At 35.9% G+C, this 72,089-nt stretch overlaps 2 protein-coding genes and 1 long non-coding RNA gene across 10 annotated transcripts; all 3 read right to left on the bottom strand.

Moving 5' to 3' along the window:
• Positions 1–3,833: 3,833 nt before the first annotated feature.
• LOC139976274 (uncharacterized) lies at positions 3,834–25,275 on the bottom strand. 6 transcript variants are annotated; one of them, XR_011796065.1, is made up of 8 exons: positions 24,744–25,275; positions 22,111–22,422; positions 21,673–21,984; positions 18,408–19,154; positions 16,555–16,651; positions 13,734–13,842; positions 9,207–9,462; positions 3,834–6,647 (listed from the first exon to the last, which is right to left on the bottom strand). XR_011796065.1 is itself a non-coding variant. In XM_071984918.1 (7 exons), exons 1-7 carry the CDS (start codon positions 25,228–25,230, stop codon positions 9,457–9,459), a joined length of 2,070 nt encoding a protein of 689 aa, XP_071841019.1. In that variant the 5' UTR covers positions 25,231–25,275; the 3' UTR covers positions 6,656–9,456. The 6 variants fall into 6 exon arrangements, 3 of the variants coding, with proteins under 3 accessions (XP_071841019.1, XP_071841018.1, XP_071841020.1); XR_011796064.1 differs by having other exon boundaries at positions 3,846–6,647; positions 7,993–9,462; XM_071984918.1 differs by lacking the exon at positions 3,834–6,647 and having other exon boundaries at positions 6,656–9,462.
• A 13,572-nt stretch (positions 25,276–38,847) lies between these two features.
• LOC139976398 (uncharacterized) lies at positions 38,848–66,743 on the bottom strand. Of its 3 annotated transcripts, XM_071985104.1 has the most exons (17): positions 66,360–66,743; positions 65,787–65,839; positions 63,154–64,039; positions 61,866–61,955; positions 61,297–61,383; positions 58,686–58,772; positions 57,242–57,328; positions 55,298–55,384; positions 53,417–53,492; positions 45,876–46,199; positions 45,168–45,391; positions 44,957–45,079; positions 43,165–43,314; positions 42,684–42,806; positions 41,126–41,357; positions 40,495–40,573; positions 38,848–39,901 (listed from the first exon to the last, which is right to left on the bottom strand). In XM_071985104.1, the coding sequence occupies exons 2-16, from the start codon at positions 65,816–65,818 to the stop codon at positions 40,548–40,550; spliced, it is 2,634 nt and encodes an 877-aa protein (XP_071841205.1). In that variant the 5' UTR covers positions 65,819–65,839; positions 66,360–66,743; the 3' UTR covers positions 38,848–39,901; positions 40,495–40,547. The 3 variants fall into 3 exon arrangements, with proteins under 3 accessions (XP_071841205.1, XP_071841207.1, XP_071841206.1); XM_071985106.1 differs by lacking the exons at positions 38,848–39,901; positions 40,495–40,573; positions 41,126–41,357; positions 42,684–42,806; positions 65,787–65,839 and having other exon boundaries at positions 43,175–43,277; positions 66,360–66,740; XM_071985105.1 differs by lacking the exons at positions 38,848–39,901; positions 40,495–40,573; positions 41,126–41,357; positions 42,684–42,806; positions 65,787–65,839 and having other exon boundaries at positions 43,242–43,280; positions 66,360–66,740.
• On the bottom strand, positions 47,551–52,377 carry LOC139976094 (uncharacterized). The gene is made up of 4 exons (XR_011795990.1): positions 52,016–52,377; positions 51,083–51,259; positions 50,262–50,419; positions 47,551–48,937 (listed from the first exon to the last, which is right to left on the bottom strand). It is a non-coding gene; the product is annotated as an uncharacterized lncRNA (long non-coding RNA).
• Positions 66,744–72,089: the final 5,346 nt, after the last annotated feature.

Here is a 72,089-nt window from a genome sequence, read left to right as displayed (position 1 = left end):
ACAATACAAAGATGTTGCTATGGGGAGGGGTGAGGGAGTGGGGGTATTAGGAGGGAGGTTAGCAACCTGGAAGTAGATATGACTGAGGGCAGGGGGATGAACTTTTGTTTATAAGATTTAATAAGAAATATGAAGTCAAAGCAATTTGTTTCTCAACTTTTTTTGTATTGTTTGTACAAGTTTTAATTAGTGCGCATACTGATTAGCCTTTTATTAGACCATTCGTCCGGTTACTTACAACAACATGTGTGAAAGACGATGTGGATGCACATCAGCCTGTACCTTATCACTGCAGAAGAGCACTTAACCAGCATGAAGACCATAACTTTGATATAAACCCTAAATTTGGTAGCCTGTAAAATATTATAATTTATTCGCGAATGAAAATTTTAACAAAACGTCAAAAAATCAGTCATATCCCTCGATTTCAAACATTAAATTACATTTTACTTATAAAATAACATGTCTTGAACTCATAAAGCTATCAAAATTCCAGAAGATTTCATCTAATCATTTCAAATGGTCAAGTGTATCTAGAATGAACAACATTTGCATATGTAATTAGCTCAATTATGAAAGAAATGTTTTTGTTTAGAAACCTCGTTTCAATACTTTTCCAACAATGCATAGGTTCCTAGGTCCAAAAGTGACCGGATTTTGAGTAATTAAAATGTTTAAATAATTCCCCAGGGACCTTTGAATATATAATGTACAACAAGGGTGCCCCGTTACAAACTACAGATCGACCAGCCACATTTTTGCCGTATTTCATACGGAAAATCCTTGAAAATACGGACTTACGTTTTTCTTTTAAAACAAAGCGGATTTTCCTTCACCGTTGCATTTATATTATTCACAAGCGTACGCGACTGCATTAATACTAGTCATTACCTCACTTGTTTGACCCTAAATTGAGCGTGATAACCACTAATCTAAATTTAAATCAGTGGCAATAACATTGTATGTGCAACCAGGGGCGTCAATCCATTTGAAACGTGGGGGTGGGGGACGTAATCGATTCGAGTATTCCTGCCGTAAGTACTATCTAAGCGGAGCGCCACCATCGGTTGGCGCGCAGCGTACCAAGAAAATTTCAGATTTGAATACCTGCCAGATCGCTGGAAATGGCACTTGCCAGGCCGGATAACAGCCATCTAGTTGCGTGATTTCGGGAGAAAAATACAAATTCATCACTCAGGAAATCTGCAATAAAGTTCATGCGACCTTCATTTTTGATGGATTATTTCTTTTATTAGTGATTCCAATTGACATGAACATTAGAACCCAGTGCAAGTTGACAAATGATGTGGCGAAGTGGAACCCCAGCCCCACTTTGCCTATGTTTCAGGATAGAATACCCCTCATTTGTTTGAACCCATGACAACTAACAATCTGTGAATAAATTTACTTCGAAATGGGCACATTAAATTGGACCAAGTCGGTAAAGGAATGACCCAGGGCCTCAGATATAGGCCTATATCAGGGGTGGGCAACCTTTTTGAATGAATGGGCCAGATTTTAGGAGTGAAAGATTGACAGGGCCGCACCTAACCAACGACCTGCTGTTGATCTCAAACCGTTGCATCCGAGGACGTTCAAGCAATAGGTGTGTACTAATCTGTATTCACAAAAAAAAAATGTCAATATAGTCCAATTGATAATTAATGGTGATAATAGACCTACCTGACAGCATCATTAGTGCAGATCAATTCAAAGCAGCTAGGTCGTTTTTTGTGATGATGTAAAAAAGATTGCTTTTTTTCTTTTTCTTGAGACATCCCACGGGCCGCAAAAAATCACTGGCGGGCCGCATGTGGCCCGCTGGCCGTAGGTTGCCCACCCCTCTTCTAGAGGAATGATTTCCCAACATTTCCCCGGACATATAGGCGAAGGAAGCTATCCGCCGCGACTGCATGTGAGTTTCTCGACTTGCCGTCCTGGGAATGATACCACAAAATGGTGCATTTCCTCATACGACATTATTAATAATTTAAATAACTAACTAATTAGGCAAAGCCCAGATCCGAGTTCGTATATTGAGCTTAGCGCAAATTTGGCCAAGAGTCGTCATACGCCAGCATTTTAACCACCAATGACTTTTAATGCCGCCCGTGACACACTTCCAATGGGACTGTGTCAGTTTACATATTTTGCTAGGTCTACAAGAATACATTTCTATGAAATTTGAAACAAGGATGGCAAGACAAACCACTTTAATTATGTTTTCAGGACCTCGCACATGCGCATGTATCGTCAGACTTAGAATAGGTCCCATGTGAGTGGTGGCTAAAGTGATGAAGGTATCAAAATAAATCAGTGGTTTTTCGTTGGAGTCCACATGCAAGTTCCCTCGGTTGCTAGGTAATCGGGTGAATTCTGGTCGGAGCGTACTACGTAACCACCGTGTACCCAGGGACGTAGCTAAGGTCCGGAGATTGGGGGCGGGGGGGGGGGGTGTAGTGGCTGGAAATCCAACTAGATGGGTTTTGAAGCCAGAAAATTCCGACTGCTGCTTTGTACCCCCCCCCCCCACCCTCGCGCATCTCGTCAACGATACGGTCAGTGTCAGTCAGACACCCAATCTTTCATTTGGTAACAGCCAGCTCGGATGTAAATTTGTTTCCAAACGTTTCTATATAGTTTGACATGCGCATGAGTAAACCCGGATAGGAATCTTCCTGTGTTGAACGCGCCAATATAGGGAAGCTAACACTTACAGTATCGCATGACTACGTGAATACAATGCGTTTTTAATAGCAAACAATTCATCATAGCATTAACATCGAGTCAAGAATCAAGGAAAAGCAATTAAGCCAGGAAGCATTCAAAGAATAAGAATATGCAGAAAAGTGGTATTTTATCGAGGAATCAAGGAAAGTTAAGCAGCATCTATTGTGTAAGTTTTGCGGAGTTGATATTCGCATTTCACATAGTGGGGCCTAAGACATTCTACAGCACATTCAATCAAGGAAGTTGTAGTATTATCATTATATTTTGCACTAAGACCAACAATTGGGATAACGAAGTTGCCTGATATTTGTTAGGGTTAACTGAATAACACGCCAAGCCTAGTATATATACATAAATATATATATATATATATATATATATATATATATATATATATATATATATATATATATACATATATATATGTATATGTATGTATATATATATATATATACATATATATATATATATTTACATAGCAAATGGTAAAAGAGAGTCACACAAAGTTCAACAGTAGAGTAGTTTAGTGGGAGAACACATTCATTTAGCATCACTGTAGCAACGCAACTTTCTTTACATCTAAATGCAGACAAAAACAATGTAGAAAGCTGCATTTTTAAACCCCACAAAGGAGATGGATGATGCTTTTTTTAACTGCATATTTAAAAGTAACCTAATACCACATTGATAGGAGTATTAATGGGATGACAAGAACTAAATGTTTCAAAGCTTTCAGGAATAGCCTCATAACCAGGTGCGTATCCAGGGGGGGGGTGGCGTTGGGGGCGCGCGCCCCCCGGGTAAGGAAAAGAGAAAAAAAGAGAAGAAAAAGGGAAATGGAGGGGGAAAAAGAAAAGGAGGAGAGGAAGGAAGGGAATAGAAAATGAAAAAGAGAGAAAAATGAGAAAAGGAGGGAGTAGAAGATAGCCAAGACCTCGGGAAGAGAAAGAGGAACAGTCATAGTTAAAGCGCTGATCCCTATTATATACACAGGGTAGCCAGTGACAGATCAAGGATTACGGAGCGGGTGTGCGCTTCACCCTACCCCTTACACCGATGACTCCGTTTTTGACGTTTCCATATTTCCTCTCTCACTAATGTATCCATATAAATACTATATATGGTCTATCATAACGCGCGTGTGTGTATGGACGCCTTAAACAATTGTACGATTGTGCTATATGGAACCAACTGTGGCTGGTCTCGAACTCGACCGAGTCGTCGGGGAACATGACGCATTTCGGCAAGGGGGCGACCGCCCCCCCCCCGAGCAAATTTTCTTTATGACATCGCTAGTAATTTCAAAATAGACAATGCTTAGATGCAACTTACAAGGCCTGAGAAGTGTCATTTCCAGCGATCTGGGAGGCATTTTCGGCCAAAATTTTTATTGTACGCTTCGCGCCAACTCATGGTTGCGCTTCGCTTAGATAGTTTGCCTACCGGCTTCGCCCCTCCCTTGGCAATTACTCGCTACACGCCTGTTCGAGTTTGTAAAGCAAAGAGCAGATATAACATCGTATCAGTGAGCATTGAAATGCATGTTCCACGATGAACAGCCTCAAAAACTGTCTATGTGTGTAGTCAAAGGCGTAGGAGCCCAATTGGATTTGGGGGCTGTAACGAAAAAAAAGGCCAAAATTTTTCGCGCCCGAAGCGCGCGTTCAATACACCGACGCCAATATCATACAAGCAAGCATCGGTCATTACATTGCATGGCATCGTGTACCTTACGTTCCGTGAAAGTTACACTGTATACCGCCGGATGCTAATGTAAACAACCAAATGTCTTATGTAGATGGAGAAAAAGCATACAGATCCATTTATGTCAAAACTCTCTTTTACAGTAGTAATGTCGGTCAAGCTTACAACTTTATTTTAATTACCAAGGAGATCATTTTTAAGCTATGCATTGCTATTTATTTTTCTTTAAGTAGGTGCCCGAAGAAAATGGGAAAAATTTGGTTGCGGGGGGCACTCCTACGGGACCTACGCCTATGTGTGTAGTGTTCGGTTTCGATATACCTGATATCGGAAATATCTGCTATTTTTCATTTCCTTCAACCAAGTTTTATAATAGCCATTATAAGAGGTTTGAATATTTCTACACCAATAAATTAACTGTGTCTGAATTTAAAAAAAAATTCCTGACAAACATTCTTCATCATACTTTCCTCTACTCGTGCAATTTTGACCTGTCATTAAGGGGTTCAAGGAGGTTTTTTCTATATTGGTTGTCCATAGATTGAATTTTGTGCAACATTATGGGTATGTTTTCAAGTGACTTTATTCACGAGAAATGTGAATTCTCAAATTCTCAACAAATAATGGGCTTAAAACCTTGAAAAGTTGGGCTTTCGGATATTGTGGGCCGTGACGTAGAATCACCTACAAAAGCAATGATCCATAGGACATGCAATGAGGTCGAACATGATGTGACTGGTGACAATCTTCAAAAAGGTTATGGTTGGGGGAAAAAAACTTTTGGGAAATACTTGGTTCTCAGGCAAAAGTGTACATCTGGCTGCTCATTTTCAATCCCGAGAAGTGCCATTTCCGGTGATCTGGGGGGTATCAAAACCAGAAATTTTCTTGTACGCTCCGCGCCAACCGATGGTGGCGCTCCGCTTAGATAGTAATTCGCGCCCCCGGGTTAGAAAATCATGGATACGCGCCTGATAACATCTGCAAGATGAGACTAACACAAGAGGCGTGACCTGAAAGTAGATGCAAACCTTACCATCATATTTAGTTGATCATCTGACAGAGACTTTTGAAGAGAAAAACTGTCCCAGACAGCTAAAAAAGCATTCCTCTGTGTGTGGATTGTTACTTTATAAACCTGTGATGTCATGATGCCACTAGGATCTGAAACATTTTACTTTCTCTTTGTGATTTTTTTTTTAAATCTGTGTGAAACAACTTCCATCATTAAGTCATGTTAAAAACTTCAATGTTTTAAATTCAGCATTTACAAAAATCCACCTTCATTTACAGAAAGTAAAGATGGTCAATATATATAGATAAACATCAACAAAATTGTAGCACATGTGGCTCAGTGATGTCTTACTTTGATTTGATCGTGTATTTAGCCTTGGGTGTGAAGGAAAATGCATCTTTGATATCTCCAAAACTGATTGGGATTTTGCTTAGCTATTTGGAGAAGTTGTTCACCACAGTTACATATATATCAAAAGCACCAATACTGATGGTTCAGGTTCTGTCTCCTTTACGAATGGCTCACGTAATAACAAAAGATAAATTACACACAAAGTTTGTGTCTTCAATTAACATAGCCCAACATTCACTTCATGATACTGGATTGAGTTTCTCTGCACATGTTCCAAGTTCATGAAGACAAAGTATGATACATACAGTGTCACAAAGTATTGTTGGGATGTTTTGTTTTTCAGGTTTGGCTTATCAAACTATTCTTCACAATAATACTCAATGAAAATAAGTTCATTTTCATACATCATTTTACAAAAATACAAAGATATTGGTAATAGCCAACCAGTGATATCAACACTCTAATTTAATTTTACATTCCTTTAACGAATAGTTTATTATCTAACCAGGTGATCCCTTCCCCGTCCCCCTGTCTGTCAACTGTAATTAATACTTTTCCCCTGCTTCACCCATTACCACATTCAGTCACCAGTCTGACCTTCAAGGATATGATGCTGTCAAGATTGGAACCAAATCAAACATTTTGTCAAGTGCCATTTATTTTAGTTAATTTCAGAATAACATTTTGCCTTGTGATGGTTCCTCCGGGCGTCCAGCTGACATACCCTACAGCAGTTCAAAGCTGGACAATTTGGACACTTCTTCAACGGTAGTCCTTGAGCTTCATCACATTCTATGCACCTCCTAGTGTGCTCAAATCCATGTCTTTGTCTACACATCATTACTACCTGTTGAGAGCAAAGGACATGGCTTTAACCTAACCATGTGACAGGGTGTTGATAATGGTATTCAAGGTCATAATTACAAGGGTGTGAAACTATGAGATGCCCTTAATAGTGCACAATAGGGACAATGGCTTTAAAGAGTGATTAACTGAGATATGAAAATATACAACACACAGATGCAGCAGAATAATCCAAATCCCAGCTTGATAGCTTGCTGTGCTGTTATACACGATATATTTTGTCTTCTTCACTAGAATGGCCTACATCTTGCAGGCGATATATGATGTAATAATATGGACCCACAACTAACTTTATTTTACCAAATTTCTAATTTTGATGATAATACAACCTTTGCAAATAATTCAATTGTGTGACAGTATGCTACGTTGATAAGCAGTTATTAAGTGGCCATCAGTAATAAATACGAGTGATTAATAGTTCTGAATGGGTTCTAATTGCACCATTGACGTAGAAAAGTGAAAGACCAAAGATATTACAATTTAGTGTGCAAATGAACAATGTACAAATTCTACAATTAAAGGATCACGTAGCCAAAATATGCTTATTTTTTCTTCTTTATTTAATACATTTTTTGAGGCTTTCAAGGAAAAATAAACCCTCTAGAGCCTTTCTTGCTTAGAGAATACCGTTTTGCAGTACACTCTTTTTGACAGAGGCAACATGAACCTTGAAACCATTTCTTTCATGGCATTCGCCAACATTTTCTCACTTGTTTCATGACGTAAGCGAGCCACGTATCTCATTTCAACAGAAAAGTGTTGCCAATAGTGCTAAAAAATAATTAAAATTGCACATGCAAAAAGAACAAATATATTGTGATAGCAAAAAAATACATTTTTCATTTTTAATACATTCTAAAAGGTTTAAAATAGTAGAACAAATATTTTTCCAATGTACATGTTTTTTTTTTTAAATATTGAGGGTTTTTCACACAGCTGTCATTGCACGATATTAAACCATCTGAGCGTAAATTTCACGATAACTGAGTCAATATCTAGTCAAAGGTTAATTCCGAAACACTTTCCGGACTCGAGCAGTTTGGAGAGATAAAAAGAGAACATAGATGCATTTGGTCTTGACTGCTATCAATTCGAGCCTGGTTACACAGTGCAGGAACTGAGACAACGAGACCTAGAGCTTGCTAAACAGACCGCATAGGTGGCCGACACTAGCAGTTACTGTATGATGCTAGTAATTCCAACGCTAGTAACAGTTCTGCGACGGAGGGGCAAGCCTGGTGCTTTTGTGCCTTTTGTGCATTTTGTACATTCTCTTTTCTCTGAAAACCTTTTCCCGTTAGGAATAACATAATATCGTTTTCCATTACCTGCTCCTTCCTCCCCTAGAGCTCCTGTTTACACAACCAAATGCTTGGCACTCCTGCATTTGCATCAACTTCCGAACAATCTCCGAGTACAAGTGTACAATTCATATGCAGAGAGGGGCATTGTTTAAATTTCGATGAGGCTCGCTGACATCACTTTTGAAGCGCCCTCGTTATTGAAATGAACATAAAAGCTGCCAACACAGTAGGTGTGTAACAATAATTACAAAATTCCTGGAAATTTGGGAAAGTTAGTTTTGACTAGTTATTTCACAGAGGGTCTTTGAATATTAGCCTTTACTATGAGGTCACTGAAAAAACCTTGGTTTATTTCTCCTTTAAAATTTGTTATCACCTTGAATGCTTCAGTTATGAAAGTGAAAAATACTCAAGACTGATATCGATAGCACAATAATCGTTATCTGGCTTCTTCAACATCTTACAGTATTAGAGGGATGAACATGAAATTGACCATGATTGTGCGATTGAAAACTTGAAAATGTAAAACATCTATAGCAATAGAAATAGGGGAAACTTCATTTTCCACCGACTTCAAGGTTGTGTCACAGTGATAAAGCAATTTAATATTAACATATGATTGGATAAGCTTTCGATCTATCTAATATTTTAATGTTGTTATTACCTGTTGGAGACTAATATCAAATGACTTATTATCTGTTTAATAGCTCATATCAAATGACTTATTATCTGTTTTGTAGCTACAACCTGTTGGAAACTACTATCAAATGACTTATTATCTGTTTTATAGCCCCTATCAAATGACTTATTATCTGTTTTGTAGTTATGACCTGTTGGGTACTCCTATCAATGACTTATGTTTGGTAGTTACGACTTGTTGGATACTCATATCTAATGACTTATTATCTGGTTTGTAGTTACGACTTGTTGGATACTCATATCTAATGACTTATTTTCTGTTTTGTAGTTACGACCTGTTGGATACTCCTATCTTATGACTTATGTTTTGTAGTTACGACTTGTTGGATACTCATATCTAATGACTTATTATCTGTTTTGTAGTTACGACCTGTTGGATACTCCTATCTTATGACTTATGTTATGTAGTTAAGACTTGTTGGATACTCATATCTAATGACTTATTTTCTGTTTTGTAGTTACGACCTGTTGGATACTCCTATCTTATGACTTATGTTTAGTAGTTACGACTTGTAGGATACTCATATCTAATGACTTACTATTTGTTTTGTAGTTTCGATGTGTTGGATACCCCTGTCTTATGAGGGGGGAGTGGGTATGACTGATTCACATTTATAATATCTTATCTTGTTATCTTATCTCTGTATCTGCACTAATACCACCACTCTCTGCCCAGGACGAGGACTTTAGGTATTTAGATTATTCGAATAGACGTTGGTTCTAAGAGGCGAGACTGATTTCATCAGAAGGCCAAGACCAGGTTGACTGAGATCTGTGCCTGATATAAGACTATTCCTGTGAAGAAAAAAAGAAATGGGAGTAAAACATTACAGTTACAGGTTGTACGGAAATTCAGTGATTCAGGAACAGTTACGTAGAAGCTCTAACAGTATAATCTACAAATTGTACATGAAGAGTGAAGCGCTGAACATTCACTAAACACAATAATAGTAATATTTAATTATTTAGGGTTTGAGGGCCGTATGGTCACCTTGCGTTCAGCTGCCTGGGCCCTTTGCTGGGCCCTGCCACGAGCGTTGATGGCTGCTGAGTTATCTGCCTGCTGATCTGATTTGTTGTAGTCATGTTCTTCCATAAGGTTAGTAAGCTATTGCTTAGATGAAGTGTATTTTGCAAGCAGAATTGGTTGACAATTGTTTACTTGTTAAATTATATACTGAAAGTAAAATGAAGCATGTCGTAAACTTCAATGAAAATAAAATGAGCACACTCTTTTATTACAAGTTGTCATCAATAAATGTGTAAAGACACTTGATACCTTTTTGAGAGAGTTTCGCTGTCAAATGAATATCTGCCAATAGCTTTTAGACATTAACCTGTGATCAACTAACACAAATTGAGCTGTGAGTGAGACAGGGAAATCATATTTGGGTGTTTATATTTTCCAATATTTAGTCTGTGCCATTAACTATACAGTATACTGTAAAAGCAACTATAGATAATTAGTAAATTTATTTTGCAATTGTGTGACATGGCATTAGTATATGGCACTTTCAGTCTTTCCAAGAGCTCTAAGGAAAGTATTGTAAGTTTAATCTTTCAGGCTGTTTAGTTAGCATCCTGAAAGAATAATAATCTCACTTTCACACGGAAGCATGGTTGAACACTTTGTGCATCAGACAATGCTACTGATCTATTTCAGACAAAAGAACAATAGTGGACTATTAAGTACAGACTGCCAAAGATTTTCAGACAACAGTCGCCAGAAATCCCACAGAATTATAAGTACTATTATATTAGGATTATATTGATCCTCATCAGCTCACAAACTTAGCAAACAAAGCAAAGCTAAGCTAGATGTCACTCTTACATACAAATAGAGACAACACAGAAAATTATCCCAACATGATCTTAATCACAGTTAATGACATTAAATAGGCCACAGAGCTCAACATTACACATGATTGGTGCTAATGTGTATTGCTTCTCATAATAAGCATTGCATTGTTCAACAGTTAAAGAGCATTAAAATATTGGAAAACAGAATAGAGAAGATCAACATGTTTACCTTTTGGTCATTACTGCAAGCTATACTCCATCCCCTCCCTGTCACCCCACCACCTTTTCAACAGAAGTTCAGCAGTTAAAAATTGGATAAGTCAAGCAAGTTATGTGGTGTGAGTATTTGGGCTTTTTTAGGCTGAAACATTCTAACTTATTCTTTAATCCGAATGGGATGTTGGCTGCTCTTAGAAAAAGCTACAGTAACTTGATAACTCACAGTACCATAGTAAACTTGAACAGGAAAATCTAGCATGCTCCTACAGTATTAGTGTAAGTTGGACACATTTAATGTTTTTTCTGGATAAATACTGACATCATACTGACTGGCTATCAACATTGTTTTGTTACTACTTTTCGAAATAAACTTATTCATCTTTGTGTCACCTCAAATGGTACAGTAGTTCCAACTAACACGTACGGTCCTTTTAATTATTAAGTGCTACTAGGGACTAAACATTGCTGAACACTAGGGCGTTCGAAATACTCTCCCCCTCAATATATATATATATATATATATTTATATATATATATATATATATGTATATATATATATATGTGTGTGTGTGTATATATATATATATTTATATATATATATATATATATATATATATATATATATATATATATATATATATATATATATATATATAAACATGTTACCCTCCTTCTCCAGGACTTTGTTTCTACTGTTGACATTCACCTCTGATTCAATTCTTCTTGCACCCTTTCATCTAATTTGATGCTGTTAAGGGACAAACGGCTCACCTCGCGGGGTGAAGGTTGGCCACTCCTTTAAATATGTTTCATATAGAAGTATTGGTATCAGTGATTCAAGATTGTATTCACATTATACTAAACTGTAGACATATGTGGCTGTGCAGTGTGCAGTTTCAAGTGTGCAGTGTGCAGTGTTATTAAACAGTTTATAGCTACAATAATTGAAACAGTGCACCTATTAAATTTGAGCTCAAATGCTGGAACAAACGCAGGCGCAATGATCTCAAATAAGCTTGTTAGAGAAGTCCAAGGAAAATTGATTTTAAAATCACAGCCACTACATCACTGATATTCAAAATACAATTTCTATTTTAGAATTTTAGAAACCTTTTTAGAATTTATCAGAAACTTCTTTCTTTGCCTTATTTATCTGTTAAAAAGGAAATTGATCAGATGTTTTCATCATCACCTCTGTTTTTTTTCTTTTAAAGAACCCTGGTGAGTTCTTCATTTCTTTTCTGTTCAACTTCTAGCGTACTTTAAAGATTGATAGAAGAATGTTTCAATATTAGCAATCATACTATTAGAAATCTCTGAATATCTGATAAATATAAAGCTGAAATGTTATGTCCAGCATTTTTCACACTGTTGGATTCTGAAAGTTGGACGTTATTTCTGATTAAGCAATGTCCAGGAGGAAAATCAAGACACTTTTACCTATTGTAGACACTCTATAGTTGGATGCTGAGTGGCATCATCAGGTACCAAAGTGGCATACCAGGTGGGGGTGGGGGTGGGGCAGCAAAAAAGAGCAAATTTTGGGGGAGGAACAGAATGTGGGGTACGTATAAAACTGGCGACTGAGGTGCCAGTGCGGAATGGAAAGCAATATCGGATGGAGTCCAGAGGCCTGTTATTATGTCACAAAATCACACAATTAATATAATTTCTCACTAAGTATTGTACTAATTAGTGTGTAAATGAAAGTAAAAGCTATTATTATATAACAAAAGTTGTTATTATGTCATTTTATAAAAAGAGGTCACCGTGGTAGTACTGCAGTACATTGTGCATGGTCAGAGCCTGCTTTCGGGTTTTTATTAATTGTGCATCACTCATAACATCCGTTAGCTTTTGTTCAAGGGACTTTCATTTTCATTTTCAAAGTCTTTTTTTCTCTTGTTATGTGAAAGAGAAAGCAACATGGACATTAGGTACATGACAAACTTACAAGAGAAATTGTAAAATCACACAAACAGGACATTTGTAGATGAGTTAAGGTGGAGAAGTCTAACTCTTACACTTTCTGAGCTGGTTATGAAAATGGCTTTCCATGCCTAGTTGTGGCCATAGATATCAACAAAGATATCAAAAAGATAATTGTAGTAACTGTTACTGTATGGAGAAAGTTTGCCTTTAAAATGAAAATTTCAATTGTCATTTCTGCTGGGCCATTTCTTACCAGTAAATGAAGAAAACTTTCAGGTTAACACCAGCCCATAGGTGATACAAAGTGTTGCCAGCATAAGAGACATCTGCCAGTCACCCTGAGAGATTATTTGAATTAAAATTTGCATTTCGTTGGATGTGGACAATGTGACCTTAACATGTCAGCCATATGGGTCGAATATTGAAACTGCTTGCTTAAAAGTTATGTAAGTTGAAGTTATATAATGGAAGTATGTATGGAGCATAACATTGACCTTGCTTTCTAACCATAAGTGCTAAATCCTTGTTGAAAATGAGGCACATGATCACTTTTCTACTACTTTCACTCTTTCATTTTATGGCACACAGTATATGTGTAAGTTCCACCTAAAGCCAGGGGTGGCAAACTAGGGAATGCACAGCATTGCTTTGTTCCATTTCTGCAATACTGTATTTGCAGTACCCTCACTTCATTGACCATTCATGCATGTGCAATAAATATGCATTGAAACATTGCCCTAAAAGCATACCCTTCTTAATACATCACTAATACTGAAGAAGGTGGTGAATACTAATGCTATCTTCTACATTTACATACACTTTACCATCACCTGTGAAGTCTCCTGATGTTAGCTTGTATTGCATTTCCGCGTTGCCTTGTAAAGTATGGACATGCAACCAGGCAGATGAAATGCTATGTCAACCAACAACCACGCACGCACATATGTCTCAGATTTTCACATAACAAGGACGATCTGCCAAAGTAAGGATAGCAAAGGAATGATGGAACCTCTTATATGTTACATAGGAAGTCAAAGAGAAACACAGAATAACATACTGTTCAATACAGCATCTCTGACTATTGTATGATAATAAAGTTATTAAGTATCAATTACCTTTAACGACACAATTTCCTTTTTTTTATCCAAGAGTGTCTTCAGTTTGATAATAGTAGCCTCATATGATGATTTTCTCCTTTTTTTTTGCTGAGTTAAGTTCCTTAACCTGTTTATCCAAGAGTAGAAAACCAGATTTTTGTCACACACAAGGTCACACATTTGGCTTTCAAAATGTGCACCTTGTTAGTATCTTAACTTGCAATTACAGTAACATCCATTATACAATGACTATAGGACAAATGATAAACATGACCTTACTGCTATTTTCACTGTACTAACATACAGTACTAAGTCAGTGAAAACTGATTAAATTACGTATGTGTATGTATAAAATGGACTATTTTTGTATATTTCTAAACTTATTCCAATGTTTTAGAGTTGGAATTGTGATACACTAGCTAAAATGTAGTGTACCTAACGTTTTTTAATTCCATACTTTAATCTGGTGATCATCAAATATGACGATGGCCACAAGTTATGCATATTGCATATTAAATCAATCATAATAGCAAAAACACCAAGATCCAAAATCTTAACTTGTGCAAAAATTTGTTGCAAATGAAATGCCCCTTTATTGATATCCTACCGAAAATATATTTTAAGTAAAAAATATGAAAGTTATGATGCTATAAATGAAACATAACTCTCAAATCTCAATAGGAGCAAGACTAAGCAACATCCAAAATGAAATTAGACATGATTTCAATTGCCCAAAATTGCAATAGTTTTGTTGGACATGACATAAAAGCTATAAACCGGATGGTGCTTTTTGGACACTCTAGTTAAAGGAACCTTTGGCGGAGACTACTGCAGTACAGTAATTAACATTTTCTGTGTTAACAGTGAAAAACATGTTATTATTGTGGGTTGTAAATCATACAGTACTGGCTCAATGGTTCAATTAGCTAACGAAATATTGACACAACATAGATATGCTCAGCGGTTCAACATACTGTAGGACCAAAGCCAAATTAGTAATCACCAAAGCTTAAATATAAACGAGGTCACTCAGGAGTGCATTTTATTCATGGTTATTAAAACTACTAACCAAGAATATATAATGAACTGGTAAAAATGGTGATCATGTTGTATTGTCATGGAACGACAAGCAATCAAGGATAAAATAAATGCCCTCATAGTGTGGCAGGATGGAACTGGATAAATTGACACATCTGTTAAACCAAAGTTCTGATATCTGATTTTTCATGTTCTCATACTTATCAGTTCTTTAAAAGAATAATTCAGTATTCAAGCAAATTACTGGTGGTGTTATTAGTATGAACATTTTCCAAATCCTGTCCTGCCACATTTGGGAGAATTTTATTTTGTAAACTATTAATTACTGTATATTGACGACATCGACACTTCTGAGTACAAAGTAGGAAGTTATGGAAACCTTTGGTGGAAACCATGAGGGTCTAAAAATGTTTGTGGCAAGATGGAAACAATTGTGGCAGGACGGAAACGTGAACATTTTTGTTTGGCACTATGAGTACCGTTAAACAAAACCATTTGGGGTAAGATTTTAGGATGTTGAAAGGTACAGTACGAATGCACTGCAATTATTACACTACCTTACCTCCAAAACTATGGGGACTTCAGTACTCTGTGATTAATACATAGGCCTAAGCTCTAGCTCACCAAAGTATAATAGGCTTTCTCTTTCTTTTGTATTCATTACCAATAAATGAGCAAATAACTCTAGGGTTGACTGTTCCCCATAGATGGAAGGAACAGCAATATGAATACCACAACAGTTGCAACCACAATACCTGATCAACAACAAATTAGAACATTTTAGAACAAGTTGATTTTTAGATCAAAACCACATTTTTGTTTATCTTTTTGTATCTGGAGAAGTAATTAATTTAAAAATTTGTGAAAATAGTATTTATACTTTAAATTTAACTCACTATTTACAGAGGAATATATTATACAGTTTTAAAACATCAACGTGAGTTAAGGCATCAACGGGTGTTTAGACATCAACGTGAGTTTGAACAGCAACATGGTTAAAGAGCAGTAACAACGTTAGTTTATACAACAACAAACTTAAACGTTGAAATTCCACAAAAACATAAGTACATCTACACGATACTTATATGAAGAAAACATATCAGAGAAGCCAATATCATATCATACAACCTCAAAAAAGAACAGATTGACCTGGTAGCTGATCCATTTTCACAATAAAGATAAAACAATCAGTCCTCTTAGGAAAATGTCGCTAGCAGGAAGATTACGAAGAAAAAAACATAACATTAAAATAAGTATATTTACAAGAGTTCAGTTCTACAAATATTCAATCACATTTAAGCCGTGTGCTAACGAAGTCAATTCAGAATTATTTGTCATGTTGCGTTCCAGTTAAAGAGTAGAATTGAAAAAAAATAAATTCTGCTAAAAACAAAGAATCATCTCCGTTTGTGTACTCTTCTTGGAATAATTAACGATTGAATCGATGCTCTATATAGGAGAAAACACCCAATTCTACACAAAAGTACGGACAATTTAATATCTCCGGTGCAGGATGTCTCGTTAGCACTCAATTCTAATCTAAGTACTATATAATATTTAAATGGAAAGGAAAAGTGCGAAACTCGCAGTAGCATCAACTTACTTCAAATGGGATGTGTTTGCTACTCATTCGTAACTAACGATCTGCCTATATATTATAGTCATGATATACTGAAAAGAAATGCATTCACAATATACATAATACTCATTATACATAGACGTTGACTACTTTGAATGGAATTATGTGGTAGTTTAAATTGAACAATGTTTCTGCCGATGTATAACGTATTACTTTGCTTACTTGTATACACATACGATGATTATCACAGGCAGGACGATTATTCCAGCAATTATGAACATCACCAACATCAGTATGTTGTTCGTGTCTGCAGAAATGACTGGAAGATTTACAAATATGTTAATATCAGCAACCAACTAACGTGAATCGATTAAATTCACCAGACATGCATGGGTGCATGTTCTTTTGATTCCAACATAATAACGTTATTACAAAGAAATGTTGGTTTATAATATTTTTATTAACTTTCTAAATGTGATACATTTGGAAATTTAACTTTAATTCAAGATTTCGCCACACTTTTTTTCTTGCCGTTAATAGATATGTATCATACTTTAATGGTATGTACACCCCGCTGACCTATTTACATAAGAAAGGGCTCACATAATTATTTTGATAATTATAGGGGTATTATTCTGACAAATCGTATTGCTCAAAACCAAATGTTCCAATTTATTACTCCTGGCTTAATCATCATGGACGCCGATGGCTCAATATGAACCGTTGAATTACCAATTGATGCATTGATGCATTGTTACTCTCATAATCCGTTGAAATATTTAAACTTTGAGATAAAACTTCAGACACTGCTAAAGAAACGTCACATTCATGGGATAAATATAAAACACTTTTAACGATTTGTCGAACTGCTAAGTTAAATTTAATGGCGCAACTTTAAACTCTCGGGATAAAACGTCGAAACTCGACATGAAACGTCTGGAGTTTCATAAATTTCCCCAAACGTCATGATATTTCTGACAAAGCGCAATATTTCCCCTTCAACCATCGCACACAGTCACATATTTAAACTGTGAACCCCACCCCCTCATATTACCTGTTACTCTGTGGTACCCCCCCCCCCCCCACCAGACCGGACACGTTGCATTGCTATTCCGTTTTCCTTAACTAAGTCGTTCAATGTGTGATTTCCGTGGTAATCCACTCTTTCCAGTAATTATAGCGATTGTTATACTTTGGGGCGCCCAGTTTATCTTATCTATTCAGCAACGCTAAATACGTAAACTTTCAGTAAGTTTACTGCTCCGACGGAGTGTTTGAAAACAAAAAATAATGTAATTTGAAATGCATCTGAATATCCTAAGCCCACGAAATGTTATGTTCTTTTCTGTACTCATAACACTCCCACTTGGTCAAAACGAACGCGATCGGTGTGAGGCAAACGTTTGGCTTCGAAAACCGAGTGACAGATCGCCAGCTAATAACAAACTGATATGCTACAAAAATCATGTGACCAAGTTATTAGTCTTTCGTTGTGTGTTTGTTTAAATTAGTGTTGAAATGCCTTAATATGTGTTAGAATTGTTTAACTAATCAACCATCTGTTGTAAACTAGAAAGCAACATTCTGCGCAAAAAATTACATTTCTTTATGGCTATGCTGACTAGACCTACGGTACTCTGAAGTGGGGAATATCGTGCTGCACTACCATAAACACACAACGAACATCTCGCACGCACGTACATTAGTGCAAAGCATACATGTTATGTACACTTAATCGCATAGGCAAACGTTATAACATACGACCGCAAGGCGAGTTTGAAGAATGAATGTTGTGCAATGGTTCTAAGTAACCACTCATGCACTGAACTCTGTATGCATGGTATAAAATAACAAGGATTTCATAGTATCTTAAACTTATTCAAGTAATATGATAGTTGATTAGAGACGTCTTACTTTGCCCAGAACACAGTTAGTAGTAGCATTGACCCCCAAATGACACTCTAATCACTATCACCGATAGCAAAACGATACATGAACAGCCGCTTAAACATATTTATAATATTTCAAGGATCACGGATGCATCAACATGCAAGACATGACATTAATTGACTTACCAGGATCATCTCTTGGTATATTAAAGGAACAACTGTTTGAGTATGGTATCGTAGACATGAACTCTAACTCTCCTTGAGTAGCAATGCAGCTAAAGGTAGCATTCCGGTCACATGTAGAAATATAAACTGTAAGCTTCATGATGTCGTCATTCTGTGAATAAGATTTGTAGTACGAGCAGCCCTTTGGTTCTATCATATCTAAAACTACCGAAGGGTATGCATCTGGGACTGAGCAAGTAATAGAAAGCTTGCTAATACTGGAGTCTGTTGACAAGTCTTGCATTTCACAGAGGAGAGGTGTAGAGGGTTGGTAAATAGTAAACAGATGGTAGTTGTATTGTACAAGGGCGTCTTCAGTCGTCTCTCCAGTCAAAGTCACGTGATATGACCCAGCATCCTCTGCTCTCATGTCATCGATCGTAAACGAAAGCGCAGCAGCAGCCCTTCCTAAATTGTCATTCGGAGTTTCATCTTCCCAAAGATATTCTAGTTTGACTTGGAAGCTGTAACGATCCACCGTATTGACGTCCCGAAACCAAAATTTTCCATTGTATTTATAGATTCCTCGAGAAGGTGAGTCGCTCCTTGTATCATCGCTGTAGTTCATACTCAGACTGAGAGAACTTTTGTAATTTCCGAGGATCGGGACATCAGGAAAGGTAAAGTCACATCCTGCAATAACATAGCAATCTGTTGACTTCTTTGTATTTGGTCCGTCTATGCAATGAAAGCTACAACCGACGTTGTCTGATGAAGAAAATGAGATAAACGGATTGTATTTTGAGGTGCATGGCAACCGAGGGTTTGAATGTTAATAACATATGTGAGTTTGTTTGTCATAAAAAAATATATATATTCCGTTTATTAGAGTAATGGATACGCTGCATTAGGTTTGACGTATGAGTTCATTATGGATTTTTACCTTGCTTTCCGTTTCCTCTTTATGTGAAAACCTTAGTAGGTGACGTATACTCAGCAAGATAGAACTGAGCGCTGGGACAATCGGACAGTGGACTAGGGCTTAAAGGTTGATGGTACTCAATAGCCACAAAAGCAATTTATTTATATGCAGAACGCTTGTGTTGCACCACTGTGGACCTTTATCCATGTCAAATATTGTTTTTCAAAAGAGGGCTGGTCGACATTCTTAATGGAGACACACAGTAACATACCGTTCTGGTCACAGTCAGTTCCAAACTTAGCTACTTACGGATGGGTTGCCATACCGATAACTAATAAAATACACTGATGCAAAGAGAAAAACAGCAAGGGGACTGGTTTGAATTCCCAAGTACTAGTACTCACACTTAATAAACTGTTGTATATAAACAGGGGTTTCTCACATGAATACAAAAGCTTGCATTTCCGAGCTTATCTTGTCACGCAAGTTTTGAAATGATACTTCACATGTTTAATGACTTACACGTCTTCAAACAGAAATGTTTCACATGTATAGACAAACGGTTTCATTTTTTGTCATAAGCTGTTGGGAATTAAGTGAATAGAAATATTAGAAGTTCTTAGAACAAAGAGCATGATCCGTGGGTGTTCAATTTCATTCGAATCTCACCACAGGGTATTGTTAACTGCGATTAGTAGCGAACTTTTGTTCTCTTTGTCTAATAATAAAATACTTTGTTGATAATCCGCGTCTAATTCTTGAAAAGCGTGAGAAATTACTGTGACACTATTAACTTATTATAAATTTATATTGAGCTATAAGAACTGTCGGGATAAAAAGCTTTTACTAGTATATTATTATAAATTAGTCCTATACAGTACAGATTGTCTGCTTTATCCTTGTACTCTCGTAGCGTGATTAAGGCACAAAATACATTAAAGAGCGGGAGAGACTTTCAATTTCCATGCAATTTATTTCAAAGCACAAAAAGCACAAAAGGTGCAGTCTAGGGGCAAATTTTTACATTAATAGATATTTCAGGTTCTTTTGTAGATACTTTAAAGCACACAATTACATGTCAGAAGTAGAATCTGAATTTAGTTTCTGTGGAAGTTTTTCCATACCGGGGAACTGCAGTGTTTACAAACAGTTTTCTTCTTGCTGTTTTCTCTTAAGCACAGAAACACTTTCTAGATTCAAAAACAATTTCTAGATTCAAATAACATTGGAATGTATTGAAATGCCCTTGTGGGTTCCAGAGGAGAAAGCCCCGCAAGGTTTAGCATTTTGGTAGCATAATATTACCCAAAACAAGGGAATTTGGACCGAAGGGTGTACATTGTAGCTTGTTTTACCGCAACTTTAGGAGAGAAATGCCCTTCATGCCCACTTTGACACCGCCATTGAGCGCCGGTGAGGTACAATATGTTTAAATATGTTTTGAGTATTTTGGCAGACACCGTTTCTTTTAACAAATGATTTTTACCCGACAATCATAAGAATGTTCGGTATACATGACAATTTGTATTTGATCTCCAGTGGTATACTTTAATATATTGGATAAATTCTAAAGAATTGACTTATTGGTATAATAGTAAAGGTATGGCGATTCCCGTCTTACGCAGATGTAAGCTGAGTGATTTTTTTTCTGTTCCGAGTACATGCAAGATCAGTGATGCCGCTCAATTTACTCAAGTTACTTCAGAAAATTGTTTTAAAAATCACGTGTGACTTGTTGGTTGTTTACAGTTCTTCAAAGTAAGATTCTCTTGAGTTCTTAAGTTAATTATACGACTATTTCCTCATAAAGTTGTATCTTTATCTTCTGATTTATCCCAGTTTTGCTAGTTTTGCTATGATCGTCAAGTCAATTATTCGCAGTTGGTTAGTTGCGAAGTTAAAGTTATGATGTAATTACGACTTCGTGCAATGATAAGGAGGAATTACAAGCCTGAATTAGTGCCTGTTGCCTAGTTGCATTTTAACCAGGTATGACGTAGGTACCGAACAAAATGATTCTAAAGAAACTTTTAGATGTGCTGTAGTAAGCGTGCTCTAGATGACAGTATCATGTTTTCGGTTTTATTAATTTCGTATTTTAAACTTCCTGCACAGAAGCAGACTTTATCTTTGCATGACAGCACAAAAGTAGACCCCGATATTTAGTTCTTCATTCATTTGGTACTTACTTTCAATATTTTGGGAGTAAAACATCTAGATTTTACATACTGATCCATCTCAAATCAAACCGCACTGAAGCATGAAGTATTAGCTCCTGTCACAGAAACGTTCAACCCTCTGCTAGGTCAAAATCACTCTGACCACAAACTTCATTAAAACTACTCCTATTAAAAAATAACTTACCTTGATATGTTCTCGAGATATTAAACTCACATCTGTCAGAATACTTCAATGTAGAAACTGAGTCCAGCGGTTCACTAGAAGCGATGCATCCAACAGTTGAGTTCTGTTCACAAGATGTGACGTAGACAGATAGCACTTTAGTTCCGTTATTGTCTGTATAATGTTTATGATAATTACAGCCCTTCTGTTCGATGACATCCAGATTCATTGGTGGAATCCCGTCTGTTATTGAACAATTGATGGTGAAGTGGTAGGATGCAGATGGGGATGGTGGGGAGCCATGGCACACAAGAGGTGTAGGAGGCTGGTAAACTGTGAAGAGATGATAGTTCGGATGAAAGTTCATATCCTGTCACAGAAACGTTCAACCCTCTGCTAGGTCAAAATCACTCTGACCACAAACTTCATTAAAACTACTCCTATTAAATATTAACTTACCTTGATATGTTCTCGAGATATTAAACTCACATCTGTCAGAATACTTCAATGTAGAAACTGAGTCCAGCGGTTCACTAGAAGCGATGCATCCAACAGTTGAGTTCTGTTCACAAGATGTGACGTAGACAGATAGCACTTTAGTTCCGTTATTGTCTGTATAATGTTTATGATAATTACAGCCCTTCTGTTCGATGACATCCAGATTCATTGGTGGAATCCCGTCTGTTATTGAACAATTGATGGTGAAGTGGTAGGATGCAGATGGGGATGGTGGGGAGCCATGGCACACAAGAGGTGAAGGAGGCTGGTAAACTGTGAAGAGAAGATAGTTCGGATGAAAGTTCATATTATGCAGAGAGTCATCAATGTAAAGTAGACAACTAAGCCTCATAATCGAACAACTAAAATAACTCCTACAATTTAACCAAAAGTTTCAGTATTTGTCCACCCAAAAAAAGGTATACTCATTTAGATGTAAAACGTTCAAGTTTATGTGGGGATGCTCATCTTGAATTGAACATGTCAGTCCAAAAACATAGTTAGTATTCTGAAGTAAAGAAATATATATAATTTCTCATTAAGCAAAGGAGGGGTGAAGGTGGTTGAAATATCGTTAACAGACGTTTAGTATGACGAACGACATTTATATGAAAACGGAAATACAGTAAGACACCTATTATCCGAACTGGTCATGATCGAAAGTAGTTCGGATACTCAAAGTTTGGATGATAGAATTGTAATCAAATAACTAATTTTCGACTATAACAGACCCATGTATTGTGATATTAGGCCTTCTTAATGGTTGTATATAGTATTTTCATGTTTATGAATTGATTATTTGACGTATTCGGAAATAAAAAATCCCCCCCCAAAAAAAAGAAGCAGTTTCTTTCTGAGATTCGAGGAGGAGGATTTTCATCACTGTGACCACATGTTCAGTAGTTTTTATATTACCGCTGTATATGCCTCTTACTAAAGTACAGGAAATAAGAGTGTCAGTGGTTATCCTAGCCTAATACTGATTCCCATGACAAGCTGAGATTTCACTGACAACTCTATAGTTTCTTATCAAGCAAAAGTATGGGAGAAAGTAGTTTCAGCTTGGGCCTAAGTAAAGCCATTTCACGTTTGAATAATTTACTTGAGGTAAGCTGCATTACTGTACGTCGAAAGATCGAGAACACACAAGTGCGCGCCCTTGTAGGTGTATACATCTTCTTGGGGAGTAGATATGCGTCAATTGGTCATATCTGGTATCACGTAATAAAAGGCCATAGCCTGCATGCTAGGCACACAAGCTTTAGCCTGATGAACGTTTATTTTTGTGAATGTGTGATCGGAAAATAACAACTCCTTGATACAAATTACAATCAGACGTTGATGTAGTAGGTGATTATCTTTTCGATATATAAGACAATGGAAGAATGAATTAAAATATACATGCTTTGTCAAAAGAATTTGAAAGCTGGTCGTTACGTATTATAACCAATTTACGTTTCACATATTATGAGTAGGCCAACTGTACAGTACTCGGAATAAATAACACTAGGCCTTCAGAAATGTCATTAATGAACGGATGTCCGGTTCGGAATATCGGGGTTCGGATAAGCTGAGTTTTACTGTATATATTTCATATGTCAGTATAGCTGGTCCGTCTTGGCAATTAAAATTATAATCTATATTGTCGGGAAATGACATTAACAATGACATTTTGAACAATAACACAGAAAAATGTAAAATCTCTAGTTTGAAAGATTTCTTGACAAATATAACATTTATTATTTGAATATTTAAATCGTTCCATTCGCTAGCGGGTTGTTAATACATATCAGAATCTTCATATAACAAGGATAATTCTATTTGATTTACATACAAGTTATGCAATTTGTTTCAAAAAATAATAATATGTTACTAGCATCAAACAGTTTTAGTTACGCTTCTTTGAAAATGACAGTACTTTCCTGTATTATAATTACAATTCCATAAATTTCTTCTATACATTGTGAGAAAAGGAGTCAGAGAAAGGGAGATAGGGTAGAAGATAAAATTAAAAAAAACTGAGCGGTGAACAAAAATCGGCATACATCCAGGATGAGCAAAAAGAAGCAAGTAAAGGGCGGTGGAAGAAATGATTTGATTAAACTAATCTTCCTAAACCAATCTAATAGCGCTGTTCGTCACCAGTCACCACCACCAACATCGTGTACTTCATCTACCACTTCTATTATATATAGTGTGACTCGTGCATCTATTACTGGATAGCGACTCCTATACCTCTACGCCCTGAAAAGTTTCTTCCAGAACCTGCGAGATCTAGCTGGAAGTTAGTATCAAATCACAATGGAAATATTACTGTGGTGACTGAGAAGGTCCATGTATAATAGCCATCTTTATTTTGTATGGGGTATACATGTGTATTCTGGAAATTTTGCTGTTGCTTATTAAATTATGTAATTTATGTAATGTCTACGTTAGCAATTATTCAAGATTTTCTACGTTGTTTTGCGTTAGAATGCTTCTTGTAAATATATTTGATTACCATTATCTCACAGTCTGAGACAAAGTATTGCTGAATAAAAAGACTTTCAATTGAGTCGGAGTTTCCTTCAAAGTGAATATGGAGCATTACTTACCAAGTAAACGGTATATGTGCTGTACGAGAACCAAACCGACATGCCCATCATGACAATCTACACACGTCAGTTTGACATGATGATTTCCAAAATCTCTTGGTTGGATGTCGCGCAACCAAATCCAAAAGTTGTAAAAGTCCCCCGAAGAGTTCCAGTAGCTTAACTCAATTTGGAAGAAGTAACGATCATACATATGATATTCATACCGGTTGAATATCGCAGAGTAGATAAAGGGAGTTCCGGAACTAGCATCCGTGGTAGCCAGCTCGGTAAAGTTCCAATCTAATCTAAGCGTTACTGCTATGGGTAGGTCTACATATGAAAATGAGACTTTTGGAAACGGTAAGTCACAACCTACAATCGAGTAACAGTCTGTTGAGTTTATCGTTGACCCTTTTTGACAGTGATGGTCACAATTGATATCTTCGGAAAATGACAGGGCGAATATAGAAATAAAAATACAATAAAAAGTACACAAAAAGCCCATATCGATTGATTATTGTGTCACTCACGTTTATCCAGAGTAGTTATGTTGTACTGTATGCTACAACCAAACTAAATACAAAACTGAAAGCAAGCAGGCTGTGAAGTAAGAGGCGCTGTTTAATCGATTAACAGTCGAAGTAAAAGGTGCACATGAGCTCAAGTGTTTTGTTCAGTATAAAAATGGTTAAGATGGCAAGATGCAATGAAGTTTCCATTGTAACGGGAATAATAACAAACTAGAGCATTTTTGGCTTTAACGGGCATACAAAAACCTTAATACGTAACTCGATATCTCAAAAGCATCAGACTCCGTACGATTGCAGAGCATTAATTATTGTTTATGCCAAAGGTCACATTGTCAAATCTCAAACTTGGCCAAATTTGTGCATATTTTTTGGCCAAACCGTAAGACCGATGAAGGTACCGCATTCATCATCACTACAGTTGAGCTATGGTGAACGAAGTTGTTTCAAAGCCATCGAAAGAAAGGAATCAAACCTAACTCACAACCAGTAATACCAACTCCCCGCACTTAAGACTCGTCTCAATAACACTGTAAAGCAGCGGTTTTGAAAAGGACAAGATAATCTAGTTCTTAGCTCTCATGACGTCACTTTTATTTGAATAATAAATTCCTTAGAGTCTCTATACATATGTTTTTCATTTAATAAGATTAAAGTGAGGTTAATGAAGCAAATCACGTTGTTTACTGACTGAGAGCTGCTAAGTTACGTATGCTGTTAGGCTTAGGCTTATATGATCAACGTTGGACCGAGGCTATATTTTAGGTCACCTTACATTCATCTTATATGTGACATGCAAAGTCTAAGCCTCTAGATTTGTATAGCTAAATAATTTTCTCTTTTTTTACAAGTGAGTTAGAGTATACAAATAATCACCAGGGTCTTCTGTTTTCCTCCGTTGCGTTGAACTCGTCACATTAATTGTCAATGCTTCAGTAAATGAGCGCGTTGCTTGCTCTTACTCAGTCTTGGGTCGTTGCTAGTTAAGCAATAAAGGGGTCTCAAACAACGACTTGATGTACGGGTTGCAAGCTCAATCGAGCTGGTGGTTCATCGCGTATTATTTCTCAGCCTTCATTTGAATCGAGTGAACACTTTAGGACATGGAAGGAGGAAATTAGTCCTTTGCTGGGGGGGGGGGGAGTCTAATATAACAAGGATTACCGGCCGGTCTGATTGTAGTAGGCTACATGTAAGAAGTCCTCCATATCATCCCATGTCAAAATTCGAAGGCCATGGTAGTCAGTTTTCATTTTGTTTCCAGTCTGTTTTGTCTCCACAACTTGAAATTGTTTCACCGATCGTTACAGGGGTATGTGATCAGTAACTCTGTGGATTGACCTCTTGTTATATTTAATTTCATATATTGATTAAACAATTTTAGGAAACTAAAGTATTGAGTAAACTGCCAAATAGAGGGAAGTATGTTGAACTTTAGATAACAGTTTCCTTGAAATGTCTCTTCTATAACGCATTTGGAATAGAGTGAATAATCCATGAGACCTACTGCAGGCAAATTGCGTGATAGTTCATTTGACGTTAACAATTAGAATATTATGCGTTTGGAATCAACACTTTTCGTTAGATGTCACATAAAGTCCTGTACTTAGTATTTATAACGAATTAAAATTTCCGCGTATATACGATATAACAAGTTATGTTTGTATTGGAGTTTCACTGCTTACATATTTGCTCTGACGTCCCTGTTGGCCTATTGTTCTTACAAAAAAGTTTCATCAAAATAGAATAAAACTGTTGGCAAACTGCTTATCCACTAGAGAGCCTGTGTAAGATAATGTGTAAAAGTAAGTTGGCCTGACGTTTCGATCCTAGCAGGATCTTCTTCAAAGGCTAAATGACAAGTAACAGTAACAGAAGGGACAAAAACACTCACAGATGCCAGACAAGTTAATGAGCACGGTGAGAACAATGAGATAGATGAAAGGGGATTATAAGTAGACAAGGCATGGAGAGAAGAAAGAAAAAAACAGGGAGGGGTAGGGAAGAGGTAGGAGATAAACAGTGGAGGGACAAATAAAGGATTAAGGGAAGGGGGTTAGGAATAAACTGGAGAAGGACAAAGACAGAAAGGTGTGGAGAAAAAAAAGGGTGGAAAAGAGCTTTGAGAATAGGAGTGAATGGGGGGGGGGGGGGGGCAAGGGGTGAAGGAGGGGGTGGGGGAAACAGAAGAAAAGTCAGTCAATTCCTTTCTGAGTGTTGAGCCCATGAGGTTGAATGGTGCGAAGGCGTTGCATCCACAGCTTCTCTCTGCTGATTCGTACTAGGTCAGTACGGCTACCTAAGGATTCAATCTCATGTAGGGACATGTCGTTAATGTTTTGGTTGGGAAGGTTAAAGTGTTCTCCAACTGGGGTCTCAGTCTTCATGGTGTTGACTGTGGATCTGTGACCATAGAACCGCTTCTTGCGGGTGGTTTTGGTTTCGCCAACATACTGGATGCCGCAAACTCTACAAGAGATCAGATAGATTACATTAGTGGTTGGGCAAGTGATGTGACCCTTAGTTTTGTGTTTCATTTGCATGCTGTGGCTGGTGATGGAATTGGATTCAACAATGTGGTGGCTGCAGACGATGTATCTCGAAGTACGATCACATTAGAAAATACCATGCTGAATGGGTGTGGGGTTAGAAGTTAGAGGTGGAACAGCAGCATGAAGAAAGTTTCATACAAAAACGTTGCACACTAAACATTATACATATACACCAATGTTCATTTTGAAGAGGCTCGACGTTGGAGTGAGGGAGCTCATTAACTTTTCGTTGCCACTAGGTTTTGTCAGTTCAGAAGTGAGCCAGATCTATAGGTATGTAAATCAACCAAAAACTAAACGACGGAGAGGATATCGGGGGGGGGGGGGAAGGGTGTTGAAAGAAAACATTAGGTGTTCACGACTATATAACACTTAGAAACAGCTATATGGGTTTATGAGTTGGTTCAACAGCACGGCCGCTTACGTTATGCACCGTGGACTAAGAACTGGTAAAAACTTTTACGCATACAGTTATGAGCACACAAAGTTTTGACCTAATTTGAACATTTTTAAATTTAATAATATTTTGTTTTCGATTAATTTCGCATGGTTGGAATGAAATCAAACGGACAATTTAAGCAACTTCTAGCGATGATTTGGATTTTGTTCTGTTAGTTCCATCTCTCCATACACGTTGCTTGAGCCTTAATGAATCACATATGAACATTTTGAATATTCATATTGGTTTTTAAAATAAGTCCATGGCTACCCGCATGGATGAATTTATTTCACTCACCAGTATAATACAGCAATAATTGGTAGAAGGTCCAAAGGGGAATGAAAATTGCGATAGATTACAATGATAACTTGAGCCGTTAGGTCCTGCCTATGTGTGTTTTATTGTTCGATTGTTTAATGTTTTATCGTTCCGTTCTTTCCCTGTTTTTCATATTTGTAACATAGCCATATTTTTGTACTGTCTTTTACATTTTATTTGCAAGATCTTAATTTCCTTCATTGGAGTAATGAAGTTATACTTACTTACTTACTTACTTAGATGTTTAATGTACACAAACTCTTACAAAACAATGTAGAATAGCGCCTACGCTACGACGTAATTTTACAGCGGTTTGTGTTAAACGATGCGAAGTTTCTTTACAGGTATTTTGAAGCCCTTAATTAAAGACGTTATTTCTGTCTACTCCTCTACCGCTAAGGTTTCGACTCTAATCGGGATGGTTTTCCTATTTTTATACTTATTTCATTTATCTATAATGAAACAATTGCCTTCAGAGGCTATATAGGCAGGGACGTAGCTAAAATCTGCTGAGTTTTTTTTTGGGGGGGGGGGGGGGCAGTAGTGGCTGAAATTCCAACTGGATGTGTTTTGAAGCCAGAAAATTCGACTGCTGCCTTGTAACACCTCCCCCTCCCCATCCGCTAGTCGTCAACGATAAGGTCAGTGTCCGTCAGACACCCCATATTTCGCGACTGTACTTTTGTTCCGAACTTTTTTTGATACACTTGTACCAACTGGCCCTCACTTCACTTATTAATCACTCTGGTTAAGCAAGTAGGCAACTGAGTATTATAAGTTATTTGCTCTGAAGGCTACTTAGACTACTAGCTACAAAAGCTATGTTATTGTAACAAAGGGGAAAACTGCAACCCCCCCCCCCCAACCAATTATGTTTATGAAAACTCGGGCAATATGCTGAGAATTTTTCGAGCACCATCTGAAAGAAATATAATTTGCAATGTGTTTTTCAATGGTTTAACTTATATGATTATTATTATCATTTTTATTGTAACGACGAAAAGAAATATTGCTTCTAAATATAATTATAGACCTATTTTACAGTCCAAGTATGCCTCAAATGCATCATTTGATGTAGATAATTTGCCTTTGGGGTGGGGGAGCACCCCCAAACATACCGTACATATCTTTTTTGTAACGTTGGTTTCTGATTTCAATAGATGATTGCTAGAGATGCTGATTGTTTGTTGTATGGGAAGCATTAAAGGAGACATCAACGCAACCCTAATATAATAGCTTAGTTGACACATACTTTTATGAAGTCCCACGCCCAAACATTTATGGCGCATAACGGATGAAAGTTGAGACTTCGAAATAAAACAACAAAATCTCGACATAAAGTCTCAATTTCAACTTTACAATTGATTTTCTAATAAACCTTCTGGATCCTCATAGTCGTGTTCCTCTAAATTTAAAGGTCTTGTGGGGATGGGCCTCAAACATATTCAAAAACTTCATACTCGCGATTTTTGTCCACACTTTCATATTCAGTTGTACAGCATATGCATGTCATATTTTCACATATAACGTCAGAGAAAAATAACTGCACAAAGGCTTGCAAAACATCATCATTTCTGGCTATATGTGGCGATGACGGTTCATGTTCTTTGCAGCATATTATGTCACTTACATATAATGGTAGCTAGCTCTATCCATATAAATGCCTTGTAGACTTAGGTTAAAATTTTTCGTAAAAATACGAGCTTTAAATCTTCAAATACTTCTCACCTTGTAAAGCAACCTCTCTGTTTTGCTGAAACATGAAGTAAACATGGTATCCTTAATTGCCTCACACCTTGACCATGTTGTGCGCTTCAAGCGAGAGGAGTTCCAAATTTTCGTTATCACTGCACTTGTCTTAAACTGTCTCAATTACACCTTATATTCTCACTGCATGTATTGTCTATCACACACATCCTATTTGGAAACATGTTATTACAAAACAAAATGTTCCACGTTCCTGTTATGGAACATTTACTGAGACAGGAGCAAAAATGGAGGTTAATCAACTCTTTGGAGAATGGCATCCCTTTTCTGTATCGTGGAACCATATATATATATATATATATATATATATATATATATATATATATATATATATATATATATATATATATATATATATATATATATATGTATATATATATATATATATATATATACATATATATATATATATATAAATATATATATATATATTTATTTATATATATATATATATATATATATATTTATATATATATATATATACATATATATATATATATATATATATATTTATATATATATAATATTATATGATATATATTTAACCCATTTATTTACACGCGTGGTGTCAACAAGACCACGGTGAGAACTAGAAAGTAAAGATATAAAAACATCAGTATACAAACATTGGTGAAACAAACACATGAATTGAACAAATTAATAATAAAATAATAATGCATTATATGTCTCCTTCTAAAACAATGCAAAAAAAGCAAGAAGTATAAAAAATAACATTTGGCAACATGAAACAAAACATAGAGAAAGATTGAAGACAATTACATTCTTGATAATTATAACTTAACTTACAATAGTTACCGGGCAAAACCAACAGCATGACAAACTGCGGTGTGCAGGGGTTTACAGGGATTAACAGCGGCTTTATGGGGTTAACGGCGGCTTTCTGGGGTTAACGGCGGCTGTCTGGGAATAACGACGGCTTTATGGAGAATGTACAGAACACCAACAAAGAAATACCCTCTGGCGATATATTCTACTCTAGATACTCTTACAAATAAGCAAACAACAAATACACAAAAAAGGCAATCCAAATAACAGGCACAAGCATATAACAAAATCACATTTAAGGCAAATATCTATAATGCGATATTAAAAGAGATAAACAATTACAATATTAAGCCCCTTAATACTTATATAAAACAATTAGAAAACTTAAATACTAAGGAACAGTGCTCTACAGGAACACATGCGACGCCTCTCTGAGCCAGGAGAGGATTGAAGCATGTGCACTTCACAAAATACGCAAGTATACATCGATTAGGTAATTGTACATCGACTACATAAGTATGCAAATCGAGGAGGTGGATATGAAAGGCAACCAGTAAATGGGCAGTATTTACCTCTGCCCGACCTCGACCAAGCGGAAATTTTCCTTTGGTCACGCTAAGCAAATGGCACAGATCGGCAACGATGACAACCAGTATAGTTTCAACGATGTTGGTCACAATCTGCTGCGGACGTTCTAACTTTGGCCAGTCATTGTGGTTAAAAATTTACCTACCGTGCTTTTGACTGACCGATAAACTTTATCTATTAATTTACGCTTGATATTTGTCATATTTTTTTAGAACAATGAAACGTATATATAGATATATATTATGTTTTTTTCGCAATACAGAATTTGTATGAGCTTGGAATGCAATATGCGACTAAATAAGAACGACTATATAAGTTTGTATAGATATTTTTGGTGTTCAATATGTTGTATGTACTGCACATAAATCAATTAAACATGAATTTTCTACCTAAAACGTCAAAACGAGTAAACGTTGATTATCGTGACCTCTAATTTCCGTGATCCTGGTTAATCCAATTTCGAGTTTCAACCTGGTTTGCCAAAATTAAAAAATACTGATATTATAATATACATTGACGTAGCCCCTTAAGTAGCCCTTGAAGTTATAAAACCTTCGAACGTTCAACGGAAACAATCGTCATCATGAGTGTTAGCTCAGTGGTTAACGGTGTTACCTTCCAATCGAGTCACTCCAAGATTAATGTTTGTCGTCCAGTTACAGAGTTGTTGACAATTCATAATCATCATCGACATCGGTCAGCTTGCGGCGCTTCGCGAGTTCCTGCTTGCAGTAGGACCTAAAATACATACATACATATAATATAATGTAATGATATTCAGTGTTCATTTCATGCTGTTACACTAACAGGTTGTATTTCATAACTCCTTGTCTTCTTCGCCCAACTTTTGTTTGCGAGATTACAGTATGATAGAATATATATATATGATTGTCCATAAAGGTGCAATTAGCTGTCAATTAGACTCGAGTTTCACTACCAGTGACAACTACTTTTCCTATTTCTATTTCCAAAGTAGTCTGTGTTATCTGCGACTGCTACTAAAGTGTAGCAGAACTATATATAGGGTAACTGTAGATGTTATTATTCCCTAAGATCTTAAACATTTCATCGTACACGGAAAAAAGTTGCACAAGATATTCCTTCTTTGAGTGATTTGAAGAGACTTGAAGGACGTCTGGCAGCCATCAGATTTCTTGCCCGGACTTTAATTACTTTCATCTACCTTTTCCCTCTTCTGAAAATTGTACATACACTTTTGTATGTTAAAAGTTGCCTAGGTTAGCTGTATCCCCTGTCTATTTTCTTAAAGAAAAAGCTTAATTAGTGATGTTAGTTTTAGAAAGATATTCCTAATTTTTTTTAAATATTTAATCTGAAACTAACAAATTTCGAATATACTTCTGTTCATGCTGATGTCCTGCGACGGTTTTAGCATGCAAACGCATCAGATGGTTTTGGAGTTAGCCTGACAGCAATTAGTTTGTAGGCTCTGGCTTTTCTCTTTATGTTTGGTTGACCTCCCCTATTTGTACATAATGCATGCCTCTTATTGCAGACCATACTGGGGTGATGGCAATTAAAAATGCACCCACAATCGCTGTTGGTTCCAGTTTGTCTTCCATGAAAACGACTTGTAGCACATATGACAACGCAACCTCTGCTGTGCCTACCAAAGCCACGACAGATGCATTCTCGCATTTAAGGGCGAGGTATACTAATACGCAGGCTATCACTGCTGCCAAACACGTAGAAATGACGCAGAACCAGTCTGATGCTGTTTTCATATGACTATGTGAGTTAATATTTAGAAACATCAAAAGGCCATGAAAGACATATCCTACTACTGCCTTAGCGACCATAACAAGTGCTGGATCATAAACGTTCTTTTCGACTAACTTACGAATACAAAGGAATACACAGGCACCACTGACAGCAGACATCAGAGCAGCTAGCGATCCCCATAATTCTAAGTCATCGACGTCAGTTACATAGTAACCAAAGACAAAACGAGGTTTTGAGATTAATACAACACCAATAAAGTTTGTAACTGTAATACCTATGTCATGTAAAACCAGCCCCTCTTTCAAGAATATTCTGGAAAGGATTAAACAAAATAACGGTTTGCTAAAAATAATCGCACTAGCATTTCCAATTGAAGTGAATGAAAATCCAAGAGAGGCAAACCACATTGACGCAGAATCAGAGATTCCGGCAAGGAGAATTAAAAGGCCGTCTGATGGACGGTAACGGTCACTGTTTTCCCAGTGTATAAAGAACAACGATGGTAAATAGAGTAGACTGTTCACAAAACACAATGTCCATGTAGAAACAGTTTGAGTAGAAATATGAGATCCCAGACTATTGAACGCCCAGATGATGGATGATATAAATGCCAAAGCTATTCCCCTCTGTGCGTAAACAGCTTGAAACCAATTGGAAGCCATGTGCGATATCACCGGATTGTAGAGTCTTTGATTGTGTTGAGTTGTCAATTTTTCCCTAAATTATGAACTGTTGTCAATTTTTGTGAAACAAATATGTGTATCTTTCCGATAAGGTCATCCATGAAATGAGGTGGCAGGAATATAATATGTCGATCGATTGTGTTCTTGCCGCGTTCATATAAACGATATATTTCGTGTTTGTGGCGATTCAGTAAAAGTTGTCCGGAACTTATATATGAGAACTCTTTAATAAGAGAAAGCGAGAGAGAGGTGTAGAGATAGCAGAGGTTAATAAACACGATCTTGAAAACATACACAGGATTAATATGAGCGTTACAGAAAACAATGTGAGAACTTCTAGATATATTCCATTAATATCTAGATATGTAACTGATTATATCCATCCGTCTCAATTTTCGATCCGGTATATTCATGCATACGCTAAATGCATCTAGCACAGCACGTGCCTTGCATCTGGTGCGATATCTACATAACCCGCAGTATTTGATATAATTGTGGAAATCTCGTGATAACGAAAAAAGCTGGGGTGAAAACTTTAATTTTGCGTGCATTTTGCGTGCATTGCCATTATGTTAGCACTGGATTCGACACTGGAGCGTCATAAATAAAGGTTCAATTCAATTCTCCTGAAGAAGTTGATCAAAAGTTGCGAGTAAAACCTCAGATTGGATGCATAAACGCTATACATATGGGCGTAGGAGCCCAATTTAATTGGGGTGGGGGGTGGGGGTGGTGGGCGCTATAACGAATTGTCCGAAACATGACACCACTATGGAAGGACGTACTTGTGAGATCTCCCTCACCTTTTCATATTTTATTACCAAATTAAAGTACTTATATGCATAATGGTGCCACCATTGAAATAAATTTACATTCAAGAATTTGAATTTTAAGTTAGTCTGCTAATATATTTCTGAACAATATTGTGATCAGTTGGGGTCAAAAGTGGGACCATGCGTCCAGGTCACTCCCTGCGTACTACATTCACTTATACCAATAATAATGTATAGGATCTATAGCTTACTGTGAAATTAATAAAGCTTGTGAATTTATTAAGGATCGCTCCATTGGATGAAATGCCCCAAGAGTCCAGCAGCATCATTCATATGCATTCATATGCATTCATATTGTATTTGTAACATTTAACACTTGCAATGTGAAATAAGTAGGTATATACTGGAATGATAGTGCAAATTCGAAATTCGACATAAGGAATGTCAACATTGATATATATAGATCATTACATCGTCTTGGACAGAAAAGGAACCATGGAGTGCGAACTGTGTCAAATCGCTACATCATCAATGTCAGATTAGTCGGGCAAGCTCAGAACTTTAGTCTAATTACCTCTCCACAAACCAGATAGCTGCTGTTTTCTTTATCAGCGTATTTGCGGAAATATGATAGTGATATATAAGGCATTTATATTGCACATACTGTATACATACATATCTATATATACATCTATGTTTACATGCATAAATGTATATATGAATAAATGTATATATGCATGCATGTATAAATGTATATATGTTCAAATGTATATATTCATACATGTATATATGCATACATGTATAAATGTATATATGTTGAAATGTATATATTCATACATGTATATATGAATAAATGTATATATGCATACATGTTTATATAAATGGATACATATATATATATATATATATGGATATACATATATATATAATATATACATATATCTCTCCCTACACATTCATATATATCTATATAAATATCTATATATCACACGTATATAAATATCTATATAAATATATATATATATATATATATATATATATAAATATATGAATATATATATATATATATATATATACTCTATATACAAATATATAAATATATATATGCGTGTGGATGTGTGTTTGTCTGTGTGTGTTAGGATGCACATGTCGTTGACTTGGAGCATTAAAGTGACCGAATTAACATAGATCTCTATATTGTATCAAGATTGCTATCTTAAAAGTTATTATATTTTTGCTGGCGGGATCATGTCTTTCATGCAACGTATACTACTATTTGTTAAATTTCAATTCTAATCTTATCTACAAGAATTCTCTATTTCTTTGTCAACTATTTCTTTTGTCAACTTTGAAAACAGGAGTGTTAGCTCAGTGGTAAGGCCGCGGCTTTTCAATCATAAGGTCCTGAGTTCGAGTCACTCCAAGATTAATGTGTGTCGCCCAGTTATAGAGTTGGTCACAATTCATAATCATGGACGTTAACAATGAATCTGAGAGATTGACTTCGGTCAGCTTGCGACTTTGATAAGCCAATAAGGCTTCTTCGCGAGTTCTTGCTTGCAGGAGGATCTAAAATGCATACAATAAATAAGTTGGAACAATAGTATGATTCAAGTTGATTACAAGCCAATAATGTCTTATCATGCACTGCATTAGTTACGGAATTTAATCTATCCATAACTTGTTTGACAATGATGTGTGCCTTTACCAAGTTGATCAATTTATTCAGAATTTTTCGTTAACCACTCATTTCTGAAATCTACTTGGAATAAGGTTATTACAAAATTGATTCATGTTTGTATTATCCCATTTATAGTTTGTATAATATGATACTGACTGATTGTCAGTTTAAATGTAAGTCAAGTTACACCAATTTGGTTAAAACTTGTTGCAGCCCGAGTAAACCTCATTTAAAATAGGGTGAGACTTACAATCTTCAAGAAATGACCACTTTAAACACTAGGGGCTATATTTAAAATGAAATGGCTGGACTACTTAAGCTAACACACACAGACAACTAGGTCAGTTCCTCCTGATGCAACACAATACTCCAGTGGGAAACTAGCAATATATTATGATCTTAAATAACATGTTTACAATTCATCAAACACAAATGGTGTTGAATAACATCTTACTGTTCTCTGTTGTTAATACTAAGCTAAAAGAACGTGTTTTGGTTGAGTTATAGGAATGGATAAAACAATGGAATAACATTAACATTTAGGCCTACGCTGAATAGACGAATTGATCACCTAAATTAATCTTGAAGGAGCTTTGTAGCCTCGATTTAGCATATTTTTAAGGTGGTTATCCTGAAAACCATACATTCTTAGCATTCTTAGATGGCTGATGAGACCCAAAGATGGATCGAAATAGCCATAGAGCAGGGGAGGGGGAGGGGGGGACTCGTAATGAATCTTACGAACCACCGTGATCTTTTGTTTTCATTCCGCGTGGCCAACATGAATTTACTGTATAAATTAAGAATCGGAGAGGTCGATATGAGCATTGTCCAGCTGTTATGTTGAAATAATCGCCATAATCGCCAAACAGCCTTTTACAAACTCAACAACGGTACGGTACTAATAATATATTTGGACATGCTCATTTCGTGTTGGACATACCTATATTAGTTTTGACATGTTTATATAAATTTGGACGTGCTTATATTATTTTGGACAGATCATATTGTTCTAGAATTTTTTTGCACCAAATGGCGTGAATTCTTAGTCTAAATTATTCAATACAAATATAAAGTTAGCAGTTACATTCGACATGTTCATATACTTTCCGACACTCTTTAATTATTTTGGACATGCTCGCATTATGGTTGACATACTTATATTAGTTTCGACATGTTTATATAAATTTGGACATTCTTACATTATTTTGGACATGCTTATATTGTTTTGGACATTTTTGATACATATGGCATACCGTTAAGATGTTTATCTTTCGTCAATTGAAGATTTTGACTTATCACGCTGGAGTTTGCTAAACAAAACAAGCATGGATTCTTATTTTATAGTCAAGGCCCGCATTCTCGTTTAGCATTTTGTATGTTGAACATATGAATTTTTCAAATTTGATGTTGTGTGTTAATGAATCTGGCAACAGTAGGCTGAATGATGTCATCACATCAAATTGATATTTTTTTATTCTTTATAACATTTCATTCACTTATTCACAGAGGAATATAATATATATTACAAACCACCCAAAAACAAGGATAAATCAGCAAAAATATGATAGTACAAAAGTTAACTATTTAAAGACGCATTTTGTCGTGATGGCATCACAGATTAATTACTGTGATATTCTCCCTGGAAGACTAGAGGGTTTCGCCAGTCAAGACAGATTACAAAAGACAATGTGTTATTGAAATGCTATTGTTTCCAACTGAGACGGTGTGGAATATTACTCTCTTTACGAAATGTCTTACACTGTCCCTCTAAAAGGAATGTAGAACAAAGGGAAATGATTAACACAACAACAACATCAACCAAAAAGAATGTTTGTAAATTTTTCAGAAGCTTATGTTCAAAGGTTATATATATATATATATATATATATATATATATATATATATATATAGTACACTGTGCAAAGGATGCAACTATTTTGCATGTTTATGCAAAATGCAAAACCTCCTTTCAACTCTTTACCTGTGAAATTTACAGTTTTTCAAATAGAGATAATTATTAACATGAATCTTTACTTATATATAACACACACAATAAAACAATGATGTGTTATATAAAAGTAAAGATCCATGTTAATAATTATCTCTACTAATATATTAAGTTACACACACACACACACACGCATGTGTGAACACACAATAAAACAATGATTATATATATATATATATATATATATATATATATATATATATGTGTGTATATATATATATATATATATGTGTGTGCGCGTATGTGTGTGTGTGTGTGTATCTTTATTTATAATATATTTGAACCCTGATTCTTTGAAATATTAAGTCTTAATAAGAACTATTTACTTTAAGAAAGAACCTTTATACAGATAAACAAATATAATAAATATTACTGATCATTACCTGGGTTTGTTTTAACTGTACTGTTCCTTATGGATTTGACAACAATTGTTTTTTTTTTCTTTTGTGTTATGAAGTATACATGTACAACACTTTGATTTGGGGATTCTGTAAGGGATTGACCCTTCAACCCTTTGTTTTTAAATGTTCCTGTAAAGGTCCGTAATTTAAATTAAATCGAAACCCTGTATATTCATTAAAATTGAACAGAAATGTTAATTTGTTAACATTCAAATATTATTTCAAAGATCAATGCTTTGTAAAATATTACAAACAGCAAGGCGGAAAATGAATTATTACACTGTTCAAAACAGAGCATATTTTGTTCGTTACTATCTTTCCGTTATTAACTTTATTGTGTCTATATGTTTCACTTTATTTTTGTACTTTGTATTTTTGCAGTTCTCTTTCCAATAAAACCACATGATGGTATTATGTGTCTCAAAAGTATAGCTTCCCATATCTTGAAGATGGAATTTATAATTTCATGTACGAAATTCCAACTGAGAGAAATTGAAACTCCTTCGTGAAACCTAGTTTAATATTTTCACACCTAGTCACATGTTTACTTGTTTATTTTTTATATTTGATAACTGAAGGATATATTAACGTTTGAGAACACCTCGATTCCAAACTGAATATTTGACCTAAATATCTGGTATGTGTAATATTACGATTATGATCCATTCTTTGACCTTTCATAGATATATGAAACGTTGACGTAATGCAATAAATTGAATTTATTTGCAATCACTCTAACCTTAGTATAGCTCTTCTGGGATATATGCATTTAATAAGGTTTTCTTCACTAGGACAGTAATAAAATGCTCTTGTACTTTTAATCTCCAATGGTATTACATACTAATATCTAGGAGGTTACAATCTTTAATGGTATCTCACAGGTGCCCAACTCCGATTTATCTTCATACTGTGTAAATAAAAAAAAACGGAGGAATTAAAATAAATCCTTTTGCTAATTCAAAGCTGATTAACTTGTTGTTGTGATTTGTATAAGAACGTAAAAAATAAACGTATGTGAAAGATTAAAATACACAAAAAGGCAAGCAAGAATATACTATTTTTCAAATCCTCCCAAATGATCGAATCTAAATTTATAAATACTATTTACCTGGTCAACCGACACATTGTGTTATCTTTAAGGACCTGAAGTTTATTTGTATTTTCATTTCCCCCTTTGTAACAGTAATAGAATATTAAAATTCAACATAACCGCTGTCAAACACAACACTGGCTGAATCGAACTCAGGGGTCATGTAGAATCTAAAAAGCCAAAATAACACCCTTTTCTAATCATGATAGTACACTTTCAATTATGAAATAAACGAAAACAAAATATTTATTAACTTAAATGTATATGAAACAAAGTAGAGATATACCTCACTAATTGTTTAGTCTTGATTCTTTGAAAATAATCACATGACACTATCTTTAGTTTGAAATCACATTTAGTTTGCTCTTTGTCTTATACCAAAGCAAATGCATGACTTGAACGTTTCTTACCAGTTGATAGGGAATTATCTCCTGGTGAATATCCGCTAGGTGGATATGATGTGTCAAACCTCGTTGTCCCTGTAACGAACTAAAGATTGACAAAAGTATTAAGCGAAACGAAACTATTCATACAAATAAAACACATGGATATAGATATACGAACTATGAAATCTACTTTTCAATTAGCTAAGCGTGACAAAAATATTAAAATTTCTTTGATAAGCTATTTTTATGCTGATAGTGAGGTTACCCGAGTAACAATATAACGTTTAATATGCAATTTCACCAAAGCCAATAGTGCTACAAAAGCTTGCAAGTACGCAAACTGAGGCAATAATTCTTCTTACACAAAGGAAAAAAGTTAATAGAGTAAGTAAAGTTATGATTCTGATTCTTGCTCTGACAATATCTTAACTCAGGCACTTCATATTGAACACGTACCAACCATTTTGAAGTGTCAAAGTGCTTTGACATTGAAATAAAGCTTGGCGATAATGAACTAGTTTGTAAATGAACTTGTAATACGATTGCATCGAGCAATTGAACTCAGATGAAATGCAACACGTGAAGCTGCTGCAAGTCATTCCTCATGGGCAGTTCAAGAATTTTGTTCACTACTTTGATTTCATGAAATATTCACCTTGATCGTACAAATCCTCTTGAAGGTCCTTTCGATCAGAATCTTTCAAGGCCTCTCCTAATACCCTGTATGATGCATCTTTTCCATTTTTTCGTTTCCACTTGAGTAACATCTGATAAACTGCTTCCTCAAGCTTCTTATTTTCTACCTCGATTGCCTGTAATTCTTCTTCTTGTAGTAGAAGTTTTCTGCCTAATTTCTTCCAATCAACAACAATCTTTTTAGCCAGAACCTGAAAAAAGGACTTCAGTTGCATAATTGTACAACAAGAATATTTCATAACTGATGAATTAAAAATATTTATACCAGCGTTTGAACATAGCTGATCTTTCTAACGCATTTACCTTATTTCTAATACATATTTTGCTACCTTGCTATTAATACTTAAATTGGTCGTTCGTTATTCGTATTCATTCAAATTGTAATGTGGAAGACAATGTCACTACTCAATAATTCAATAAGGAGATTCTTAAACTTTGAAGTCATACCACCCGATACTCATAGCTAGGACAGTAATAATAATAATAATAATAATAAGTAAAATTTATATAGCGCAAAATCAGCAAAGCTGCTCAAAGCGCTTTACAAATGTAAAAACTAAAAACAAATAGTAACAAAAACCAAAATATTAAATATATGAACCAATAAGGCAAAACAAATGCAAAAGCCAAAAGCAACAATATAAAAATACACCCGTACTAAACGATACTAAAAACTAAAACGCATATACTCCAAGACAAATTCAGAAGTATTTAAATAGTAAAATAGATTAAATCATAGTCAATGTTTAAATATATATAGATAAGTATGAGAAACTATAGTACAGTAACTACTGTTCATGTTCCACAACCGTGCATCAGTAACTACTGCGCTGTGTTCGCAACACGGTAACATGTGTAACAGTTGGCACAGTAATTACTGGAAAGCTGTTACACGTTAAACTAAGAGTCTCACAGGTGAAAATTTGCATTAATTTGAAAACAAAATTAAACTTAAATTTTTAAATTTTATTTACTTTTTTATTTTACATTTTAAAAATTAAATTAAAAAAATGTACCGTCTTACGAACACAGCGCAGTAGTTACTGATGCACGGTTGTGGAACATGAACAATAGTTACTGTTCTGGCTATGAGTATTGGCTGGTCGTACACATAACGTAAATCAATGGGACACAAGACTCGCCATTGTCAAGCAACAAGTGGCACTACGATGTACTGGGTAATCTACAGTCTAACAAATGCCAAATCCAAGTAAATAATTACAAGGCTGGTTAATAACGGTAAATATGACTGTTGTGGTTGGTTGAGACAAGATATTGAACTTGCCAAATAAATCTTCTTGAATTAAGAGATATTCAAAAGAAGGTTTAAAGTCAGCGAGTGATATATACTTCAGACAGTAGGAACTTGTTTTAAGTATTAAAGATCTCTAATTTAAGGTAAAAGGTTTAAAACATGATATCCAAGGAATCCGCAATTGCAACATTATATGTAACAGAGTTTTGGTAACTAATGGTATACTGTAACATAATATGATACAAGAATGTAAACTTATTACCTGTAAATCTGATTCAATAACAACAGAGTCAACGGTTGAAGTCGAACCAATTTGATGTCCAATACTAGTCTTCTTTTCTGTTATTGACTTGTCGATATTCAATGAACTGGAATTGCTTGGCACCTGTTTGTTCAAGTTATAGATGGATGGTGCATATACTTCAAGTGAAGTTCTACAAAACCATGATATTGTTTGCGTTTGAATGACACCCAAGACTAATGCTTTAGCGGTATGATTGCATCCCTCTGGATTACTATAAAGTATATATATATAAAATCATACTAATAAAATTCAATAGCTGATTTGTATGATCTACTGAATCCCTGCATTGCTATCGCTAAATATGAAGTGTGGTATTTATTTTATTATAGCAAGTTTAAAACAACCAAGCTTACGTCTTACTCTCACCACTACTACAAAACTGTACTTTTGTTGATATCAATTGAAGTCAAAAAGTGATGATTAATGAACAATGTCAAACCTGGAGTTCAAATTTTAAATCTACAAGATCAGATCCTTGTCCAACTCTGAATTCGCATGAACATCCTCTAGCCTCCGATGTAACTTGTCTTCTTAATAAAAATGTGCAGAAATCTGCTTCGGAAGTAAGAACCCGATTAAATTTTATTTCCTAAGAATAAAATAAAATAAAAAATGCAGGAAAATCATAAAGGTATACTAAGACTAGTACTGCAACCGCCTAACATTTTGATAAATGCAATTGGAAATTAAAAAAAAAATGCAAAGTATCTTCCTGGTAGTTTCATGTATTGTGAATACCGGGAGGCTAGTTCAAGACATTGAAAAAAGTTCCGGATAGGAAGAACTTTTTGCAGAAATAGTATTCTTTCAGTATTTTGGCAGTCTAAAAACCATGGAACATAGGTAATCCAGCTAGTATTTTCATAATATGTCAACCGTACAGTTTCTACAGTTATAGCTTAAATGCTTCATACAGGCATTTTGTACTACTCCAGGCTTTATCCGTCGGTGAGTGTTGTCTCTCACTCTCGCACACAGTGACAGTTACTTGGTATGGAGAGGGAAAATGCAACATCAACATTCACAAGGCTTGTTTTAAGTGTCTCTTGGTTGGTATATATGATAAAGAACTCTTAAGTAAGACAATAAATGCCAGTTTTATACTTGTTTCAATATACCATTTAGTATTATAATGTAACTATAGGTTCTGTTCATGGTTTATTTCTATGTAAATCATGTTTTGACTGCTCTGTGTTGATCTCAAAATATACTTGGCTTTCAAAACAACAATATTTATGTACACTACAGATACACTTGTGAATGAAAGTAGTGTAGTGGTCGGTACTCCTCTACGTGAGATATTTTTGAGTATTAGATTTCATTAATAATTGCGGAAGATTTATGGTAAAAGAACCTACAATGAAGGAGGAAACGGAAGAGATCTTTTGGAGTTTTGAAAGTTGCCTGACAGCAGTTTCATTTCAACAATATCTTCCTGCAGTAAGCTACTTTGTGTACTTACCTTCATCTGAAATACCTAGATATGTACTCTTTTGGACTAAGGCCTTGACAACCAGTGAGACGTTTTGGTAATGAAACGATACATTATGACTGACATATAGGGAAAGGGAACGAAAATACGTCAAACTGTGGTTGCGGATAAAACAGCATCGGGACTAAAATATGCTAAAAGTAGTACACTGTTGATCTTGAAGTAGCGAGAAGTATTGTATGTATGTATGTATGTATGTATGTATGTATGTATGTATATGTGATCTTCCCGCAAGCAGGAACTCGCGAAATAAGCCATGGAGGCTTGTAGACTCGCAAGCTGACCGAAGCCAATCTCTCGGCACACATCCATTTAACGTCCATGTCAGGAAGTTGTTATTGAACAACACCCTTGCCAGACGACACACATTGCTGTCGGCGGGGAATCGAACCGGGGATCTCATGACGAAGTAGAATCAATGGATTCACCACCTGTTGAACAAATCTATGACCATTAACTATTCCCTAAAATATGTAATTTATGGAATGTTTAACTCTTATTAAATATGTCACAGAACCATCACATCAGGTGTTTTATTAGTTGACTTGAGGTAAATAGTCATATAACCACATATTTAACATCATATAACCACACACTATTAGCCACTCACCCTCGCTTGTCGATAAGTCGGGATAAATTAGGCGGTAGTCAGATGGTTTGATGTGATTTGCACTATTTCTCCCAAACACCTTTTATATAAGTATAAATATGTGTAAATATTCCCCTCGTGTCATCCTACCTTTGGGTTTACTTCATCTTGATCGCATGTCCACATAGAGGAGGATACCTTGACAAACAAAATTGTCAATGGTAAGTGTCCATTCTTGTAAAACGATGTACGATGTTCATGCAATGTGATTTTCTAGGAGGGAAAGAGCAAAGGTGCTATTAGATATAGAGGTTCAAGCAGGTAATGTGAACTAAATCAGTCAGTATAATAACTGCCTCACCTGTTGGCACCCTGGTGAGTCCCAGTAATAGCCCACGTCTATATACACATCTGTATCAGAGGAAGACGGACGTCGAGCAGCAAAGAATTGCAAAGTCTTGGCCTCTACGATTTCATCACCCACCTCAATTTTCTTCCAGGAAAAACTTTGAAGCCAAATCACACAATGTTCCTTGTATAGTTTAGATACAGTATTTCTATCCTCTTCCCAGAGTGGCTGGGTGTCTTAGAAACAAACGAAAATTAAAACAGTTTATGAAGTTACAATGGAACACTTCACTTATAATCAACAATTGGAAAGTGTAAGTGAAGCAAATTAGTGAGCACAACATACAAAAAATCATGATACGCGTGGGAAACATGCATGCATATTAGTCATGTAAAGTGATTAATGTTTCGTCCATTGTCTTATGTTGTATGTTTGTCAAATTTATGAATCATTAAGTTTCTTCTGCGCTCCATGTTGAATAAAAAAACACAGTGTTTACGGAGACGGGAGAATTATTGCAATTTTTCAACAGTTGCTTAATGGCTTTTTGTATCAAAGAAGTTTTCAAGAGCTATTTTCTTGAACAAAAATAACATGAAAACAAAACTTTAAAAAAAAATGACGTAGCTGTGTAGAAATCTTTATGTGCAACCATGGCCATGTGAATGTTTATCGGCTTCATCGAAAAGACTTTAAATAAAAAAATAAAGTACTACATACCTTCTTCATGGTGACTGGTGTACACTGTTGCTTTCCATTCACAGTCTTTCTTGAGAACCAAACAGTGAGGTAATATCAGTTTTGCTGGTTGTAGTAACTTGAGATTACTTGGTAGGAGCTCAACTGCCACTGATGAGTTCCTAGCAAATGGTAGAGCTTCCTCTTTCTGGTAATTTGTGGGAATAATCCTCATTTCAATAAGCTGGTCCCTTTCTAGGGCAGCAGGGGGTATGTATAGGCTGACACCGGTATTTGGAATCTCAATCCGCCCGCCTTTGGTTGATATCATCAGTTTCAATCCAAGAGGAACGGTTGTGCATCGATCTGCAACATAAAGAACACCAATCTCAACAGCTCTTGCAATATACCTCCAGTTAATGTCTTTCGGTTTGTGAGTAAAAAATAAGATTTACATTTTGTTTTACAGAAGAGGTATCAACATTAAAGTCATGTCTTTAGTTGTTCATAGCGTTTAACTGTTTCCAGTATCGACCAATGGAATGATCTACGCTACCGTATGTATAGAGCAATTATGTTATTGATCGTATACTGGTAAAGTTAAATTTAGTCATAATTTATATGAAAATAATACATATATGCAAATACTTCATAGCATATTTTGTCCCGCATAAAATTTAAGCATTTCGACATTCAAAAGGCAATTGAGTTCATTTTATCAATAATTAGAGAAGATGCATACATCAGAGTTAAATGTTACAGGAAACAAATGAGACGTTGTGCGTTGCTGCAAAACAAAAAATAGAAGGGGGAAAAAAGAAGAAAATGAAACAAGTCTTTCATCTGTAGAAGATGTTAATCATGTTTTTGTTGTGATTGCTGCTATTTTATCCTCCGTATATGTTGCATGTTGTATTCGGCAACTACATTGCGTTCATAGTCATCTTTACAGAGGGAGAGATAGTATAAACCTAACTTCCTCCCCAACGGAGGGCGGGTACGGGATAGGGAATGCAACAGCTACAACAAAAAATGATAATTGCAGAGGTAAAATATTACGAACTTAAGGAGTCCAAACTTCGTTGTTGCTGTTTTTCCCTAACACACAGTGGGTAAGTTTTGGCAAGTATGGTAACTGTACTTCATGGGTCTACGAGAGTTGCCTAGCCAATATGAAATTTCATTCGTGCGTAAAGCTCATTATAGGACGGGAACCGAGGGTGTTTTCAAGTTACATCCTAACCGAAATCGGCAACGCTGTATACAAAACTCAGGCCCATACACATAATTTTGAGTGCAAGGACAAGGGGGGGGGGGGTTGGGATGGTAAGTTATCGAATTTGTGTCCTGGGGAGGGGTCTTCTTATGTCTGTGACCTATCTGTGATGAGTTCCAAAATATTTTCGTTTGCTAATAACAACAATGAAGTAGCTGGAAGATACTTCTCTGACCTTGAAAATGTCAACACTGCCCCAACCCTCTCCGTATGGGCTTGACACCTAATTATTGACTTTCATTACTACTTTATTGTTTACTTTTTTACCCTTCCTTATTTTTGTCACTCAATCGTCGAGTCAAGGTTTTCTCCCTCTCAACAATGTGGAAGGCCATTCCCCCACCCCCTGACCCCTAAGCCCGTTGTGATGGCCATGCGTGAAGCAAATCTTCATTTGTATAGGCAAATGGCATTACAAGCAATTCCAGTGATAAAGGTTCGTTGTTTCTTATTATGAATGTTTCTTATTGGACAAAAGTGGTTCAAATTAGAAAAGATATATTAGAACGATATCCTCTTCAAAGGAGCTGCAAAACATACAGGAAACAAAACAAAGCCAAACAAGGGAAAGAATAAAGAAAATAGGACAGAGCAGGATGCAATATGCTAGATTTTTTGTCTCATCATGTTTCTCACACTTTAAATATGTCATTCTTGTAGAGAAAAGTTTGTTCAAAGAAAGTTAATATAGTAAAAATCAAAACATGAAATTGGATGATAGTCATGCACAAACACAATATTCTGAAACTATATCAGACTGGGCAAAGAGTGAAAAAATGATTATACATGGGATCAGGGAGGTAGGAGCCGGGGGGGGGGGGAATTGTCTGTACATACTATTTTTAAAATGGCATCCCATATCTTTTTATAGCACGGTTAACAATAAACAATCTCAATAAATAGTATTGATAACATACTAACACATCATATATATTTAAGTGATATGGCCGGTGTGTATCGGTTTATAGCATAACGAGTGATGGTTGTGGAATGAGAAAATGTCCCTCTGATGTTGTGTGCCCACCCCCACTTCCTACCCCCTGCATGGGGAAATTTAACTGGAATGATGACTCTCCCTTTGTAGCTCTGATGCAACTAAAGATAATCCATGCTTTCTAGAGCATCCTTCAAGCAGGAAGGTATTGCTTGATTAGAATGATATACTACTGTCACTCTTCTTCAAGCAATATGTACTTGAAACTCTCATAATCCACATGAAGAAGATCCTCTTTAGAGTTTGGTTAAGACCTCAATAAATAGAATTCCCCCCTTGAACTGCTTTCCACAAACAGTAGGATTACCTATAAAATGCTTTAATGTGCAACTTGATACCGTCAAAAGTTCAATCTTGATTGTAAATTACAAATAAAATAGCTGATTCTCATGTATCCAACGGGTTTTGCGTTAAGACTTACACAGAAATCCATAACAGCAAAATTTACAACAGGAAGCAGAATATGGTCGGTTATATGTTTTACTATGAGAACTTATCTTGAACACAATTTCCAGAACCAAGAAACACGCCTTCTTATTTGTTATTTAATGAAGTAATGAGGTGATAAAGAATTTCGAGCGTCACAACCCTTCAACTTGAACTGCAAATATATGGATTTCCACCGAACGACTGGCAGTGAAAAGTCAATGGCCTGTCTTTGCTTAAACGTATAGCAGCCGACGAAATTTTCTCTCATGATATGTTAGAGTGAAAGACAAGATTATTGTCGGTAACAAGTTAACTGCTAAGAAAATCGTCTAGACATGTCTTCTGTTAACTTCATACATACTCCCTCCATTGGAGGTCAGAGATGAGATATCAGTACAACCAAATCTGTGCAAAATAAAAGTTGAAAGCAATATTATGAGTAGTGAATGCCACACTATAAGTCATATATAAAATAAATTATCATCTTGAAAGGTTATGTGTAAGCTCCACTACAAAGATAATTAACATTCACCATATTGGTTAAGTGTAGACTGTATAGTGTACAACTGAACTATGCTTAGGCATTGAGTTAATTGGATGATATTTTATTGTGACACCTACATGTTTATGGGATTACTGGCTCCATTTTTTTAATTGGAGATTGCATGTCATAATTTTGGCGCTATATTGTACAGTTCACTACCAAACCTGAAAAGTTTTAACCACATGAGCCAATACAACATTTGTGACATATTAATTAAATTTAATATCAGAAATTTATCAAATTATATTAAGCTAGGATACAACAGAAGTTTGATGCCTTTTGGTGCTCTATTGATGTATGTGTGCATCGTATGACTGTTTAATGCCGATCAAACATTAATTGTCCTGAATCAGGATCCATGGGGGTTCAAAACACCCTCTGTATGACCCAAATGCAAAAACATATAATGCTAGCTAACCATTATTATAGTAACATGTACTATTATACATCATTTTGCATCAAGAGACCTAAACATTGCCTTAATTTGCCAAAGAAAAAGGGGTCCCTCTTCCAGGTTTCAGGAAATATCCCCCCACCACACACACAAACACATTTAGCAATTTTTCACAACGGACCTAACAGAGAAATGGTACCAAAACTCAGTTGATACATTATCTCTCTTATCTTGTCGAAGTTCCTGTCAAAACAGCCAAGTAGTAATAAGTTCACACTTTCTAAACAGAAAATTTCCCTGTGGTTACAATATCAAACTGTCCAACACCTTTTTGAAAAACAACACACAATAGGTGGTGTCTAGCTGTGGAATGTGGTCTTAATTATTTACTCATCATTTGTTTGAACAAATAAACTGTGTCTGCTGCAGTGAAACATGTCCAGCCAAAATCACTTTTTGGGGATGTAGACCAAATGACGACAATTGCCAGGCTATATGCTACTTAAGAACCAGAGGTGGAACCTTTGCAAGTAAATATAGGAACAAAAACTACTTACATATAAACTTGTTAATGGAGACTACACCTGCAAAGATTTACAGTACACTTTCTCGGTTCTCACCTACCTTCTTGACCTTTCTGTATGCTTAATACCTATTTGGAAATAAGCTATACTCAAACACAGCATTCTGCCGTGCACTACAAGTTATTTACATGGTACAAATAACAGATATGATGCCATTCATATTGGAACTAACTACAGAAAATTATTCACTTTTTAAGACATGCTTACCTTATCATCACATCAGTAATGAAATAAGAAGTTGATCCTGCAGTCTTGTCAGGCACTGCCTTAGTCTCAGGCCACTTTGAATAGAAGTCAGACAGTGTTATCATGTACAGTCGCTTGGCAGCTGTCACTGGTAGAGGACCAATAAGATCAACACCAACCTGTAAAGAAAGAAGACAGCATTTAGGTGCTATTTTTTTTTTACAATGTGCAGGCTTTGCCTTGACTGTTGTTGTATTCCATTGCTCCATTCTGTACACAGATCTAGATAAAAACAGTGGGATATCTGATCGAAACAGGGTGTTGGTGGATTTAGGCCAATTATTTTTACCTTGCATACATGAAAATGTAACTTACACCATACTGTACCATATATTTAACAATCGCTTCAACCACTAAAGCAGAAAAATGATACGCCACGTTTTGCAACTTACAATTATATGCCTATATTGATGGTTGCTCTGCAGTTAGGCCAGAGTGTGGCTTAAAGGTTTGCTGTATAGGCCCTAAATATGCCAAATTTTCACTATGGACAAAATTCTTTAAGTATGTTTATTTCCCTGGAGGAAATTTGGCTCACTGGGACATTCAATCATCTCGTGTCATCATTTACAATGTCTGAGCACAATTTAAAGGGTTATTACCCCCAGGAAAGTACTTTTTGAAAACTTCTAGCAATTAAAGTGGCCAAAATTTAGGGCCAATACAGACTGCCTTTAAACTGGTAAATGTTTAATTTGTCCAGAAAGAGTGACATTAACTAAACTAAACCTTCACTGCATACTGTGGACATCCTGTGCAATTAAAACAGATTGAGAATTTACCTGTTTCCATAATCCAGTTACAGTAATGCTATGGAGACTTGTTCATAGGTCTACATGACAATGACGCTTTGACATCCTGTTGAACATAACTTGTTACATCAACGTTGATAGTTTTCCAATAGAATCTAGACAATAGACATAGTCTGTTGTCTGGTTTATCTATGCAAAGATGAACACCTTCAAAGAGATAAGAAAATTCATGATCAAGGAGATATCATGTTTTTTTGCCCCCCCAAAAAAAAAACAACATACAAACACACACAAATATATGGGCTGCAGAATTGGTAGTTCTAGCTGAAGTGCCTTAAAATTGAATTACAACTCTATATCAGTGTTTGAAATTGGAATATTCCCATTATTGTACATATTGCATGGCCACTATTGGGGTCTATAGATATTTAAGAAGTTTTCTTCTGCAGTGAGGCTTGGCATGTAGAGCATATGCCACACCTAAAAATATACTATCAGGCCTTCAATATATGTTCTTACCAACCAAAATTAATGAACGTGAGTTTGTTATGTACAGTATTAGTGCCACTTTCCTCTAGAAGTAGGCTCGGCTATATGCTATAGTCCAATAATTGCATTTTATAGTGTCCAATGCATGCAAACCAGACTAGCTCTCTAAGCTTTAGTGATCTGTTGTTATCTTTTATGATAGGCAGGGCGATAAAAGGTGGATACTTATAATAATTTTCACACAAATTTGTTAAGACAATTGGGTAAACAAAACGAAAAGAAATAGGCCCATAAGCAATTGCTTGACTTTTGCGAATGAGTTTTTACAACTAACCAAACGTGGTAAAAGAATATCATGATTTGTGCACCAATCAGTCCTAGAGGCCTGGTTATAGTTTAACTGTGGAATGGCCGTTCGCCATTTAACAACCAAAGGCATATTGTGTATCCTAAACTGTAAGTTACAGACATTACCTTATAGATGTCAGTAGTCAGTGTGAGCTGCCTCGATTTGGGCGAGTTGAGAAGCCCTAGATAGCAACACTTTCCTTCAATTTCGGTACGCAAGAGTTCCATTTTCAGCCAGTCTGAAAGATTGACTTTGTCTCCGTAAGAGTCTTCTCTGTTTTATTCTTGTAAACCCACTTGGATAGCTCTTATCTATTAGAATATCCGCAATTTGTCTCACGTTTTCTGCTAGCTTTTCCATTTTTAGTTGTCGCACGACTTTACTGCTAAATATACGGAAGCCGAAATGCGACAATTTGCTAATAATACGGATACTGCCAGAGTCCATTACTAATTAAATTTTTGCTACTCGAACGCACATGCTACGGCGGACATTGTGTTCAGGGGGACACAATTTACAACAAAATTAATGATCATTTTAACTTAAAGTAGAAATAAACCGTAGCCCTTTCTGCTTAGAGAATACCGTTTTGCAGTGCGCTCTTTTCGATCGAAGAAACACAATGCTTGAAAACATTTCTTTCAACCTTAAAAATCAATTTAATTGTTAAAAGTATGTTTTTCATTCTAAATACATACTAAAACGTTTCAACAGTAGAATTTTTTGCGAGTGTAAATGTGTGTTTTGTTAATATCGAGGATTCACGACGGCTGTAATTACACGACATCGAAACCTTCTGAGCGTAACATTTAAACATTTCTTCCGAAACACTTTCCGGACTTGCAAATTTACCACAAGAAAAAGGAGCACGTGGATGCATTTGGGCTTGATTGCTATCAATTCGAGCCTGAAGACACAGTGGAGAAACTGAGACAATGAGACCTAGAGCTTGCTAAAAAAGACCGCATCAGTGCCGACACTTACAGTTACTCTGATGCTAGCCTAGTAGTCCTGCCAACACAACAAACAGTTCTGCGACGGAGGGGCAAGTCTGGTGGACGCTCTTGTGCCTTTGTACTTTCAATTTTCTCTGGAAACATTTTCCCATCAGGAATAACATAGTATTGTTTTCCCTTCCATGCTCCTTTCTCCCCTCTCCTGTTTACACAACCAAATGCTTGGCACTGCGGCATTTGCACCAACTTCCGAACAAACTCCGAGAGCAAGTCTACGATTGATATGCACCGAGGATAATTGTTTAACTTACAATGTAGATAGTAGACGTCGTTTTTTAAGCACCTTCGTTAGATGCTCACCTAACATAATGGCCGCCAACAAAATAGGTGTAAAAAAATAATTATAAAATTCCTGGATATTCGGAAAATACAGTTTCGACCAGTGATTTTACAGAGGCTGTGAGAATATTAGAGTTGTTATCCAAAACTCCCTGACTCAAGCGTATCGAATGGCAAAAACGTGAAGCCCATGAACCTAGTCAACTGCAAAATATGTCTCTATGGCCATACCTTTTAGAACTGGTGTATCCGAAGTTTCAGTTTCTTCGTGAAATGATTCTTCTTCATTGATAGACTTTGATGTAGCCTGTTAATAAAACATTTAGGTATTAGGTATTTTATAAATATCAGATGTTTATATGTTAGAATTACACATTAAAAAGAAGAAATGTGTCATGACACCCATAACTACATGTTGTTACGAATGACTTTAGGGACTGCTCTATACTTATGGTTAAATATAATTTCCATATTATTCGTATTTATCAACAATTCAGCTCATTAAATTGAGGTTTAATATTATTTTCAGTCGAGTTTGACATTTCAAAGCATATCTTTTCAGGATAACTTGATTATCATAACCCTTTATAAACAAAGTGATGAATACCCATCCAGACGTATTACAAATACTTCCAAGCTATGTGTGTATACATTATTGCTCACCTATTAAGACTTCTTAACTACAACAGTTGACACCAAAATAGCAATCATAGTTTGGTATTTTAACCCCACTTTTGAACTTCATTCATTTTTTTCAGAACATGCTACCCATCCCAGCTTCCATCCTATTTCTTTGTACTATTGATTCCCCATGAAGGAAATCTATTCTGTATAAATCAAGTCCATTTCATTGTGACAAAATGTTCACCCTGTAACCAGAGAATGAATTAGACCGCACACAATATGATTTGGCCTTACACTCATAACCTACGAAGTTTCATTACATTCTCTTCTCCATCATACAAGAAATCTATACTGTTCTTACTTAATCAATTATGTTTTGTTATGAATACATAGATACCTTGACTCTGTGTTAATTTCATAGGCTCAGCATGGCGATAAACCAAGGTACAGGCCAACACAATGCACCACTGCTTATATAACAAGTGTGGCTATAGGTAATTGGAATTTTACTGTAACATTTTGTTGTTGAAACATTGGTAAAAGGATCTTTCTAAAACAAAGTCCATGATTATGAATTGTCAATTGTCAACAACTCTGTAACTGGGCGACATTCATTAATCTTGGAGTGACTCGAACTCGGGACCTTATGGTTGAAATATTGAAGGATTGAAAGATAGAAACAAAGAATATACGTGACGAATTAAAGTTTATCATTATATGCTATATTCCTCCCGATCAAACCAGGCATACATACACCAAACTGAGGGGGAAATGTCGAAAAGACACCCGAACTATACTATGAGACATACATGCCCTTTAGAAGAGGGTTTATTAGTTCATGTGTCTGGGCTAACTAGTCTTACATACACACCACGATGGCAAAACAATTATCAAAATCCGCGCAAGGTCAAGACGGAAGCGTCACATTCAGATTACGTATAATGAAATGGCAGAAACATCAAAAGTCATACAACTTTTAAGGTTGTCCATCCACAAATACAGTATATAAGAGTCTAAGTAGCTGACGTCTGCATCAAAGATTATTAAGTCAGGTATGACTTTTGCATTAGCAGTTTGGTAGAAAGTAAGTGTTAAGCAGGACACTAGTTTTGGACTGTTCTGTGCTGTAGCAGTAAATCCGCTATCATATCTAAGAGAAACTTAAGCAGCATTTGTTCCGGTTGTGTTATCCAGGGTTCTTTTCAATTATTTGTTCTCCATTCTGTTGTATTACTTCTTATAGGCTTCTTACGATGAAGTATTTTCTTTATACAGATTGTACAACAATACTCACTCTGAACTAGTTACCTGTAATTCGAACAACGTTTGTGTGGCTTAACGTTTGTGAACGGAATTGACCATTGCTTTCCTTGTAGAATCACGAAAGCAACTTTTTCATGAATGCTTATTCAGCCCTCCAATAGTAATGCAGTATTCACTATCAGGTAAACACGAAATTATATCATTATTCTCCCTTCATTTACTTACGTAGTGATCATGAGAGGGCGCAGATAAAGCCTTTTCCTGAATTTTTTTTTGATAGTGTACGTCTTGAATACCTTCGAGCATCCTTCTCTAAATAAAAAATAAAAGCTTGATTACCACAATGTGGAATTGGTATTTGATATTTGTGTACAAGTTTTTCAGTTCTTAAAATGATGTCAGATAGCAAAAAGCTACACCTTACGACTAATTGTATCTGACCACTAATAAACATCTATACGATATGATATAAAACGTATTGTATCTGACCACAATGTTTATGGTCTATGTTATTTTATGTAATGCTGTCGTGTATTCCTGTTTAATTACCTAACTATATCTACAATACATTTACTAGCACATACAGTGCTAGCTATGAAACTAACTGCAGAGTGAGAATGTAGGCATTACATTTATTTAGCTCTTTTACCTTCTACGAAAAATAACTTAGCACCATTTTCGAAACAACAATTTAACCATATGATGCTTGTAAATGGTTTATGCTGGGCTGGCTTGGTAATATTGTCTACAAACATACATTTTTTATGCTTGCAATTTCATTTTGTATCATTTTATGCTGCATAAATATTAAGATGAATAGTTGGATTACTAAAGTGTAGCATGCTGGTGGTTCATAGTCGTGCCAACGTATTAATTTCTCAAAATAAAGGATGATAGAAACACAGAAAACACGTAACGAATTATATTGTATCATTATATACTATACACTCCTTCCGATGAAACTAGGCTTATATATACCAAAATGGAAGAGAAATGTCAGAAAGACACCCGAACTATGCCACTTTATGAAAATAGTGCCCTTTAAAAGAGAGTATACTTTGAGACCCACCGCCTACAGCCCACCCCACAAGTAATCTGGTTGATACGTCAAAATTCAAATCCAAGACGCATCCTTTCTGCTTGCAAAACGTAAGCTCGAATAAAGCTATCAACTGATTACTTTAAAACAAAATGGCCCAACAGACAAATCATCTCAGTACGGCCCCTTTTCCCATTTTAAAACCATTTTGTGCACAATTATTCATTTCTTAACAGGGTAAAATATATAAAAAAGACGGCTCTACCTAAGCGTTGGTCCTATTGATGATTCATTATGCGATATTCCTTCCTGTCCGAACTAACAATGTTTACCAAAATACAAGAAGGAAATCCGAATTAAACTGTTAGACCAAATAAACAATACTGCCTACAGTACTGGCAATCTGACCACTATCGCTATTTATAAAGTGGTTTCGCTTCATGTAAGAATCACTGATAACTTTTAAATCATACATTTCTAGCTAATACGTAATATTTCACACAATTTAAATATTTTGTATGGCGTTGTAAGTGAACGTTAGAGAGAAAGGGCCACACCACTTAAAAGTGTTGGCTCATGCTGTAGTGAAATGGTATAGTTTATGAGCCAATACGCACGCTTTGCTTCACTTGTTGTAATGTTAGGCACGAGATTCGATGATCTCACGTGCATTTTGCCTGTTTCTGCCTAATTAGCCTGTTTCTGTTTAATGAAAGAACATATCCTTCCTGTTTTATCCTTGGTGACATATCCGGACTGTTTTGTGCTGTAGTAGTAAATCGCTATAATATCTAACAGAAACTTAGTCAGCATTTGTTCCGGTTGTGTTATTCAGGGTTCTTTTCATTTCTTTGTTCTCCATTCTGTTGTATTACTTCTTATAGGCTTCTTACGATGAAGTATTTTCTTTCTACAGATTATACAACAATACTCACTATGAACTGGTTACCTGTAATTCGAACAACGTTTGTGTGGCTACACTTTTGTGAAAGGAATTGACCATTGCTCTCCTTGTAGAATCACGAAAGCAAAATGTTCACGAATGCTTATTCAGCACATTAATAGTAATGCAGTATTTCACTATTAGGTAAACCCGAAATTATATCAATGTTCTTCCTTTATTTACTTACGTAGTGATCATGAGAGGGCGCAGATAAAGACTTTTCCTGAATTTTTTCCTGATAGTGTACGTCTTGAATACCCTCGAGCATCCTTCCCTAAATAAATAAAAATAGCTTGATAACCACAATGTGGAATTGGTATTTGATAGTTGTGTACAAATCTTTCAGTTCTTAAAATGATGTCAGATAGCAAAGAGCTACACCTCACGACTAATTGTATCTGACCACTAATAAACATCTATATGATATGATATAAAACTTATTGTATCTGACCACAATGCTTATGGTCTATGTTATTTTATGTAATGCTGTCGTGTATTCCTGCTTATTTACCTTACTATATCTACAATATATTTACTAGCACATACAGTGCTAGCTATGAAACTAACTGCAGAGTAAAGATTTAGGCATTACATTTATTTAGCTCTTTTACCTTCTACGAAAGATAACTTAACACCACTTTCGAAACAACAATTTAACCATAGGATGCTTGTAAATGGTTTATGCTGGGCCGGCTTGGTAATATTGTCTAGAAACTACATGTGTTATCCATTCTGAAAGGTTATTCATTCATTATTACTCACAAAGTGCAGTCTCATTTCATGTTGTATCATTTTATACTGCATAAATATTAAAAAGGGATGAAGATAGAAACAAATAATACGCGTGACGATTTATACTGTATCATTATATGCTATATTCCTTCCGATAAAACTACGCTTACATATACCAAAATTAATGGGAATGTCGGAAAGAGACCCGAACTATGCCACTTTGAGAAACTAGTGCCGTTTAGATGAGATTATATCAGTTACTGTGTCTGGACTAACTAGTATAACACACACACCACTATGGTAAACAATTTTCACGATCCGCCCAAAGACAAGACGGAAGGTCACAGTGATATGCCTTATAATGAAATGCGGAAACATCAACAGTCATACAACTTCTTAAAGCTTGTCCATCCACAGAGACAGTATATAAGACTGTCTAAGTAGCTAACGTCTGCATCAAATAATGTAAAGTCTGTAGGATTTTCGCATTATCAGTTTAGTAGAAAATAAGTGTTCAATAGGACACTAGTGATGGTCTGTCTGTGCTGTAGTAGTGATCCGCTATATTATATGAGGTAAACTTAAGCAGCGTGCTCCCCGGTTGTGTTATCCAGAACTCTTTTCATTTGGTTGTTCTCCATTCTTCGGTATTACTTTTGAGGGGTTTCTCACGAAGATGTATTTTCTTTCTACAGATTATACAACAGTATTCACTAAAAACTATTAATCACACAACGTTTGTGTGGCTAAACTTTAGTGAAAGGAATTGATCATTGCTTACCTTGTAGAATCACGAAAGCAATTTTCATGTTTGCTTATTCAGAACTCTAATATTAATGCAGTATTTCACTATCAGGTAAAGCCGAAATGATATCAATATTCTCCCTTTATGTACTTACGTATAAATCATGAGAGGGTGCAGGTAAAGTCTCTCCGGGAAATTGTGCCTGATAGTTCACGTCTGGAATACCCTCGAACATCCTTCCCTAAGAAAAATGAAGCTTGATTACCACAATGTGGAATTGGCATTTGAAGTTGTGTACAAATCTCTTCGTTCTTAAAATGATGTCAGATAGCAAAAAGCTACACCTGACGGCTAATTGTATCTGACCACTAATTACTATATAATAATAATTTATTTTGTAAAGCGTAAAATCCACAAAAGTGCTCTAAAACGCTATGTAACAGCAAATAAGAAATATAAAAATATGACACAAAATATGTAGTAAAAAATGCAGAATTAAATACAATATAAATGAGTATGAAAAATTAAAAAAACATGCACGTTTGAGTATTGCACATGAAAGAAATTTAAATACACAGTTTAAAAATTGCAGTAATGCTGTCTAAAAAGGAAAGTTTTCAGCTTTGATTTAAAGGTCGTGAGAGTAGGAACAGTTTTCAGTTCAGCTGGCAGCTCATTCCAGAGGCGTGGCCCAGCCACGCAAAAAGCTCTGTTCCCATAGCTGTTTGTCTTGGTGATCGGAACCTCCAGACGACTATGACCAGCAGAACGTAGGGCTCTTGTTGGCTGATTAAGACGGATCAGATCTTGCAGGTATGGAGGTGCCATGTTGTTCTGGCACTTGAACACAAGAAGAAGGACTTTGAACCTAATCCGCTGTGATACTGGCAGCCAATGAAGTTCATGCAATATTGGGGTAATATGATTAGACGTTCTTGTTAGTGTAACGATCCTTGCTGCTATGTTTTGGAGCCTTTGCAGTCGTTTTATTTGTTTAACTGGTAGTCCACAGAAAAGTGCATTGCAGTAATCCAGTTTAGATGTTATGAAAGCATGGATTAACTGCTCTGTGGCTTCTCTGGTGAGGTATTTTCGTATTCTTCCGATGTTGTAGAGATGGTACTGAGCAGACCGACACACAGATGTTATATGGTCTTCCATAGAGGCATGTTTGTCCATTATGACACCGATGCTCTTTGCCATATCACTAGGCTCCACCTGATGGTCACCAATAATGATGCTTGGACACTCTATCTTCCTGGCCAGATGCGTTGATGATATTAGAAGCACCTCTGTCTTTGAGTCATTCATTTTCAGGCATTTGTGTGACATCCATTGCCGAACTGAGGCTATGCACTTCTCTAGACGGTGCACAGTGATAGAAATGTCATTGGGATGGAACATAAGATAGAGACTCGAGTCGTCTGCATAGAAGTGATAGTCCATGTCCTGCGAGCGAAGGAGCTGACCCAGTGAAGACGTGTATACCATGAAGAGCACAGGCCTCAGGACATATATATATATATATATATATATATATATATATATATATATATATGATATGATATAATACTTATTGTATCTGACCACAATGCTTATGGTCTATGTTATGTTATATAATGCTGTCGTTTATTCCTGCTTAATTACCTTACTATATCTACAATATATTTACTGGCACATACAGTGCTAGCTATGAAACTAACTGCAGAGTGAGAATTTAGGCATTACATTTATTTAGCTCTTTTACCGGCTACGAAAAATAACTTAACACCACTTTCGAAACAACAATTTAACCATAGGATGCTTGTAAATGGTTAATGCTGGGCCGGCTTGGTAATGTTGTCTAGAAACTACATGTGTTATGCTTGCAATTCTGAAAGGTTATTTATTCCTTATTACTCACAAAGTGCAGTCTCATTTCATGTTGTATCATTTTTATACTGCATAAATATTAAAAAGGGATGGAGATAGAAACAAAGAATACACATAACGAATTATACCGTATCATTATATGCTATAGTCCTTCCGATGAAACTGCGCTTAAATATACCAAAATTAATGGGAATGTCGGAAAGACACCCACACTATGCCACTTTGAGAAAATAGTGCCGTTTAGATGAGATTATATCAGTTACTGTGTCTGGACTAACTAGTGTAGCACACACACCACCATGGTAAACAATTTTCACGATCCGCCCAAAGACAAGACGGAAGGTCACAGTGATATGCCTTATAATGAAATGCGGAAACATCAACAGTCGTACAACTTCTTAAAGCTTGTCCATCCACAGAGACAGTATATCTTAGTAGCTAACGTCTGCATCAAAGAATGTAAAGTCGGCAGGCTTTACGCATTATCAGTTTAGTAGAAAATAAGTGTTCAATAGGACACTAGTGACGGTATGTCTGTGCTGTAGTAGTGATCCGCTGTATTATATGAGGTAAACTTAAGCAGCGTGCTCCCCGGTTGTGTTATCCAGAACTCTTTTCATTTGGTTGTTCTCCATTCTGCGGTATTACGTTTGAGGGGTTTCTCACGAAGAAGTATTTTCTTTCTACAGATTACACAACAGTATTCACTAAAATCTATAAATCGAACAACGTTTGTGTGGCTAAACTTTAGTGAAAGGAATTGATCATTGCTTACCTTGTAGAATCACGAAAGCAATTTTCATGTTTGCTTATTCAGAACTCTAATATTAATGCAGTATTTCACTATCAAGTAAACCCCAAATGATATCAATATTCTCCCTTTATGTACTTACGTATAAACCATGAGAGGGCGCATGTAAAGTCTCTCCTGGAAATTGTGCCTGATAGTTCACGTCTGGAATACTCTCGAACATCCTTCCCTAAGAAAAATGAAGCTTGATTACCACAATGTGGAATTGGTATTTGAAGTTGTGTACAAATCTCTTCGTTCTTAAAATGATATCGGATAGCAAAAGCTACACCTGACGGCTAATTATATCTGACCACTAATTACTATATATATATGATATGATATAATACTTATTGTATCTGAGCACAATGCTTATGGTCTATATTATGTTATGTAGTGCTGTCCTATATTCCTGCTTAATTACCTAACTATATCTACAATACATTTACTAGCACATATAATGCTAGCTATGAAACTGAAGGGTAAACATTTTGGCATAACATTTAGCTCTTTTACCGGTAACGAAAAATAACTTAACACCACTTTCGAAACAACAATTTAACCATATGATGCTTGTAAATGGTTTATGCTGGGCTGGCTTGGTAATATTGTCTAGGAACCAAATATTTCATGTCTGCTATTCTGGTATGTTATTTATTTCTTATTACTTACAGAGTACAGTTGTGACAACGCAAAGAACTCCACTGCGTGATCTTTTATATTGTACTCTAAGTCTGGATCAAAATCCTTAGATATCTCGTACTGTATAAATAAAAACATAAAGAACTTGAATATTAACGTGTTAAATGATTGTTGATAAATGCAACAAATTTGTTTGGTCAGGAAGCATGCGTCTTTGAACGAGTCGACTAATAAGCTTCACTTTCAACTTTGGAACCCACCGCCTACAGCCCACCCCATCAGTAATCTAGTTCAGTGAAACGTCAAATTTCAAATCCAAGACGCATCCTTTCTGCATGCAAAACTTAAGCTAGAATAAAGATATATCTACTGCTTACTTGAAAACAAAATGGCCCAACAGACAAATCATCTAAGTACCCATTTTCCCAATTTTTAAACCATTTTGTGAACAATCTTAACAGGGTAAAATATATAAAAATGAAGGCTATACCTAAATGTTGGTCCTATCGATGATTCATTATGTTATATTCCTTCCTGTCCGAGTCAACAATGTTACCAAAATGCAAGAAGGAAATCCGAATTAAACTGTTTGACTAAATAAACAAGGGACGAGGGCATCCAGTTTTGTAACTGTGTTGTAGTTAAGATTTCGCACTTTTTTGCATTGAATAATAAATCAAGTTTATATAATAAGTGTATATTTATAGTTACCAACACAAACAGCTGTAGATGAATTTATGCAAATTGTCAATTTACCACAATTTCCGATCTTAAAGGGCCGAAGTACATAGACTAGAGAACGATGATAATTGACGCTTACGCCGTACTATGGCTAAACGATAGGGCACGGCTGTTGGCCTACACAATTACTTAATTGTCAAAGATATGGTCATAACATATGTTACTTTTATCCTGTTTTCAGGACAATTTGACTTTCACCGTTATTTGGGTGTCTTCGCCACAGAATTATAACAAGTGACTTCCCATTTAAATGATTGTTCTATATCGAACAGACTAGACCATAATCACAGTTTAACAATTTGTAATATAAGTTTGTCACGTAGTCTACTTAAATTTTACTGTTGGTGAGCAATGATGTCATATTACAAAGTTTTAAAGTTGTCTGTACAGGAATCACTTGGGTTCTAAGGTACAAGGAAAGGGAATATAGCTTTGCGGTTGTATAGTGCTGTACTCTACTGCACTGTAGTTATGATTTTGCATTGACTTATAACTGGCTTGACAATAGCTCACATCATTATATAAAGGCGAAAAATTACGTTCACGTGGTTTCTGGCCTATATTCGTTGATACTTACTATGTCATATTCAAACACCTCTCCAGTCTGCTGAGTCACCACAAACAAACTATTGACGGTTTCGTTGAACCTGATTCTAATGGAATCAACGGGAACATTGAATGCAGCACAGAAAGTATATCCAGAGGGAGTATAAAGATCACTAGGGAAAAGATAGATCTCAACAAAACTGTTACCAGAGCCAACCCGTAATATAAATAGTAAGCTATTCTGTTCACTGAATGCTATACTACAAGCTGCATAATGCTGGTTACTTGGCGTAGTACAGTCACGTGCTTTATCTTTACTATCAGGGAGCTGCCAGAACCCAATGCTCTTAATATCATATACAACAATTCTCCATGACCAAAATGTACACAGGAACAATGTGTCATTCCTAGCTAGTATGTCCCAAGGACACTCTAAGCTACCAAACCCAGCTACCACGATCCTCTTAACTTGATTCAAGTCTAAATCAAAGACAATCACATCTCTTGATCTTGATAAACCAACATAAACACTCCCATCTCTCAATGCCATACTCAAAGCTTCCCCTTCAAAATATTGTTCTTTCACCAGACCACCATTGTTAATTTCTGTATTGTATGTTTCTATTTTATCTTTGCAACATGTCACAAACGAAACATCAGTCAGAAAGCAAAAACACCGGTGATTTGCACCCAAAGAGGTAAACTCCTTTGAATAATATGGCTTCGATTCCTTTAATAAGGCTTTTTCGTGAGAATTTGTTTCTATATCTAAGTTAAACAGGTCGATGAAGGTATTGTGTGTGCATTGCTTGTATCCAGCCACAGCCAAAAGACCGATATCCAGAACGTCTATGTCAAAGATGATGCAGCCATCTTGTACAGAAAATCTGGCCATCTTTGCGCATTGTACATGTGTGCTGCATAATTATATAAAAGCCAAAAGTAAGTTAACAATTTAGTTCTAGGAATTGGAATCGCGATAAATATATACATATATACACATACATATATATATATATATATATATATATATATATATATATATATATATATATATATATATATATATATATATATATATATTATTAGAGAAAACCAGAAAAATAAGATATGACTCATAATTGACAAATTAGGAGTAAGTTTTAAAAATATATTGGAATTTTTGGGACCTTCGTCAGCAATACTTGGCAGTCGAATGAAAAGTACAAAATGTGACTAAAATGAAAGTATGACGCTAGATAAGTGTAAGTTGCAATGATGGAATTAAAACCAAATAAACCATGACTATACAGGAAGCGGATTAAGGAGCAAAGAACGGATTACATATGCTTGTAGAACTGATAGTTGTTAAGGGGTCCCAAGTCTTTGTTGAGGCCGGTGATGTGAGACTTAATACGAAAGATCCAATCGATTTTTTTCCGTTTACGTTCAGTAGTTCATTTGAAGTTCGAGGCAATTAAAATACATTTTAGGTTTTTTAGAGAATGACTATGAAGATTGAAATGTTCGGAAACTGGGAATCCTGCAAAATTATCACGAATAGATTTTTTGTGATTATTAAAACGTAAGCGGAATCGGGAGCCTGTTTTACATACATAATTGCCCTCTTTGCAAAGTACACAATAGAAAATGTAAATAACATTAATAGAATCACAAGAGAGGGAAGGGGGTCTTAGACTAAAGTCAACATTAGGAATCTTGACCACGGTGCCTGAGGTAGTATGGGGGCATATTTGGCATTTAGGTTTACCGCAAGGAAAATTGCCGGAGGTGGAAACTGAGCGGGGGGGGGGGGGGGTCTGGAGGAAGTGAGAAGAAATTTAAGGTTGGGGGGTTGACGAAATGCTAGCATGAGGGGTACCTTAAACGATTCTCCTACAGACTGATCGTCTTGAAATACAGCAAATTCCTGTTTGATGGAGCGAATGAAAGATTTGATGAGGAGGTTGTAACTGGTAACGAACGGAATGCGTGTGTTGGGACCGAAAATTCCAATATATTTTCTTAAACTTACTCCTTATTTGTCAATTATAAGTCATATCTTATTTCTCTGGTTTTCTCTAATAATATTTTCTTTTGGAGTAAACGTGGATTTTCGTTATATTATATATATATATTATATATATATTATATATATATATATATATATATATATATATATATATATATATATATATAGTTTCCGTACATTTTAACCCAATATGGACAAAAGGGGCACAACCAGGACCTTACTCTAACAAAACCATTGATTATTGTTGTCTTTATTTGTTTAGCTAGCCTACAACACAAACAGTAAAAGTTTTTTGGATATTTCAGTGGCCCGCCAAAAAAAAAAAAAAAATTTCATTTGAGTTTATATGCACTGGGAAATATTTTGTAGTCCCCACATAGCTTAATAAATTCAAACACATATATTGGCAAAAGTTAAATACATAGAAAGTGCATGTACGTTAATATTAACGTTGGCCGACAACTATTCACATAAAACACCACTCTTCTCTATTGTTTTAAGATCATGCCATTTGCCTAATTGTGCACAGAAATTATGTGATTTTCTTATAGTTTTTGTCCTGTGATACCTCCATACCCATGTTAGGGTAATGATTTTCCCGCACAACATTGTTTAAAATAAACATCAGAGATGGAATCATTTGTAACACTTACGGATTCAGCCGAAAAGCTGTTTTAGAATCCATTTTGTCATGCAGTGAATAGTTCTGTATAGCAAAAAAATCGAAGAAAGAAAATAAAGAAATAAATCATAAAATCAATCTTCGAAAGGGAGAAAAGGACACGAAGACCGGAACAGTTTTCCCAAGCAGATATACACACAACCGCATAGCTTCTTCCTCCTGGATAAACCCCACCTTATATTATGCGGCCGGGGTTAGACCGTAAAAATAGGTTCCATTGCTCATAACACCACGCATATCAATGGTTGAGTTAAATGTATACGATGACACATTGTTGGTGAATAGTTGTCCATGTACTATAAATTTGTTACGCAACCCACACCTTCTATTTTATACAGTTAGTAAAGCATTTACTGGTTTTAAATGTGAATGAGGGTTATATACATCTCTGAAATACTCTAGTTGGAATGGGAATGTTCAGAATGCAATGCCTGTAATACCCAACAAATTCAAATTGGAAAAAAAAAATTCCAATAATATTTATGTCAAATTTCCATTTTATATGAGCAAATTGGTTACAAATATTAAATACATTATAACTTACATTTTATAGAATTCTAATTGTCGATAGACCTGACGCACTATTCTGTGGTATATGGAAGCTACCACGGGTAATGTAAAACTCCAAGATGAATGACACATGAAACCTAGTTTTCGCCCATCATTGTCGATCTTCTAGTATTAACCAGTTGCTCTGATACTGTTATCATAGATCACTGCAACTTAGTGTGGTTACTACACTAGTATTACATACAAGTACAAATCACATAACGGCAACAACTGGATCTGATACATGATTCCTGCAGAAATGGACTTTATACATTGTACAGAAAGTAAATATTGACAGCGCAGTAGACTTTGAACTTGAACTAAAAAAAAATCGAGGAACATAGAGGATAAAAACAGTCTAAAATGAAATGGTGGGACAAAGATGTTTATATATATATATATATATATATATATAATTATAGATAACTTTAAAGAAACATTTGTCTTAGATCATAGTCCCTATCACCTGATGTTGGAGTTACTGCTAACTACTGATGATGCTTAAGTTGCAAGGTATAATCATGAATTCATTCAAGTGTACGTATTAGCGTATGTTCATTTTAATGTTAATAATGTACATTGGCATAGCTTTACATTTTATTTACCTCAGAACGCAAAACAATGCAAGTTGTTTCCTATTGCAACAAGGAATTAATCTGGGATCGAACTATTTGTTGCAATAAATGTTGCCATCACATGTTGATATACAATATTCTCCGAAAGAGGTTCCTATCATAGCCCGCAATACTTAAAAGATATACTAACAGATCAAAGATGAAGACATTGTTTATTACTGTAATTCAATATTCAAAGTGTCATTGACGTAATTGTTAATTGCCATACCTATTCACTAACTGACTAAGGGGAAATATTATCCGTTTGCCGGGTAAATGAGAAGAGTCATGTTATTCACTGGCAAAAACTGTAAGTGATGCGGTGGATTATGGTACATTTAACACATACCATTGACCTTTTTGTATTACTTATAACCATTGTGAAATTACTTCTAAAAAAAAGTTACAATTGCAAGTTTTGCAAAAATTGTGTCATCTTTTGAAAACTGTTATCTGTACTCGGATGCTATAAAGTTTCACTGGAAGAACTGATTATGGATAGGTAGCTAATCTGCAAGCTGCCGGGAATTGTTTGGCTTTTTTTTCAACAGTCTTTAAATTAGGTCTAGAAGGTTGAACATGAATTGTGATATCCAAAACTTCCAATGTCTGTAATCTTTTTATCCGTCTCTATCCGTGTGTCACGGGTTGCCTAGGGTGGTGGACAGGAAATAAAACAACGATGGCACGGTGGTACAGTTTCTAATTTATTATAAGATAAAACGAAATCCCTGCAAGGGGAATAATAGTGCAGGAAAATGTTAGCATGTTCTCAATATGTTAGAGTGTCCACACAACATCATAAACCCTTACACATTAATATTTTGATATTATAACATATCGGACTGACAAAGTTACATTTATACAATAAATTAACTTAATATTTCCTTTCTACAATTGCGAGAATTCCATTATAGTCCACTGGATATGATTTAAAGCAACTCTTAACACAAAAAAATACGGTATTAAATTAATTGGATTCTAAACTAAACGTAATGACAATTATGCAATTACTTACGGGACCGTTGTATAAGCAACTCCGGGTTCTTCACTGACAGCTAAACACGTGGGAACACGAAGTTACCATGTAGCCACATGCTGGAACACTCAGTAACCCGACTTACAATACATAAAAGTTGGCAGGAACACGCAGTAGCTACCATTGACTCAATTTGGGAGGAAACACCTGCACGGTACGGACGTGTGCGTCGTCACTCTTGCACCGACTAACAATAATAATAATAATAATGAGCCACCCCAACTGCCGCTACTATTTTTATACTAGCCCGCGGCAACTCATGCAAACATTCCATCCAAACACACTGAATGAATGTTAATTGAGGTTACGCAAATTTAATTCGCTTAGTCCAGATTACCAGGCATTCCCTAGCCCTTGAACAACCCGACAAAGTTGTTTGCATACGACATGACTGAATTCCATCTGGCTACGTGACACCGTGGAATATTTTCCTCTCCAGGAACTCCGGGGGAATTCGGTCTACATGTGTAGATCTACGTTCCTTTTACCATGCTTTTACTTCAATCAGTATTCAAGGGAAATGTAATTTATTGTAGTATTTCCTCCAGTACACACCAATAGGACTACGTCTGCACACTTCTAACTGCTTGAAATATTTGGTTTGACCGGGAATAACTTGTACCATAGCATCCCTACAGATGCCGCGAAGCTCGTTTGCTACCGACAGTGAGCTGTACGGAAGCTGAGAGGTTCGAAGGTTTAAACAATAAGCCCGTTTGCCACTTTGAAATGTCGAGTCTGCCGCATTGGGCGTATTTGCCACAAAAAAAAAAGAAGACAGTTGGCACAACAACAGTGTTATTGCTTAAAAAAGAACTAAAACAATGGGAGTCGTCTGAACATATACAATGGTAACAGAGTGAGCAGACGGATAGGGCAAAACTATTGTTGGAGTAGGGACAGCAATGCCTACCATATACAGGTTTGGTGTGCACATCAGTGGACATAATAGCAAACACGATGAGGATTAAACCAATGATAGATATAATAGCTATATCGGGTACCTGCATGAAATATATGCAATCTATCCAGTTATATTTATTAACTGATAGGCACTGTGCTGAACTTTGTGGGTCGATGTGCCCTAGTGCATGATGGTGAAGCGGGGAAGTCGGAGACCGTACAATCGCACAATACTACGGGGTGGACTTTACAAAAGTGAAGTGGTAGTAAACAGGAAATGTGTATGTGTGCCCTTTTTTTAAATACATGTCAATAATTCATCACATAAATTTGAAAGCTTGAACTGCTGGGGATATACATAAACTGCATGTGAGAAATGTTTGATGCCAGCTTATATTGATGCTGTGCTTGAAGTTGGACATTGGTGTACCTGGTTTAATCCTCCAAAATCTCGCTGCAAAATCTACACTGCTATATATCACGAATCAAAGCAAGGACAAATTAATTTCTCACATTACTTGAACGATTTTTTCAAAAAAACGTTCCCTTACATCTAAAACTAGTTGTGATTCAAAGTTAACACAAAGTTGTCGAGGCTGGTTTATACTATTTGTAGCATTAATCCCGTCTCTTATTATCACAGTATGTGTGAATGAGTTTTCCTTTAAACTTTGTGTATCGTTTCTGCCGCTTTGGTTCGCATCAAATATACGATTTGGGCTTTGGTAAGCAGTTTAAAATGTGGAATAATCAAACAATTTAGCCACTAGCAAACTTCCTCGTGCAAGTTATGGAGAAGTGGCATGTACAAACTATTTAGTCATAATAGGTGCTAACCTTTAATCTCATATATTAACATATCATACATTGTAATATTCCGCTCCAAAATACTGTAACGAAAAATATGTTTCTCGTTTCGTTCTTTTACTCGTTTTTTGTTGTTGTAATACTTAGTATTGCTGGGAATCCGCTGCTGTGGCATCTTTTTATATTCTCTGCGCTCATCAAACAGTCCAATCATGTTTGAACATGAAGTGTTCTCGACATCCGGTCTTCCCTGCGTACGTGCAGTTTCTTTACCTCGTGTCGAGAGGATGTGATAGAAGTGTAAGTCGGGAGGTAATTTTGTTAGAGTAAGTAAAGTCAATTCCCGCTAACTTTAAAGAATTAATTTTATGAGATATAACTATACAACTCACTACACAGCATTTAAACTAGTGGTGTATTTCAGAATAGTATTTTAATAAGTCCATACTTCAGATCGTAGGAGAGTTACTCGTAGAAATTAACAAGGTAAATGTTAGTTAGGTTGTTCACGCTCAGTATAAAAAGGAAAAGTTGTAGCATACGCTAGGGTGTTAGGATGTGCTGACACTGAAACATTCGTTTCATAAGTTCTTTCGTGGTAATAGTTGCGTTTCTATTTCGAGTTTATCTCTGGTGGTTTGAATATGGAATACTTGATATATCAAGAGACAATATTTTAGCTCTTAAAATAAGAGGGATTCATTATAGATTAAATGAAGTAAGTTACGGTCGTTGTCGAAGTGAATACCACTGTTCAGTGCATTCAGTGTTTACTATTGTAAGATGAATGTAGTACCTTATTTTACGTAGTACAAATTTTAGTATAATCAATTGTTCTTACAGTTAGTTTACGAACATGATCACACCGACCTTCGTTTAAGCAGGGCAGTCGGCTATTCTTATTATTCTGAATAAGTCTTTCGATCTGTTCATTCATGGCGTATTTGCCTGCCCACGAGTAATGGGGTACACGTATTACTAGACCATATGAACTGTGCAGTCGGGTCCAAACATATTAGATACATTAACTTCACCGCGGTCTTACCGAAAACTCAGAATAACTAAATTTGACTATATGCACTAGCAATCCAAACTGTCGCAGGCGATTCAGTTCGGGGAAATCCCCTACTGGCAACATCAATCGTGACGTACCCCACAATGACCCCGGTTGCAGCTGTGGCCTTGGTAACCTTTTAGCTTTACACTTTACTGAAGTATCAGCAAACGCTACAATCATAAAAATCTTCAAAATGGTAGCTTTTGTGTCATACCAAAACTCTAAACTAACATAATGCATTCACATCAATTGTCAAACAACTGTAATACTTTATTCCTGACTTTGCCATTCAATAAACCGACGAGCTTAAGGAGCACGTTACATTCATTTATGGTGTACTCACACTGTGTTGATGTAGTAGATTCATAGTTTCATATTAAGTTATTACACCAAACGGCTGAACCTCCCAGCCTACGCTATGGTGATATACGTCACCAGGCTTCATCCATTCTTGTATATATCTCACACTTGCCTTACAGTTATCCTATTGAATAGACGTGTGTCTAAACCGGCTACCTCAGTGTTATTGTATTTTCTTGTGGTTCTAGAGTCACCACATATTTGGCGACGAGATAAATTGGTAGTTTTTAGTGCTATATTGCTATTGCTTTCTTTGGATTCCATTTTTGTTGCACATCATGGCATTATTCGAAAAGTTAGACGAATTCCATGGGAACAGCGATGATTGGACTCAATATATTGAGAGGCTGACGCACTCACTACTTCCTCGCTAATGACATTACGGACGAAATGAAGAAAAGGTCCATTTTACTAACTGTCATTGGTCCTGATTCCTACAAATTGTTACGGAATCTCATTTCGCCGGAAAAGCCAGGAGACAAGAAGTTTCAAGAACTCGTGGACATTATGGGTAAGCATCAAAACCCCGCCCCATCAGAGATAGTACAAAGGTGCAAATTCAACAGCCGCTTTCGCCAAGCAGTCGGTCTCATCGTTTGTTGCCGAGTTGCGTTCTCTAGCAGAGTTCTGTAACTTTGGGGATACATTGAACATTATGCTACGGGATAGATTAGTGTGTGGGATTAGTGACGATAAAATCCAACGATCACTTCTGTCTCACGCTAAGTTAACGTTCGATACCGCCCTAGAAATATCATTAGGACTAGAACTAGCGTCAAAGAACGCCGACGACTTGAAGCAAGCATTTAATCAACACATCGGTATGTCTACATCACGCGATCAGGTACTGCAAATTCCCAAGGGGAAAGGGCAACGCCGCACAAAGGACAAGTTCACTGCAAGGGTCAAGAAGTTTCACCCCTGCTATCGTTGCGGTCGTAGTAA

Source organism: Apostichopus japonicus, chromosome 11 (genome assembly GCF_037975245.1).
Source record: "Apostichopus japonicus isolate 1M-3 chromosome 11, ASM3797524v1, whole genome shotgun sequence".
In the NCBI taxonomy this organism is placed as follows: domain Eukaryota; kingdom Metazoa; phylum Echinodermata; class Holothuroidea; order Aspidochirotida; family Stichopodidae; genus Apostichopus; species Apostichopus japonicus.
Note: the sequence above shows the minus strand (reverse complement) of the source record. Positions and strands in the feature narration are given on the sequence as shown.

Bases quoted from the DNA above. Each gene is read 5' to 3' on its own strand.
- LOC139976398 (XM_071985104.1), bottom strand. From the start codon at position 65,818: ATGGATTCTAAAACAGCTTTTCGGCTGAATCC. The intron at 43,315-44,956 runs GTAGGATGACAC...TTTTATTCTTAG, and splicing joins AAGATGAAGTAAACCCAAAG to GAAATAAAATTTAATCGGGT. The intron at 42,807-43,164 runs GTTTGACATTGT...TTGAACAAACAG, and splicing joins ATTTAAAATTTGAACTCCAG to GTGCCAAGCAATTCCAGTTC.
- LOC139976274 (XM_071984917.1), bottom strand. From the start codon at position 25,230: ATGGGCTTTTTGTGTACTTTTTATTGTATTTTTATTTCTATATTCGCC. The intron at 21,985-22,110 runs GTAAGTTAATAT...ATCTCTTCACAG, and splicing joins TATCTCGAGAACATATCAAG to TTTACCAGCCTCCTACACCT. The intron at 16,652-18,407 runs GTAAGTCAATTA...TAAATCTTCCAG, and splicing joins TATACCAAGAGATGATCCTG to TCATTTCTGCAGACACGAAC.